At 52.0% G+C, this 72,089-nt stretch overlaps 1 protein-coding gene across 1 annotated transcript; it reads right to left on the bottom strand.

Annotated features, from left to right (window-relative positions):
- Nucleotides 1-21,126: 21,126 nt before the first annotated feature.
- Nucleotides 21,127-64,258, bottom strand: LOC144724127 (KH domain-containing, RNA-binding, signal transduction-associated protein 2-like). The gene is made up of 9 exons (XM_078603031.1): nt 64,141-64,258; nt 49,075-49,289; nt 35,149-35,265; nt 34,159-34,305; nt 30,517-30,674; nt 29,748-29,946; nt 25,860-25,942; nt 23,051-23,109; nt 21,127-21,950 (listed from the first exon to the last, which is right to left on the bottom strand). Exons 1-9 carry the CDS (start codon nt 64,220-64,222, stop codon nt 21,853-21,855), a joined length of 1,158 nt encoding a protein of 385 aa, XP_078459157.1. The 5' UTR covers nt 64,223-64,258; the 3' UTR covers nt 21,127-21,852.
- Nucleotides 64,259-72,089: the final 7,831 nt, after the last annotated feature.

Here is a 72,089-nt window from a genome sequence, read left to right as displayed (position 1 = left end):
AAATTTGTTTTTACCACAATATCCTCAACAACCCTCTCCCCCAGCTGCAGTCCCCGAGACCCACGTGTGTGTGCCGTCCCCAGATTAATCCACGGACGCACAAAGAGAATAAATAACTCCTCTGGATCTGTTGATGATGCATCTGTGACCTTCGAAGGCCTCTGTTGCCGTGAAGACCAAAACCTGAAAAGAGACCGGAAAGTGAAAGGGGGAGGAGGAGGGGGGAGGGGGCTTGCGAATTGTCGGAGCTGTGGATCGGAGCAGTGGTTCAGTGGCGTAGCTGTCGTTGCGGTGTGCAGGCGCTGCAACTGCACCAGGTGCAAGATTCCGAGCTACGGTGAGGATGGGGGATATTGGATAGGGGGGGGGGCTCCTTTAATTCCGCGAACCAGGCAGGGCCCATGCTAACCACGCTACGCAACGGGATTGTGTTCGGGTGCAGGGTATGGCTCGTACTCGTGGCTGCTTGGCTGGTTGGATATGACAGGGCTGGTATTGTACTGCGACTTATGTGTGGCCAAACCCTCCCCGAATCCCTCCGCTCTCTCCACTCTCCGTAAAATGAGAACAGACGCTGCTCCGTGCAGCTCCGTCTCTTGCCTCTCATCTCATCCCTCGCCATCTCACCCCGGGTCAGTCCTTCTTTCCCTCCCTGCACCGGCGCTCCTTCATCCTGCCGGCCATCTCGGGCCGTGTGTCCCTCCTTGTCCGCCTTGAGGACTTCCTTGCCTCGCAACCCCCCACGCTGTCTCTTGCCCCTTTGCGGAGCCGACTCTACTCCCCCTTGCCATGGTGCACCGCGGCTAAACGTTTACTTCCATCCTGTTAACCTACACTGAATATACAGGGGGTGCTTCAAAAAAATGTGTTCACACTTCTGCGAATTTGCAACAATGCCACAAGAAATGTGCCGCCTCCGGGCTCTGGAGACCCCCTGGAGAAGATTCCAGGCACGAATTGACAACGATGGCGAACAAGTGGAGACTCTTTGACTTTTTGAAGCTATTAACATAAATCTGTTATCACGCTACAGCTTATTATCGGTTCTTTTCCACTAAAAACGATAGTCCCATAAAAAGCGTTAACATTTTATTGAAGCATTTCATAAAGGTTAAGACTCCACCCACAACCTTCACAGGCTTGCTAGCAACCCACCTCACCGCAGCAGCAGAATCACGTAACGTTTTTGTCTTCAATGGGAACTTTGGGAATTGATGTAGGGGCGAGGCACCCAGAAGTGGATTAGCGCGGCACGAAAGCAGTTCCACATACATACGTGTGGAGTGACTCACTCGGAGACAGGGTTTCTTAAGTCGCCTTCTTTATTCTACACGTCAGGGCACTACAGACGCCCTACGTGCCTACACGCTAGTCACACATCCGTCTATTTTGACTGCACTGCCTAGCAAGTACAGTCGGCATGCTGTCTAGCTAGCGGCGTCTCAGGGTGGTCGAGACGGCGGCGAGGGCCGATTCACTTCCCGCAACAGCCCCGAGCTCTCGCCCTGGGCCCCCCTTTTATCCTCCCGCCCGGCGTGTCCTCGCTCCGCCCTCGCCACGCCAACCTTTCTGGAACCTACTAGCAGGTTCCCGGACTTCCAGATGGAGCCCTTCCTGAGCTTTTCCTTTAGATCTTCACACCACGGTATTGTACTCCCTCCGCTAACGTGCGTACTGCCCTCTGCGGTCAGTACCACTTTTTTGTCAGCAGTCAGCGTTATTACACTACACGTGCACGAATACAGAAATAGTGTGCAGATGGCGCTCGCTGGCGACTCACCACCACGCACAACGCGCAGCACAAATTCCATTGAATACTTCTCTGGGGAAAGGTGCACTCGCATTGTGTCAGTCGTGGGAGGTTGGCGGGGGGGGGGGGGCTGAGGGATATTTGCAGCGTGAGATTGGGGCGGCGGGAGCGGGGGGAGTGGGGGCCAGCGGGACTTGGCCGATGCGATGCCGTAGATGTCAAGGAAGGAAGAAAGCGGCGTCTTCCGCGTGAAGGAGCTGTAGCCGAGGGGATCGGGCACGAGGCAGGCTTGTGATGATAATAACGCTTTCAACTTGTGACACGCCTCCATTGCACGGTGTTCGCTCACTCTCGAAGGGAGAGAGCGAGAGAGAAAGAGACACACAGAGCGAGCGACTCTTGAGGCACGGGTAGGATCCAGAGATTAGCAGCAGCCAGACGGTGAGTAGCCACCAACAATTACCCACGCTCTGCGGTCCTCTATATATTAAGATGTCTCAGTCGAGTAATGAGTATTTACATGTGCGAGGAAACCCGCACATGCGAGGGGGAAGCACTCTATCCCCATACTGATGGGACAGATGATATTGGTCCGCACTTTGCTGCATTCGCCAGCGAAGGGCAGTTTCACAACATCCTCGCGGTGATCCACCAACCCTTGCCTACTTGTCGAACATGCGAATGGCACGGATTCAAACACCCTTACTCAAGGTTGCCTCGTGTTGCAACTTCATTTTTTAAGCTGCCCCCTCGGCAACAGCGTCCGTCATCTCGAGCGGCCCTGCGTTGAGAGCGTCAGTCAAAGTACAGCGCCAGCAACGAGTCGCGTTCTGAATCCAAATTGACATCGCAGTCGTACGGCGTCCCCCATCCCAGTGCCTCCTTTACACCCCTGACCCCGAACACCACCGCGGTCAAGCGCGGGGTGGATGGCGGGGCGTCACGGCGAAGATTCTCAGTGATTTCATCTGTAAATGCGTCGCAACTTACGATGCATTTGCGGTGTTCTTTTAGCAGTACAGCGCATCTGCTGACGACGAAAACGGCAATGAACACTCACTGCCGTTAAAATTTCCATCGACTCGCCTATTGTTGGGATCGAGGGGTGGGTGGTGTTACAGCCTCTTGTTGCAAAGAGCGGTGGGAGTGTGGAACCACGTTGCCCACACGACACGTGGTTGGAAGCTGATTCACTGGAACTCGCCAAGGAACGCCCCGATGCAATTCGGAAATCCATCTGCTGCTAAACAACGAGCGAGCCGGATCGGCCGAATGGGTTCCTCTCCAATTTATTTCTACTGTACGTTGAACTTCTTTCGCACCGTACGTAGCCAACCGCGCTCGTCGGAGGTGTGCGGGGGGAAGGACAACGAACTAAACACAAACATGAGTTTGTAATCTTTCCTTCGTTCTGATGGCCATCCCAGCGGCAGAGCATTCGCGGCTTGTCGCAGAGGCTCGCGGTTCAAATTCCTTCGGCCGCCCTGATTAATACTGCCGGTTGTATTATGCACAATACTACTACGACGGCTACCCGTCGTTTGTTTCACAGAAGACGTTAAAGATACCGTGATGTAATTCCCAAGAGTAGACCATTATGTGTCAGCATAAGGGTCCAAATTTGTCAAATTCGAACGTTCCCCCCAGTTGAGATTACAGTATGCACGGCTGTAATAATTTCCCTCCGACTGGCAGACTAATGCCCCAGGTTGTCACTCTTGCGAATGAAACGTTATCCTGGTATATTAATTTCTTAACAAAATAAACTTGTAACAATAGCTTCAATCCCCCTGGCCAGCAAATGGCACGGTTCACGCTTTCAGATTGTGAGCGTTTTCCTTGCCTTGCTTCCAGGATCATGTTTAGAACTCGCGATCCCATTCTGTTCCCCTGGCAGGTCTTGTCGTCATCTGTGCTGGCCGTCATGTGACCGCCAAGTGGACCCATGTGACTCATGCGTAGTCGATTTAGTGGATTTTAATTGAATAAAACATGCAATTGACTACTTCTATTGCGATCGATTACACGGGCCTCTTTAAAAACGGTGGCCACCCCAAAAAGTCACCCGAATAGCCCAAATTTCGAAGGCACGTTGGCTATTATGATGCTAATTGCGTCATCAAGCCCTGCCTATCACCTCCCGTCCAGCGGCACATCGGGGGGGGGAAGCTGAGTCTTTTTTCCTCCAAAATATTTATTTTTGTATTGTGTAATTATTCAAGAAGTCAACCAGATAATTGCTAAAGTAACCACTCGCATTACAGCAGGGTACTAAATACGTGTGTGGCTAAACCTCGACTCCCATGCAATCGCTCCGCTGGGCTACACTGCTGGGCTCCATGCCAGCCCCGAGTAAGATTCTCGCTGTGTGAGAAGAAGAAGAGGGGGGGGCGGGGGTGGGGGGCTAGTGGGGGGAGGGGGTGGGAGGAGGAGAGGGGCACTTGGCAGGGCTCCCACATCATCTCGCCGCCTGCCAGCACGCGGTTTAAAAATATCGAACGGGGCAGCCGCTGGGCCGCCGCGTGTTTTAGTTTCTGACGGCCGCGCGTGGGACGTGGCAGCAGTGCCCAGACACCGAACAAACACCGTGCGAGGTGTAACTCGGCACCCACAACAAATGCACTCGCATCAAACATCAGTGGAGGTGGCGTAGCGCGCCGCTTTGCACGGGACGCTGGTGGCAAGGGATTAAATGAGGCCCCAGTGCAATGTTCTTCCTCCTCGTCTTAGCCCAGTCTCCGATGGGCCTCTCCGGCACGTGAGCTCCTCCTCAGTGGGTTGCACCGCCATGGGTAGACGACGCCTGGTGCTGGTTGTGGTGAGCTGGACAACTCGTTCCGGCGGAAACGCCACTCGCAGCGCAGCTCGTGCGACGATCCGAGTCCCCCAACGGAAACTCGCTCGGCCAATGCGATCCCACACATTTTTGTGTTCAAAACATCTCCGTATGTATATATACATATAGAGGACAGCAGAGCTTGGGTAATTGTTGGCACCGGATCACCGCCTACCCCGCTGCCTTCCATCTCGTGTCTCGTGGCCCCTCCGCGATTTTGAAATGCAATTTGCATGAACGATGACGCTACCGTGAATCTCAACATTATGATCGTCACCATCATCACCATCATAATCCTCCTCCCAACAGAAGCGGCAACAACTCGCAGTCGCCTCTCAGCCGCGATCGAACGCTCCACTCCATTCGACAAGACAACAACACTCTCCCACTGCGCTGTCGAAACCACCCCGCACTCAAATTTCGATTTAAAGCTTTCGTGACTGCTGGGATTCATCTTCTTGGTTCTTTCGGTAAAGTCACGTAGAAGGGAAGTAATAAAATAATAAAAATAAAACATAATAAAACAATTCTCACGACGTTTCGGCCACAACGCAAGCAGCCGTCCTCAGGTGAAAACCAGGTCTGTCGAGGCGACAGCGTCTTTACCGAAAGAACCAAGAAGATGCACCCCGCACTCGTTATAACGCGAACTCCGGCACACTCGCGAGAAGACGCAGTCGCCGCTGCTTCCATAAACACACCGACGACTTTGGCACCACACCAACCATACCTTTCCCCCTGCCGCCCCCTCCCCCCCCGCACCATTGATAATTAAAATCTCCACGCTTCCAGCAATTGCTTTTCACAAACTGCCCGCGAGAGAGAACCTCAAATGAACGCGATCGTAGCACGGTTGCACTCGCGGCGATTAATTTGTTCAAATAACAATTTGCTGAATTGATAGATAAAAAAAAACATCTTAACGATAGCCACTATGTATTACCGTTATCGCGAATCAAATATATTTCGTAATGAAATTGACGTTTTTCTTTCCTCCACCCCACCGCCCCACGCCTCCCCCCCCACCCCCAGTGATATTCGAAGAGGAATTTAAGAGAGCGGGGGACATTTCATTAAAAGGCAATTAGGGGGCTGAGGTGAGCAGCCAGACAAAGGTAGCGAGACAAAGATTAAGCGATGCGCCTTGTGAAGCGGGGGAGGGAGGGAGGTGAACAAAGCAGACCCCCCCCCCCCCCCCGATGGGAGTGGGCGATGCCAAATTGGGGCTGGGTGGCCGAGGCCAAGTTGTCCCATCACACGGAACAGGGGTGGCACAAAATGTCAGGGCGCGTAATCGGGTTATTGTGTTTATTCATAACAAATCACACGGGTTGTTTTTTTTCGTCTTCTTCATTTACATTGACAAAATGTTCAAGATGACTTGCGTTGACATGAATGCACGATGCACGAATTCTCTTTTTAAAATGAATTTAGGATTTGTTTTTATTATTTATGAACGTTCGGAAATGATGGTTTTGTCTTCAATCATTCCGGGTTCTTGGTCGAGGGTTTGTAAATTACGGATTCGAGGTGACCCCACAAGAGACAGACAATTAGATAATAACGATTTGAATCAAATATTAACTTAAAGAATTAACAATTAAAATCTTTAATGCCAGCGTGAAGATAAATTAAATCTTGATTCGCAGCTTTCGTGACTGCAAGAATCCATACTCTTTGGTTCTTTCGGTAAAGTCACGTAGGTAGAAAATAGAATAAATCACGACGTTTCGGGCGCAACACAAGCATCCGTCATTAAATCAGTCTGCCTCAGCAGCAGACCACGCTTTCCCACCTGATGACGGACGCTTGTGTTGCGCCCAAAATGTCGTGATTTATTTGATTTCATACCTACGTGATAAATTAAATATCCCAATGTATCGTCACTTGTGGGACACCCTATCTGTATCTCTCGGGCAAAGGCACCAGCAGCCATCAAGCTCCGTTGCTCGACTACAACGATTTTTGTTTCCAGTCAACTCGAAAGATGTTGGTGGTGAAGATTCGCGTACGATTAAGCCGGACGGGTGTGGCAGCCAGCCATAGCAGAATTCAGGACAGATAAAAGCACATTGTATTGTCACGCATTGTGGCTTTTGCTGAGATTCGCCTCTCGTGGAGGGGAGGGGGGGACAGTCATCTTCTGGTACTGCCATTTGAAAGGCAACGGACCGAGTTGATGACTTGCACGTCGAGTTGGACAAATGCCGTTCGACGGCATCTGGGTTCGCTCGATGGATTCCATTTGTACCTCCTGTAAAAGCGCGTCAAGTGGCGAGTGATCGAGTGATGGATCGCACTTCACCGTAGTTATAAGCAAACTCACACAGAGACCCACCGATTGCCATAGAGACCCACAGACTCACACATCGACTCATACTACACAACACAATTTGACGTGAGTGATGGATAGCGCGCTTCACCGTAGTCACAATTAGACCTGCATAGAGACCCACGGGCGACTCACACAGAGATCCACACCACACACAGCGCCGCGTGATGCGAGGAGTGATGGATAGCACTTCCCTGCACAATCGGGCGACTCGTTAATTCCCCGCTCACGGAGGAGGAAGCTGCACCTCCCACGTGCATTAGGAGGGCGGGAGAAGCCATCGAATAACCAACCCTGCCACGACCGTGCGCACGTTTCCGAGGCTATGCGAGAAGCCAACGCCTCTTGATGAGAGGCTTCGATCCATGCTCCTTTTGAAGGAGGTTTGACCGAATTAACGGCGGCCCGTCACAGACGCGCGACATTTGCAGTCCAGACGTGAGCTCCTTTCCCAGGCAAAAAAACATTCGACCGACTCGAAGACAGCAGCAGCAGCAGCAGAAGCGGCTTGCGCTGCGGTCGTGCCTCCGCCAAGGATGCTCTGATTTACGCGAATAAATTCAGGGGTTGGGACAAGCGGCGGCTCCGCTCGGCTGGCAAGCCCGAACGAAGCCGAGCGGGCGGAATGAGCACTCTCAAAATGCAGGGTCACGGAGAGGTGGATCGCAGGGTTTGTTTTTCTCCTGCACCGCTACGTACTCAAGCCACCCTCCCCCTCCCACCCCCTTCGACCACAGCGGGCAACCCAAGTGGCAAAGATTCGCACCACGCGCTGATGCATCACAGGGACGCGGGGCAGGCAGCAGAGTTGCCTCCTTTCGCCGGAGTAATTGCGCAGCTTCATGCGAAGGCAGAAATAGACCGGGACGGGTCAAACGCAAATGAAGGCACGGTGGTGTTTAGTGCCTTCATTGTTGAGATGAAAAACGCCGTGTAAATGGCCATGTACCCGTTCACATTCGTTAACACGCACACACATTAAAAAAAACGATTAACCCTGTAGCCTTTATTAAGGGTGTTGGGCCAAGTGGTGTTAGCGAGCACCTCAGAAACAGGATATGTATCTATCCTGGATGAATCCCGATGTGCTCAAGAGCTCTCTTTCTCAGATGTTCATTGCACCTATTGGGGCCGGAATGGCAAAGTCGGGGGTGGTGTGGCCATAAAAAAATAAAAACCCCGTGTCGCTCATGCGGTTTGTTTGGACATACTTCACCACGCTGGTCGGGGAGGGTCGGTGAAGGGAGCGGTGGTGGTTCAGAACCTGTTCAGATATCACTCGCCAGGAGTCGAACTCGTGCTTGCCGGGTTAACGGTGCCGAGTGCTTCCCGCTACGTCACCGCTCCGCACGGATATCTAATGTCGATGCATGTGTAGAGGAGTAAAATGGGGACGTGACGTCAGGTGTGCCGTTCAGTGTGATGACGTCACGTCTCCTGGGGTACTTAGGGGATACCCCGTGACGTAAGCGGGGTCACCGTGGGAACGGGTAGAGCAAGCAGGGTGAAGAGGGAACCAGGGGTAGAGAGAGGGATCGAGTGGTGAGTCTGGGGAGAAGCCGGTGGTAGCCGTAGAGGTGCTTCTCTCTCCGCTCGGTGGAGTCGGCAGAGTCCACGATCCGACACGAGAGAGAGAGAGACCGGAGCTAGCCGGCAGGGAGCCGCACTCAGAGTAGGACCACCCCTAGCCCCTGGGAGTTGTGTACCCTGCTGTGTAATATTGTAACAGCTTTAATAAACCCTGGCGGAAGCCCTTAACTTAGCACCGTCTACGAGTACGTCCGTCGGAACTTCTCTACACATGTATAGATAATGCCTGTGTGTGTGTGCGTGTACACAGCGTTTGATGAACGCTCTGCTACAGATGAGGCAGCGTGCCATCGTGAGTTTCCGCAAGCAGCTTTATTGTTGTTATTAAGGGAGTACATTCGAGCGCACGTACATTGAACTTCTTTTCGCAACCGTGCGTAGCCAACCGTGCTGATTGAAGTTGCGGGGGGAAGGACAACACACCGACACACACACACAAAAAGCAGTTCTAAAGAAATGACGAGGGTGTACACACTCAATGAAGGTAGAGGCACTTCAAGGGAATCCATCTCCACACACCTACAAGAGACAAAAACAAAAGCAGTTCAAAGTTACTTCCAGCACTCACCGGCTCACTCCAGCCACTCGCTTTCACTGACGGTCAAGCCGCCTTCTTATCACTTCTGCGATAGCTACGGGCACGGAGACTGTTGCTGTGAACTTCACTCCTCCGTTACTTCCACCATGTCAAGGTCTGGATTGACAAAGGACCCCCCCCCCCCCCACGTGTACACTCCTGTCACTCGCCGACTGGCGGTCAATCACCTCCTTGTCACCCTTGTTACAGCTACTACCACGGTTGCCGAACTTCAATAATCGATCAAATAAATAATAAATAATAGGAATAATAACAATAGAAATAAAGCTATTCTATTATTATTAAAAATGTTATTTCTGTTATTATTTCTATTATTTTTTTTATTTTTTACCTACGTGACTTTACCGAAAAAACCTAAGAGTATGAATCCTTGCAGTCACGAAAGCTTCAAATCTAGAATTCAATAATCGATTCCTCCCACCCGTTTTGAGGACTCGGTCTACTAGAGACATCCACGCTGCCTCCACCAGCCAACATTGGTAGGTCGCAACGCTTCTCTTTCTGCATCAAGCAATGCCTTCACGCCTTCAATAATGATTTGAAGCTTTCGTGACTGCAAAAATCCATCTCCCACCTGATGACGGACGCTTGTGTTGCGCCCGAAACGTCGTGATCTATTTTATTTTATACCTACGTGACTTTACCGAAAGAACCACCAAAGAGTGTCGCTTGTTGCTGGCCCGTTGGCGTTTTGGGCCCACTGTTTCCCCCACACCTCCGCTTAACACGATTGGCTACATATGGTGCGAAAGAAGTTCAAAATGCATACGTACAAATGTGATAGCGTGTTCCGCCTACTCAACACCACGGGTAGAGGTGTCCAGCAGGCACGGTCACCTGCACTACTGAGTCCCTGGGTTTGAATCCAGGTTTAAGCCGTCCGTGATTAAACTGAGTCAAGAGGTGCGAGTTGGTGGTCTCAACCCAATCATCAATGACCGCGATCGCAGGGCTTACCAGCTAAAATTGAACGTTGGCCCAACGTTGAATGTTTACTGAGTTAACAGCAGCACAAATGACCTCTGAGCGCCGTCACTGCTTGCAAGAGGATTAGTTTCGGTGAAGGTTTTGGGTTTTTTTTCCGCAACGGATTCTCACCGCCGTTCGGCATCGCCTCTATTCTCGGGCAGAAGCGCGCGAATGAAAATTCATCACCGTGTGGACAGATCCATGGACAATCGCCACGCTGTAATGAGAATGAATAAATTGAATAAAATGTGCCGCTCTATAACACGAGGATCTATTAAATCTTCTTGGTTCTTTCGGTAAAGTCACGTAGACGCTGTCTCCCCGACAGACCTGGTCTTCACCTGAGGATGGCTGCTTGCGTTGTGGCCGAAACGTCGTGAGAATTATTTTATTAGGTTTGATTTTTATTATTTTATTTTTTCCCTTCTTACGTGACTTTACCGAAAGAACCAAGAAGATGAATCCCTGCAGTCACGAAAGCTTTAAATCGAGATCTATTAAATATTAGTTATACATATATACCAACCGCGGGCCACATTAACATGACTAATCAAACGTAGCAACAAATGTGATGCCCGTACTGCGAAGAGGGCCCTGCACCGTGGACATGGATCGCAAGCTTCGGACCTCGTGGGACGTGGCAACCCAAAGGCTGTGGGGGGTGGCCTTGTGGGTGCAGTAGCCGTGGCGACCGACTCACCCTCGACACCGAGGGCAGGTGGGGAAGAGGGGCATGGGGAGGTCGGGGGCTCTGTTACCAACCGCGGGCCACATTAATCCACATCCCCATTGCCCGAAGGTGGGGGGGGGGGGTACCGTGGGAGTTGCAAATAATAATGAAATATATACAACCGAGAAAATAAAAACAACGACAGAAATACACACACACACGCACGTGCTGCCTTGAGATTGCACTTTAAAAGCATTCGACTGCCTCGGGAAACACAAGGAGTGCGACATGGGAGGGGGGGGAGGGGGGTGGGAGGAAAAGTTACAGAAGAAGACAAAAATAAATATGCAGTATTTTGACGTTGTTTATCTGACATTTCTTTGTAACAGAGGACAAACAGTCGACCACCGTCCCCCGTGAACACAACTGCTGGGGGGGGGGGGGTAGATAGCACTTGGAAAAGGCTTTTACAGAAACTTGTATAGCAAGCGTCTCTCTGTGCCACTCCACCTGCCCCGCCACGGTTGCCACCTGAAGTGCACAAACCGGCACGGATCGTGTCACAATGTTTCCAGTCAACTCGAAAGATGTTTGCGGTGAAGATTCGCGTGCGATTAAGCCCGACGGGTGTGGTAGCCAGCCATAGCAGAATTCAGGATAGATACAAGCAGATTGTATTGTCACGCATTGTGGCTTTTGCTGAGATTCGCCTCTCGTGGGAGGGGGTGGAGGGGGGGGACAGTCATCTTCTGGTACTGCCATTTGAACGGCAACGGACCGAGTTGATGACTTGCACGTCGAGTTGGACAAATGCCGTTCGATGGCATCTGGGGTCGCTCGATGGATTCCATTTGTACCTCCTGCAAAAGCGCGTCAAGTGGCGAGTGATCGAGTGATGGATAGCACGCTTCACCGTAGTTATAAGCAGACTCACACAGAGACCCACCGATTGCCATAGAGACCCACAGACTCACACATCGACTCATACTACACAACACAATTTGACGCGAGAGATTGATAGCACGCTTCACCGTAGTTATAAGCAGACTCACACAGAGACCCACCGATTGCCATAGAGACCCACAGACTCACACATCGACTCATACTACACAACACAATTTGACGCGAGTGATGGATAGCACGCTTCACCGTAGTTATAAGCAGACTCACACAGAGACCCACCGATTGCCATAGAGACCCACAGACTCACACATCGACTCATACTACACAATACAATTTGAAGGCCGTGTCACAATGCCGGAGGGCTGCAGAACGATAGACGCAACGGGCACAATCCAAGCCTTTTAATGTCTAATGTCATGAGAATCACTTGTATTGTTTTTAGTTTGTTGTCCTTGACATCGCACCTCCGATTAGTACGGTTGGCTACGTACGGTGCGAAAGAAGTTCCACGTGCGTACGTACAGACGATTTCTAGATCTTCCACGGCAGCTTCATCACAAACGCACGTACCGGATTGACAGGCTCTCACGCCAACATTTCCTTCTGAGAAGAGGGAGTCACACAAAAAATTGCGTCTCACAATCTGGCGAACCAGCCTGACTATTGAAAGCACAAAACGCCCGCATGAATAAACACACACGCATGAATGAACACACACAGACACGAATAAACACACACAGACACGAATAAACACACATATGAATAAACACATACACATTAATAAACACACACACACACACACATTAATATTGACACACGTTAATAAACACACATTAATAAACACACACACATTAAGAAACACACACGCGCATTAATAAATACACACACAGAAGTGATTTCCCCCAAAACAGACTTCAACTGGGTTTGTAACACCGGGGAGTTGAAGATGGCACAAGAAACGTGTGCGTCGCCTTAGCAAAAATTAGACGCCACGGGTTCACGGACCGCTCGAGTCCACCGGGTTTCGCTGACTGCCGCCGTCTTGCCGGGTCGCGATTCGAGATATTTTACTCACGGAATTGCGGGGGGGGGGGGAGCTGTGTGTGAATGAACGATGAAGCTGGCCAAATGGGATCTAAGGGAGGGAATAAGCCCTGCTGTAGAGACTTAACCACCTACCCACCCCATCGCCCACAAGACCTGTGGGAGCCACACATCCCGTTGCGTTGAGCAGAGGCTCGTTTGAGCATCAGGTACGACCGGGAGAAAGGCTCGGTAATTGGCTACGCCTTGCAATTGTGAATTTTGCAATTGCCACTTGTGTGTGCTGTGCGTTTGTTGAACGTCTTTCGCACTGTACGTAGCCAAGCGTGCTTATCGGATGTGCACTACTTATCCCTCCTTTTGTGTAATTTTCACGATTGTTATTTTTTTTATCGGATGTTCCCTTTGTTTTGTTCGGAGTTCGTACGTGCGATTGTTTCATTTATCCGTTGTTATTTTCTGTCGCTGCCGACTCCAGCTTGCATTTGGGGGGTGGGGGGGGGCTGAACCACCGTTACAAAAAAAAATGGCCTTCATATCTCATCGGGTTCACACCGCTTAAATCAAATGTCAACGCCTCTCAAATGGCAGACGATAAACCGCGCACGTAAAAAATATATATATATATAAATGCTGTTGTTAACCTGAATACATTACGCCATTATGGCCTCTACTCGTCCAATTACAACACAAAAAGGATGGCTCCCAATGTATTTGTACTTTTATGAACATTTCACGACGGCCGCGCTCCACTCCTTCATAAACCACCCGGCCACAACGTGAAGCTCGCCTCACTCGTGACTGACAAATGCTCCCCTCCTTCCCCCTCCCAAGTGAAACAGGTGACATCTACACCGCCCACAAGTTGAAAAGTGCCGGCAATCAGGGAAGCGGACAATGTTTAACGCACGCTCACACGTACACAAAGGCAAAGATCACCCGTGTAGCCTCCATAGACCGTTGAGGCAAGTGCGGTTAGCGAGCAGCACCGATGAAGGCCGCAATGGCACACGAGCGGGCGGGTGGCCTGTAGCACCACGCCCGGCCGCCTTTGTCTCCCCAGTGGCGATGATTTTACACACCGCAGCAGGTACTCATTTGAGGCCGAGTCGACCTAGGGAAGGCCCGGGACGGGTTCAGATAATCGTCACCTGGTGTTGGTGGCCGTGAGCGGGAATCGAACTCGGGTCGCCGGGTTTGCAGCGCAGCGCGCCGACAACTACACGACCACTCCCCGCACATATACTAAAGATACAAAGACAAAGATCCCCTGGACAGTCTTAACAGACTGTAGGTGCAAGTGCCGTTAGCGAGCACCTATAAAGGCCGGCACGGCACACGAGGGGGTGGGTGGCCAACAGCACCACGCCTGGCCGCCTTTGTCTCCCCAGTGGCGATGTTTACACATCGCACCAGGTACTCATTTGAGGCTGAGTCGACCTAGGGGAGGCCCAGGACCGGTTCAGATAATCGTCACCGGTGTTGACCGTGAGCGGGAACCCGGCTCACCAGGTTCGTAGCGCAGCATGCTAAGCGCTACACTACCGCTCCCCGCACATATCCATATACACACACACACCTCTCTATCATCTCCCCGCGCCCACGCCCACGCAATTTACTCGAGGAATAAGATTAGCGGGTCGTGCAAATTGGTTGGGGAAGAATGTTAATTGAACGGTGAAGGTTAGAGACTGGCACGGGCGTGAGGGCAACATTCTGCAATTACAGGACGAGGGACACCCAGCACCGTTCTCACTTACGACCACGACATCTCTCTCTCCATCGACTCAGTGAGAAGTCGTAATTAGCACTTCACAGCGTTGGCTCCCAACACCGGGGGAGGAGGGAGGGGGGCTGTTGCCCCCGCCCCCTCACCCCCACCTCGGTGGCCGGGTTCTGCTCCAGCCAGCTGCACTGCGGGTGTCCAGACACCAGACACCCGCACGATATTAACAAATATTTCTTAAGAGCCTCCCACAACAGTTTGCACCCCTGGTCGGCACGACACATTCACACGTTCGCAAACGCACATACATTCATACGGACGGTGCACCCACAGCCAACAACAACCGCCATTGTGCCAGGCTAGGTGCACCTTGAGGCCACGTAAGGTGTCGAAGGATCGCTGGCAGGAGGCCACGGAACAAACTCAGGTGCCATCGGTTGACTGACTGAGATGACTGGCAGATGCATCAACTGTGCTCCACACTTTGCCAACTTGCTGCGTATTATCCTCCCCGCTCTCCACTCGTTGTTGTGAGCGTCGCTCCTCCACTCTCCGTTGTTGTTGGAGGGCGACTGCCTCCAACTGCCCAGTAGCGTCCTTCACGTGCCTTATCCACAGAGGCCGATCTTGACACCGCTGGTATATATATAAAATGTATTTTTAACTTATTTCGAACTCAGCTCTACATCCTCCTGGTCCTCATGAGTCCATCTCTTCTCTATCCCGTGCTGCACCCAATGAACCCCCTCTATCCAGTCAAACAGAATCTACTTGGACATGCAGTGGCTGGGCATGCGGGCTACATGACCCAGCCGACCCAGCCAACGCAGCCTCACCTGTCGGAAGAGCTTACTGTAACACAGTCTGGTTAAACCCAGGATGGATCGTAGGCAGACCAGCCTGAATCGTTTAAACCGGCGTAGATGTTCCTTTAAAGGGTTCCACATTTCGCAATGATTGAGAAGGGAGGGCACAACTGTGACCGAGAAGACCTCGAGCTTCGGATGGAAAGATAGACCAGGTAACTTCCACAGTGTTACGCAGCTGATGAAAAGATAATGCCGCTCAACTGATTCGAAGTCAGACCTACGCTGCCAAACCGGAGCTGTTCATACGTGTACACACACACACACTGCACACTCACGATAACCTAGGTCATAAGAGTTGTATTTCCTGGCTGCACCCCTAGTTACAGCTGACGCTTCATATATCAATGAGCAGTGGAACTGGTGTTGGCGCGGTGCTTTTAATGAGCCCACGTGAGCCAAGCCTGGCTGATCCTGTCACAAGGGATCCCAGACTGTGGCTCTCACACTCACATCTCAACCAGCACTGCCACACCTTTAAGGTGGCAAAGGCGCAGTCCTGCAATTTACGAGCTCACGCTACCGCTGGCGGAAGAACCTCCACTCGACGGAGCTCGAGAGAGAGAGAGAGAGTATTTGGCCAATTCTTCCACGCTGGTCAAATGTCTTGGAAGAGGTGGGAAATGCCCACACTTTGGCCCACTTCACGTGACATGCCAATCAAAGACTAACATCGTTGCACCGTTGGGCCAGCGTTGCGTGTTTACTGGGAACCAAGTGAACGTGGGAATGTTGGGCCATCGCTGGCATGTCATTGAACTAACGTTGGCCAAACATGGGCCCAATGTTCCACGTGCACGCGAGGCACCCAGTAACCATGCGACATTCGCTCAACGTTGCCGTGTGGTTGGACCATCATTGGCCCAACGTTCCATGTTCACTGGGTAGTGCTGTCCTCTCTCTCTCAGAGGGTCGGTGGCATGTCGGGCCTCGCTCGACCTCTCTCTGTCCACTGCCAGCCTCGCCGTGTTATTAAACCCTTTCCCGTTCTGAGACGTCTGCAAGTTGCAGGGTGGGGGCCCCGTTCTTTCGCAACGTACGTAGCCAACCGTGATAATTAGAGGGAATGGAAATTAGGTGGAGGGGTTTGGCGAGGAGAGGGGCAGGGGTGGGGTACGGAGAGGGAAGACGAATGTGGAGATGGTTACAGAGGGATGCACCTGGTAAATATGTAAGCGTTTGGGCCAACGTCAACAAACGTTGGACAGAGTCGAAAGTTTATCGGGCATATTCCCGCAGGCTCACGGCCGAGCGCTACTCTGCAAACAGAGACACGAATTACGCGCAAGAACGTGTTAACAGCATGCCGCCTCTGTGCCGTAGGAAAATCCATCAGCAGTTCCTGAAGACGTGCATTGTGGTAATTTGAGAGCGGACTCCGCCGCTTTGGAGCTCCACCAATGATTAGGCAAGTCGATGGCAGATGCTGGCTCAAGGCCACGGTCATATTATTCAGAAAAAAAAGTGCCGCTTTTTTTTTTACTTACACCGAATTGGACGTTGCAATCGTTGGTTTCGACATCGCCGCCACCGCCAGCGGCGTCACCATGGTGAGAATTTGCGAGCGGAGCAATGGCCACGCGCTGGCGTGTTCACGCGCGCGCACAAACACCCGCGTGTTCACGCGCGCGCACAAACACCCGCGTGTTCACGCGCGCGCACAAACACCCGCGTGTTCACGCGCGCGCACAAACACCCGCGTGTTCACGCGCGCGCACAAACACCCGCGTGTTCACGCGCGCGCACAAACACCCGCGTGTTCACGCGCGCGCACAAACACCCGCGTGTTCACGCGCGCGCACAAACACCCGCGTGTTCACGCGCGCGCACAAACACCCGCGTGTTCACGCGCGCGCAACCGGCACGCGAAACGCGCTCTCGCTCGCTCGCCTGTTTACAACGTTTACATCGTCCCCAGAGAATTCACACGGCGCTCTCCAACATTGGCAAAGCAGCTGCAACACGGGCGCTAATGATTGCAAGCAGCACCGGGCGAAGTTAATTGACTCGAAGCTGCAGCACAGCTGGGTTTGTTAAAAACGACACCGCATCGGGAACGCGGGCAATGAGCCCCCTCCGCAGAAGTTACGGCGTTTGAAGCACGCGCGCGCAGAGTGACACGTGCCTCGGATCGGCACGGTTGGCTTATGTAAGGGTGCGAAAGAAGTTCAACATCCGTGTGCACGTACGTACGTTTGCCTATCGGTCGCCAGTCGAAACGTCGCAGCGGCTAGCAACGCAAGAACGCATCGAGGAGCACCGCAGAGGGCAGAGTTGGGGGGGGGGGGCGACGGGGGTTGAGAGGGGAAAGAGAACGCGCGCTGGAAGGGGATACGGGAGATGGTGTGGATGCGACGAGAGAATGAGATACGGGGGGAACTCAGGCTTTCTCTTTAAGACCCCAGTTAACATTCCGTAAAAAGGAAGTTGCTTTTTTCTCCTTATCTGTCCCCAGTCTGGAACTCTCTCCGGCCAGACATCCGTGATGTCGGATATGAGAGGGCGGTGATGATGAGAGGGGGATACAAGGAACGCCGTTCCTTCCAATATTAGGAAGCCACTGGAGCTATGCACTTTTAAATCTCGATTGAAAACTAATTTATTGAGCAATACTTTGTTGGTGTTTAGTTAGTGGTCCTTCCCCCGCACCTCCGATTAGCACGGTTGGCTACGTACGGTACAAAAGAAGTTCAACAAACAAGCAGCGAGCAGAGAGGTGAGCTGCACGGGGAAGCGTCTGTTTTCGCGGGGGGTGGGGAGAGGGGGAGGGATTCAAAATGGGGGTGGCCACAGCCAATTCACATGATTTACGGGAGTCTCGAGCCGATCTAGATGATGTCTTTGTACAGACTATAGACCAAGCGAAGGGAGGGCACCAAGGGCGATTTGTGCCGGCCCCATGTTGTGCTCTGATTCAACCCTGACCTCCATACCTTCGGAGCGTGCTCGTCCACTCGGCTCCACAGCCCATCCTTGTTTCTCCACTGTCTCGTCTTTTGCTTTCGTATACAGGGTCCCCCGTGGCTGCAAACACATCCCACCCATTACTCATTGGCGACCGTTAGAACTAACACAACGGCCTTTCTTGTGGGTGCTGTAAAGAAATAGAATGAGTCAGTGACACACGGGAGGCCGAAATTATAATATAAAGTAGGTGTGCCATGCCCAAATAAGGTTATCCCCTGGGCATGTGCTTGCCCTAATAAGGAGTTACGAACCAGGAATCGAGAGAATAGCGATTCCAAATCTACGCTCGATCGCATGCAAAAACCCGTAACAGCCATGCCTCCGTATGTCACGGACTCGTTCTGTCACGTCATAGTGCCTGACTATTCTACATTGCCATGAACATCTGCCATGAACAATCCACCGCTGGTTAAATGCCCTCACCGCACTGGCACAGAGTGGCCGGATTGCCACGGGCACCATACCCCCCTTAACGTGTGGCCCATGTGCCAGCGATCAGTGGCCTGGAGGTGGCCTGGGGGTGTCCCCCCCACCCCTCACCATCCCAAAAAAATAGGGGGGGGGCGGTGGTGGGGGCCTTGCACAAGCGGCAAAATTCCGGATCGCGATCACTCACCAGTCGAGCGGCTGACAGGGCGAGCGCGTCGTGCCCCTGTGGTTGGCGGCGACCCACGGGTCATCTGCGGAGAGACACAGTTGGGCCCTCTGTTAGGTCAGGCCGGCGTTGTTTAGAAATTAAAAGGCTATGATTTTTTGTAAAATGTAATTTTAACAAAATTAGTGTATTAATAATTCGCGGCCGAAGTGAACGAAAAAATATGTATAATCGCCAGCGAAATGTCGCTAAGTAGTCGAACTTTAATTGTTGTGGGTTTATTCTCCAACACACCGGTGTGCTGAAGTAGTAACCAATTGACACGTTTTGTTCACGTGACAAACCTTACTCATTGGCCGTGTCGGGTGGTGGTGAGTTTAACGACACAATTTATATTTACGTGATCTAACCAAACGAAAAAAGTGTATCATGAAAAATATATAACGCAGGTCACGGCATGAGATGGGGAAGGTGTCCCAGCTGATAATTACAAAAATAATTTACTTAAAATTTTGGGGTATTTGATTAAGTATATGTCACATCTGTAACCTATATCGTAGCTTTTGTTATGCTGGATAATGCGCAGGGCACGTGGAGTGGAATTGTAAATGGAAGTCGTGTGTACACTGTGAAACGTGATGAAGGGAATGCGGAGTTAGTAACGCGTTATGATTCTGGCTTTATTACAAATGTTGGGTCGGCGGTTTATCGTTGGATCATTTGCGCAAATTTATTTTAAGTGCGATCGTTTTAGGTGAGGGAGCAGCGAGAGTTTAAGAACAATGAGTTTGGTCATTTAACGATCCGTGGTGATAGTCACGTTACGTTTAAAACAGCATTTATCATTTTAATGTTTTATTATAAAGCCATTATACAAGCAATATTTTTTGTACGGTCCGAAAATATAATTTGTTGTAGGTTAGGGTTTACACTATTTATTCACAAATGTCTTTTGTGCGTAGCTGCACGGTCGTCCCAACAGCCCACACAGGGCACCGCTCGAATGCTAAATCAATTATGTGCACGATTTACAGTACTGGTTTATGTTAAATATCTTATATTTTTCTGGTTTTGTCCATTAATTTACGCGTGACTTGTTGACATTTCCCCCTTCCCCAGGCCCCCCCAAATTTAGCCTGGTCGATTGTACGTTAGGCGTCGCTTCACGTGAAGAAGCATTCATTCACAGCTCTCAGCAGAGCAGTAGAGCCCCCTACGTATGCGAGAACGCCCCACGGAAGTAGACACCACAGAACTACCTCTGAGAAGGGCGCACGGAAGTGGACACCACAGAGCTACCTCCGACATCCCTTCCAAGTGACTCCTGGGTTCACACCGAGCAGGGGGCAAGCCACTTGCCACTCGCTCCGACAACATGACAGCGAGGTTTGTCGCACGACATTCGAACCGCGATGCTTTAATTCCCACGGCTGGAATTTCGCCAAATTAAGTGACAAGGGTAATGTTTGGGGTGAGTGGAGTTTTACGATTACCTGGAGGGGAAAGGGGTCGTGGCCGTGGATTAACTGCAGAATTACCTCGAGCTTTTTTTTTTGCCAGGGCCTTAAAAACGACGACTGATTGTCCTTCACAGCTGTCGGCCGTACACGCGAGCCGCTGTGTGCGAGCTCGGCTCGTTAGCGCTAGCCAATAGAGACCCATCGTCTCGCTGCTACAAATCATACACAGAACACATTCGCAGAAGGAGGGAAGCACTTCGCACAAGAGCCGTTAAGTATATTTTAAATATATGTTACTCTAAACCTGGTTATTTTATTGGTGGAGTTAGTCGGGTTTGATTTTTTTTTCACATGTACGTTATTTTTGTAACAATTCAGAACGGTATAAAACGTATTTGTTGTTGTCATGCTATAATGTACATATGGATAGAGAATGGAATTTAAATATTCAACTTAGGCACATTTATAATGGCTTTTTTTTGTTTGCGATTTAAAATGATAATTCTAGATTTTTTTAAACCAAAATTTTAGTCCGTTTAAAATAAGCAGGTTTACAGTAATAGCCATGTGACCGGGTCACATTTTATTCATTTTTAAAAGTTAATCAACATTTAAACAGGGAAGGGAAAAATAAAACTTTTTTTTATCATATATAACATTAACACATTACACTTAAGGAAACATTTTAAATAAATATAAAATATTTGTGTTTTGATTTATGGTTAAATTCATTTATGAGCTTTTACACTGTTTTATAGAGTTCAAGGGGTCTTTATTTTTTTTCATCAGATTTACACAAAGATTATTGCCATTTACATTGTTTTTCTTTCCTTTTTTTACGAAGTCACACTCGGGTTAAATCATTTAAGGCTTCAGGAAGCCTTCCCAAAGCAGGTCAGCTTGGTCGATTAGTATGATGCAGTGTTACACGGTTTATTTTATGAGATTTATACAAAAAAAATCACTTCAGCATGATTTTTTGAAACATCTTAACATTAGACTTGGTACAGAGAGAGAGAGACTTAATTTAATGCTTTCCATTGGTAAGTTAATACATTTTTATTATTACTATAAATAAAAAACAGAAGATGAATATGCACATTAAGTAAATAAAATTTACATTATTGTTTTTTTATTTTACAAACCAAGTGAAACTGCACTTCTTATAATAATTTAAAAATAATTTAAACCTACTTTTCATATTACAACTTCAAATGCAAATACAACTCAACCGACGGTCCGTATCACGTAAACGTAGTGTTATCTCTCCACCCCTCTTCCCCGGTAGAGGATCGTTAATCAATTACCTGTACCGCCTAAATCAGGACGTGGCAACGGCCAGCCACGTCAGCGAGCACCGACGCGTATCGATCCACCGCTCGTTCACAAATCTGTTTATGATCGCGGAGATTCGAGGAAATTAAGATTGCGGCGTCGAACACAAAGAGATTAAACCTGTGAAGGATTTCCTGTGGCCCCTTTACGTTTCTGAGATTTAGCGCTGTGGTCAGCGGTGGCGGCGGCGGCGAGGCACGCCGTGCCATCATCAGTAGCGACTGTAGGGGTGCTCCCGGTAGGCCCCCTTAGGTGTCCGCACAGCCGGGGCCTTCATGTGGTTGCCCGTCTCCCTCCAGTCTTCCTCGTCTTTGAACAGAGACACGGGCACGCCATCGCAATCACGATGCGTGCATTCTCAGCAGCGTCGAAATGGCTCTCGCGTCGCGGAAGTGCCGTGCGGAGCGGCGACCCGTAGGGTTTGACGCAGAGATCCACAGAGAACCCGTAGACTTACACAGAGGTCCATAGCAGCACGTTGAGCGGCACATGCTTAAACAGAGATTAATCGACTCACGTAGAGTCCCATAGACTTATACAAAGATGTATATATATACATACATAGACATCTATAGCTTTATCAGAAATCCATAGACTTTCAGAGAGACCCAGAGACTCGCATAGCGATTCAGTGACAGAGACCCACGTCATCCGAGAGAATACAATACTCACAAGGATGCCCGTAGACTCACTGACAATACACAGTACAATTTTAATTTATATACCGTCTTAGTTTGATCGCAACCCAAGACGCGGTGCAAAAACAGTGGGCACATTTATTTCACGGAGAGAGAGGCAGTCAGTCAGAGGCAGAGGAGAAGCTCCTGAGCCTGAATTTGAACTGGTGGCAGGGAGTCGTTAGCATGAACAGGTTAAAGGGTTCCATCGCCGATTGCGTCATTTCCTCTACTCGTGGCCTTACGTTCTCTCGCCGAGTCAGGCTTCCAGGGGTGAATGGGTTTGAGTTTCACCACGTAGGCCATGTTGGAGCACGGGGCAGGGGGGGTTCAATTGAGCCGCATTGGGTACAAAATTCATGCGAGACTCGGCAAACGGCTGTCTGCAAAACGCCCAGTAAATATGGAACGTTGGGTCGTCACGTTGAACCAACGTTGGGCCAACGATGTCCACCACATGCCAACGTTGAGGCGACGTTGCATGATTCCTGGCCGCGTAAAAAAAAACAAAAGAAAAACTCAACATTCGTGGGTCGTAAACCTGGACCGAAATAAATTGTCCCGTAAAAAAATAAAATCTGCGTGCTCAAACTGAACGCATTACGCCCCGTTGCGGCCTCTCCTTGACGATTACCGTGGGGGCCCCTCGTACCGCGCCCAGCCACGTGCGTGAGAGCCGACGGCAGCTACCCCCCGGTGGGGACACGTGGGGTGAGCTCGTCGCGGACGTACCGTACGTGTGGTAGGCCTCCTCCCTGGTGCACGTCTCGTACTCGTAGTAGTCCAGGGCGCTGCGAGAGAGCACAAGCGGATTCACTATTGGAACTGCTTCTTGGTTCTTTCGGTAAAGTCACGTAGAATGGAAATAATAAAATAATAAAAATAAAACATAATAAAATAATTCTCACGACGTTTCGGCCACAACGCAAGCAGCCGTCCTCAGGTGAAGAACAGGTCTGTCGGGAAGACAGACTTTTCCCGACAGACTCTTCCCGACAGACCTTGTCTTCACCTGAGGACGGCTGCTTGCGTTGTGGCCGAAACGTCGTGAGAATTATTTTATTATGATTTATTTTATTATTTTATTATTTCCATTCTACGTGACTTTACCGAAAGAACCAAGAAGATGAATCCCTGCAGTCACGAAAGCTTTAAATCGAAATTGGAACTGCTTTTTGCGTCTAGTTTGTTGCCCTTACCCCGCACCTCCCGATTGCCTCGGTTGGCTACGTACGGTGCGAAAGAAGTTCAACATACGGTACGTTAACAGGCAACGCACGTTCCTCTTGCTGTCTCATCCTTGCCGATCTCGTCAAGGAACGTAAACCATCACGCCAACTCCGGCCATCCTCGCAGCAGCAGAAGCGGCGGCTTTTGGATAACCGTCAAAGACGGCCACCGCATCGAACGCTTTCAGATGCGCTTCTGCGGTCGTCTGGAACGCTCTTCCTTCCGATATTAGGGAGCTATGCACTTTGAAATCTAGATTAAAAACTCGTTTCTTGAGAACGAAATTTCGTGGTTGGTTTGTTGTCCCTCCGCCGCACCCCCACTTAGCACGGTTGCCTACATAAAGAAGAAGTTCAACAAATTTTAAACATTTCTTTTTTATTTTACCAGGTAAGGCCCACTGAGCTGTACAGCTATTTTTCAGAAGCAACCTGGCTGTCACAAATGACAGCTCAACGAAGTGGCTTGTCGCCATGCGGAGATTTATAGCGGCCAAATACTGTACTCGAAAGGCATGCTTCTAAATGTGGAGCGAAAAACCGGAGGATCCGGAGAAAAATCCACGCGGAATCAATGTAGGGCCATGCAGTTTGTCGGGGTCTCGAATGGGGTGAGGGGAGGGGGTGATTTCTCCTTGCCCCCCCCCCCCCGCGGAGCCCCACGGATTTCACCACTTCCGTGAAGCAAATTCTTTAAGCACGAGGTGGCTAAGTCATGACCAGCGTGGGGAAGTATGGTAAAAAAAAATACCTCATGACCAACACAAGGATGGGGGGGAGGGGTTGGGCCTTCATCCAGCGTAGTGACAAACAGGACGACACAGGCAGGCAGTCGCCGCCCCACATCTCCACGGAGCAGTCTGTCAATGTAATCACTCGACCTGCGCTTGCAGTCGTATTGAAATCGTCGGTCAAGCGTAGCGGCAGAATTTGATCACCTGCAGCAGGCCGAACGCCATGAAACTCACCGAGAGGGCCTGGGGCCTACCCCCCACCCCCTACTAGCAGCAGCAGCAGGGGTTGCAACAACGCCGTGTCTCATGGGCACGCTCGCATGGGTTGCTGGCACGGGCCCTGGAGTGAGCAATGAAATGTGAACGGCGGGGTCTCCCCCGCCCCCCGCCCACACCCCACCTTCCCCCATGTCCAGATCTCACCACGCCTGTATTCGTAGCCTGGAGCATTGGCCGCCCAAACCCGCGCGGCCAATGAGACCTCGTGCAGTTGCACCGCCTGCACGCTGCGCAAATGGCTCAATGGCAACACGTGCCAGCGGTTTTCCGCAGCTCAGCTCCGGTGCTCACCGCAGGGTGCGTGATTAAAGGCCGGGGATCTCGCACGCGCGGGGAGGGAGGGGAGGGTGGAGGGGATGAGGAGAGGGAAGGGGAGGAGGGGTGGGGAGGGGAGGGAGGCTTCTCTCGAGGGGGATTCTCTGCTACGTGACATTTTCCATTCCGTCCGTCGCGCCTCGCCTGCGCAAGCCGCATCCCAAACGCCCCCCCCCCCCGAGCGAGTCGCTGCCGAAGCGGAGGAGGGGGACAAACCCCTTACCCCCCACCCCCCACGGTAGCTCACGGCGACACCGTGACACGGGGGGGGGGGGGGGGTGACCCGGGTCAAATGGTGACCGGGTGAAATTGTGCGTGAAAACACCGAGCGGGCGGCGGAGGAAGGTGAGGCGGAGGGATGATGCGTGCGAGAGCAGCGGTGGTGCTGCCCGATTTGGTGGGGGAGGGTGCCTCTTAGCGGTAGTTTCATTTTGGAGGCCCCCCCCCCGTCCATTTCAGTTTGTAAAATTCTTTTGAGATAGCAGAAGAGACGAGGATGACAGCTGCAGATTATGCAGTGAGATGAGAGGAAAGGTGCAGGCAAGGTATAGATACGAGAGAGATATTTAATTGGCTGTTTCGGTGGCGATTAGCTCGTCGCAACTTCGGCGGGGGGTTTGACTGTTTGTGCCTTGAGGTTGTCACGTGGGACGTTCAGTATGACGCCCGGCGTTTCGCGACACACGCTTCTTCAGGAACTGAAACGTCGGAGAGCTCTTAGCTCGTTATGTTGATCAGTAATTGACTGAGCTGATGAGTGACGCACCCCAATTTTGTTTGTATCTCCTAAGGGCTCCCCCCCTACGCTCGATTTGCTCGTGCCTACAGCCAGCCGCTCTCCAGCCAGCCACCTACAGCCGCCAGTGAGCAAGGGCTCTGGCTCACCCCGCACTACCGTGCTCCACTCCTCCTCCCCCAGCGCCCACCACCATATATCTCTCGCTCGGCGCGCGACGCAGACGCAAAGCGAGCGAGCGCACGCACCTCTGGCTCCCGCTTGCGTAGTCGCTCTCGTATCCGTCGAACGCCGAGTCCTCGTAGGAAGCTTCGTAGCCATCGCTGTATGCCTGGGGAGCAACGTGTGACGGTAACAGATAAAGGCGCAGCCCTGCAATCGCCTGCTCACGATACCCGCTGGCAGAAGAGGCGTCCGCTCGAAGGAACTCTCGATAGAGTGTCCACAAAGAGGCAATTTGACCTCCTCTCTTCCACACGACCAGCTAAATGCGGCGCACCCAATGTACATTGCTGGGTAGATAGAGCCCGGGAAAAATAAATGATTATCTACATTTGCAAGGTGCTTGTCGTGCTTCAAGGAAATGGAGTTTAAGTGCCGACCTCTGGATGGCAAGTCCAGTGGCGCTATTGGGGCAGCTTCAATGTCTCCAACAAAAAATCAAGCGATCAGCGAGGCCGCAGGCGTGACATTTTACGTTTGATCGTCATCCGTTCGGCCTGGTTCTGCACGCAGGTGAGATGAAAGGTTTTGATCATGAGTTGAGGTGATGTTTCATCCCAACACTAAAAGCCTTAATTCATCTATTACTCCACTACCATTATAAATTTGAGCAGGGAAAAAAAACGTAATTAGCATATGCAAAGTAGACATTCTGATAAGCCACAAATTAATTAAAACGGCGAGTGGATTCGTGGTTTTTACTTTAAAAAGTGGAGCCTTTTGGTTCGCTGCCTTTCAGCCGCCGCGCTGAAACAGACTGATTACACAGGACCCTAATTAACGGATGCAAATTTTTGCGGAGACAAAAATAATATAGATTATAAAACGACGCCCCGCGTGGCTCGAGCGAGAGGGAGGGAGGGAGGGAGGGGGAGCTGGGTGCGAACCCACGTGGTGCTAACACCGGCCCTGTCCCCGGCGCAAACAGCAGCTCCGGAAAACTGCGCCGACGAAACAGTCACTCGGTAACGGCGCCACCGGAATTCATCCGGCGACACGCGGCGATGTGCGTATGCATCCATTCCACGCACACAAATAAAGCCCCCCCCCACCCCCCCACCGGTGAAACTGTCAATGTTGTTACATTTTCTCCATCTCTTTCGAGTGACCACGGATGATGGCTGCCGTGCTGGACCGGTCAACGTCATGGTTAGTTGGCAGAGAGAGGAAGCCCGCCACGGATATGAGTGAAAAAGAGCTTCACAGCTCATCGGATTTCTCGAGGATAAATAAAGATTCTGATTCTGGAGTGACGCAATCGCCTCGGGTGTGAGCTCTGCGTAGACACACCTCCTGCCATTACCTGCTACTTTATGGTTGCACATAAACTAAACAATTTCATATTATTTTACCAGGTAAGGCCCACTGAGCTATTTAGCACTTTTTCAGAAGCGACCTGCCCACAAATGATTGCTCAACCAAGTGGCTTATCACGTGGAAATTTAGAGCAGCCAATTTCTCTAAATGTTGATTTCTAAATGTGGAGGGAAAAACCGGAGGACCCGAAGAAAAATCCGCACGACCACGGGGAGAGCGTGCAAACTTCAAATATACAACGGGCATCAGGGTCGGGATCGAACCCTGGGCCTCCTGCATACCAGGCGAAGTAGTTAACATCTCGATTTAAAGCTTTCGTGACTGCAGGGATTCATCTTCTTGGTTCTTTCAGGAAAATTCACGTAGAATGGAAATAATAAAATAATAAAAATAAAACATAATAAAATAAGTCTCACGACGTTTCGGCCACAACGCAAGCAGCCGTCCTCAGGTGGAGAACAGGTCTGTCGAGAAGACAGAGACTCTGTCTTCTCGACAGACCTTATTATGTTTTATTTTTATTATTTTATTTTTTCCATTCTACGTGACTTTACCGAAATAACCAATAAGATAGTTAACATCTCCTAGCCACCGTTGGCCTACGGGTGAAGATTGCCCTTCCGAAAGCAGTGGCACGAGCGAGCAATTGCAGGGCTGCGCCTCTACCTCTGTATGAAAGCCGCATGCGGAATTACGACGATGAACAAACATCCGAGGTGCAATCCCAAGGCTCCGGCCCTCGTTGAATGAGATTTTTTTTTTTTTACGCGCACGATCGCGTAAAATGCTGTCTAAATAGACAGATGGCACACGGGGGCCGTGAATTAACGTGCCTCAATTAAGCGATCGGTAATTACCTTGTGATAAGTGCTAAACGTAGGAATATTAAGCCCGCCATTGCGGGTTGCACGCGGCCCCCCACGAATGCCCACGTTTCATAGGTAAGGGGGGGCGGGGGGGTCACATAACCAGCCGTCACATCTCAACCAGCACGTCTGTAAGGTACGCACGTGACCTTAATGTTTGACCCGGTAAGAGCCCATGCACACCAGGAGTGTCCTAATTGGCACGTGCCGGGTTTGTTGTTATGCCGGGTGAGCAAATCTTAAATTATTCAAAGCTGGTGCGTACACAAAGACAAAGTTAGCCCCACCCCATTCTGTAGGCTGAGCCGACCTAGGGGAGGCCCAGGACCGGTTCGGATAACCGTCACTGGTGTTGGCAACCATGAGCGGGAATCAAACTCGGCTAGCCGAGGATTCATAGCGCAGGGCGCTAACCACTACACTACACACAAGACACACACACACAAACTGACACAGACACTCGCACGCGACATCTATACCCACTAACCGCTACACTAACTGCTACACTACACACAAGACACACACACAGACACGCGCTATATAAATATATATATACCATCTAACCGCTACACTACACACAAGACACACACACGCACGTGCGCTCTATACCCACAGAGCGGCCACCGCCCCATCGACGTGAGCTCGCCACACGCTTGAAAGCGTCGTCTCATCCCAGACAGCGGAGGTGTCGCAAGGGCCCTCATGCGTGGCCGGTAGGGTCGACATTTTTGCGTAACCGCAGCCAGATGACTGCGTCCCATCCGACGAAAAAATATATATCCAAATTACAAGTAATTTGGATATATATATGTTCGTCATTTCATTAGGTTTGCAATTTGTAATTGGGCTATTTAAATGGTGCGTCATTAAGTGATCGGTCATTTGTACCCACATGATACGAGGCAGTGTTAATTGGCAACCCGGAGCTTGTTATATTTTTCCTCCAGTAATTTGTAATTCGAATGCATTTTTGCCCATCTCTGGTGCGACAATTCAGGGTTGCAGTCTCAGAGACACGGGGGCCCTTAGCTCAGGGGTTTTGAGACTGACTTCGTATTCCACTTGGGCGGTCAGTCACCTCCTTAAATCTGTTTCAAATCGCTACCGGCATTGTTACTGTTCCCATAAGCGTCACTCACAGATTCCACTCACTCACCCACTCACCACACCGCAGGTGATAATAACAATCTACTCACTCAACTACTCACTCACCACACCTCCGATTAGCATGGATGGCGATGCATGGTGCAAACGAAGTTCAACATATAACAAACTCAGATTTTAAATGTTGTGGATTTGCTCTCCAACACATCGATGTGCTGTACGAGTAACGAATTGGCACGTTCTGTTTACGTGACAAACCTTACTAGTTGGCTGTGTTGGGTGGTGGCGGGTTTAACGACACATTTTTTTATATTTATGCAATCTTACCCCAAAAAACGGTATTATTAAAACAACATACTGCAGGTCACTCACCACACTGCAGATCACAACAACAACTCACACACTCGCCCACTGACTCCCTCACCACACTCTAGGTCGGAGTATTTTCTTTCTTCCATTGCCCTGCTCAACAGAGGTTCTGCATAGGGGTCATGTACGTTGAACTTCCTTTGAACTGTGCTCGGAGGTGCATCGGGGTTAGGGGCTCGGAGTATAACTCACGCGTTCCGCGTAGTGGTCACGGATCGAAGTTACGTATTCTACGTAGGGGTCAGGGGTCAAACTCACGTATTCCGCGTAGGGGTCCGGCGCTGCTGCGGCAGCTCTGGGCGGCAGCGGCGGGGGTGGAGGCACGCGGGGCGCGGGGCGGCCGTGGTGGGGAGGCCGGCCAATGCCAGGGCGAGCGAGCAGCACTGCCCCCTTCCCAGGTAGCGTCGCCCCCCTGGGCACCAGGGCAGCCCGCAGGCGAGGTGCACTGCCGAGACCCCTGGGGGGTGGGGCAGGGGACGGTGACACGGGTGGTTCGTTTTCGTCTTGTTTATTTTTACACCGCCGTTGCAGAGCGCAAGCCCGAAGGCCCGGAACGGCAAGCGGCCAGCAAACAAACAGCGCTGGTGACGCAGCTCAGAGTTAGCGCCAACAGCGGCAAGGGAGCGAGTGACTGGTCACAGATCAAACGTCAAAGCGTCTCCTCTGTAGAAACTAGGATAAGGATTTCAGAAAGTGCTTAAAATCCATTGCATCTGAATGTACCTTACTAAATACGAACGAGGTGTACAGCGCGGTATTATTACGATGAATATTATAATCAGCTGCTCAACTCTCGTCGAGGCTCATCGACTCGGTTTCCCACGTCGGCAAGTTCACCGATGACATTTACTCCTGCAGGCGAAAACTGACAGCCGCCCGGGCCACTCCAAGACCCTTGCAACGGGGCTTAGAGCTACACACCCGGTCCACCGATCAAGTTGCCGTGGGGACGCGGCGGCAGCGATTGACGGCGACACGCGCCGGCGGCAGGGACGCGGGGGGAGGACCGAAGGAGAGGCCGACCGACCTGGCCGCGGGCGGGAGGGCGGGTGGCACCGGGTGGACGCAGCCCCCCTTGGGTGCAGTGCCTCCCCGAACCCTCGGCGGCGTGGCCGGAGATTCGGCCGAGCCGTTGAGGAACGTCAGCTCCCGCAGCTGCTCCAAGCGGATCTCGTCGTTGTAGTCCTGGGCGCGTGAGAATGACAAATCGGGGGGGGGGGGGGGGGGGGGGGGTGGCGAGGAGGCCACGGCGTCAGGCGGCCATTTACGATGAGCAAAGGTGGTTGCCACGCTGCCACGCTGGTGCGTTCGCAGCGAATCGTCGTCTATCAAGCGTCGAGGGTTAGCACCACCCCCCCCCTCCCCCCACGGCCGGTCTCCCCTTAGAATGTTGGTTACCTCTTTCCCACCTCCTCTTCCCACCCCCCCCCCCCCCCCCCAATATATACAGGGGTGCTTCAAAAAGAATGTGAACACTTCTGAGAATTTGCAACAATACCACGAGACGTGTACCTCCGAGCTCTGGAGACCACCTGGAGAAGAGTCCAGGCACGTGTTGACAATGATGGCGAACAAGTGGAGACTCTTTGACTTTTTGAAGCTATTAACATACATTTGTGTTCACGTTACAGCGTATTATCCGTTCATTATCCATTAAAAACGAGAGTCCCATGTAAGTGTTAACATCTTTTTGAAGCAGCCTGTATATAAGCTCTCACTACCCCCCAGCCCGACAGAAGATCCCAACATGTTGGGGCATCGAGCCTTCCAAACTCCATCTTCGTGTGGTTCTGAAGCGCTGAACCTCCTGCCCCCCCCCGACCCCCCGATGTTTCTGTCCCCCTCCTAAGAAACCATCGGCACGTGGTATCCGGGCTGCGTGCTTGCCAGAATAAAAACGTAAAAAAAAAGAGTCGAGGCTGAAGTCACTTATTCCCCTTGTTCCACCGGCGGTCAAGCCAAACGACAGCGTCAGGAGCAGTAGCGGAGTGGATCGCCGCGATGTCTGCTTCGTGTTTGTGAATCGGGGCATTTGCGTCGTTATAGAAGTTTCACGGTCTGTCCTGGATGACCCACAGTCGCACACCACTGCAGAGTTTTTAATGTTCCATTTGTGCATCAGGTATGCGGCATCGACTGCCATGGTTTGTGCAGTGGATGTGGTTTAGGGTGGACCGTGAGCTTCGTGGAACATCAAACCCAGGGAGCTTCTGCGTTGGGTCTTCCACGAGGTGTTCGTTTGCGAGCTCTTTTGAACTCCATTCAGCTTCATTCAGTTCTCGGCGTGATGTTAAATCAATGAATCGATGCATTGCTTCACCCGTTGGTGTGCGCGGCCTTCCGTGCGTCGGCAGCAGCCGTCTCTAAGCTCGGCTAACAAGGCAGCGGCGACGTGAACAATCGCATCCAGGCACCCCAGGGCAGGCAGGGGGGGTGGGGGGGAAGCTTAAGCAGTTTTCTTAGCATTGATCTCAAGGGTCTTTTCAATGTAATTGTGCAACAGGCTTAAGTAATTACATTAAGCGAGGCCATTGTGTTTTACGTGTACGCAACGCAAGGCGCTGCTGCTCCTGCTGCTGCCAATGTGGCCGTCTCGAGGTCTCCCCGGCCAGATGGCAGATCGATGGATCGGTCGACACCACGATGGTGACGATGGCGACGATGGCGACGATGATGAAGACGCTGCACTGCGCCGCCATTTTCACATTGTTTTTTTGCTCTTTGCTCAAATAATTTTTTGACGGTGATTTTTCAAACAACAGGAACACGGCGCAGTTCTTTCAGGACCTGCTGGTGGTTCTTTGCATAATGCACAGAGGGCTGTTTGCTTTTTACACCATAACGTGTGTTGTTTCAGACCTGCACTAAGATTCTGCTGCAATTAAACTTTTGTCATCATGAACACATCTGTTTTTCTGCCCAGGACTGCTTAGTCATTCCTTAACTACAGCTGACTCAACGTAAGCACCCCATTCAAGTGTTTCTCATCATTACAACCTATAACGCTTAGAACACACACGTACAGAGACACACTTCCTGAATATTATGACATCATATAATCAGCGCTCCGTCGATTGCCCCAGGAAACCTTTTTTACAAAGCACTCATTTAAAATGCGTAATAGCTTTTATGTTTACAGCGTTAATTATTGTCGTGAACGTAATTCTTAATAAGTAAATATAAATAAATAAACGGATTCGATTAGCCACACAAGCGGCGGAGGAAAGGCTTCTCTACCTTCAGCCACATACAAACCATCAATCAGAGTCCAGAGAGAGAGAGAGAGACGAGCGAATATCAATTACCATTATGATGCTTCGCTTTGTCTGGATTAACGAAGGCCCCTGTAATTAGAATTGAGATTGCTCACGATCTCTCCTCCTGGCCTCAAGCGGCACACACCGTCGCTTGGTGTTCAACGCCGAGTTATTTATTTATTTATCTACTTGTGTATTTATTCGACTGAGGTATGTGGCTCTTTTTGGGCAGCGACCTGGCCACGAATGACAGCTCAACGAAGTGGCTTATCACGTGGGAAATTTATAGCAGCCAAACACTCGTGATGTTGATCCTTAAACGTGGAGGGAAAACCCGGAGGAGCCGGAGAAAAATCCACGCGACCACCGCGGGAGACACGTGCAAACTCCAAATATACAGCAGGCGTCAGGGTCGGGTTCGAATCCACGACCTCTTGCATACCAGACAAAGGAGTTAACATCTCGCAACAGCGAGATGGGCCGCATCTCACTGCTGCCCGAGCCCCAAGGTTCCGATCACACAAAGATCACCCGTGTAGCCTTTAACAGACCATTGAGGCAGAGTGCTGTTAGCGAGCGCCTGTGAAGGCCAGCAAGGCAAATGAATGGGATATTGTCGCCAGCACCAGACCCGGCCGCGATGTTTACAAATTGCACCCGGTACTTATTTGAGGCTGAGTCGACCTAGAAGAGGCCCAGGACCGGTTCAGATAATAGTCACCGGTGTCGGTAGCCGAACTCGGATGGCCCCATTGGTTGCTACCGCTCCCCACACACGCACTCACACACGTGCACACCCGGGCAGACACACACACGTGCACACGCGCACACACGCGCAGACACACACACACGCGCACACACGCGCAGACACACACGTGCACACACGCGCAGACACACACACACGTGCAGACACACGCGCACACAGACACACGCGCACACAAGCGGAACAACGAACACCCGCGGCGGAGGTGAGGGGGTTATACTGGAGCTGGAAAAAAAGACGGATTCTATGTTTAATGCAAGCTTCGCCCACGGGGCAAAATCGCGTTTAGTATGCAAAAAACAAAAGCCTCCTGCCATCCGCCGCTCGGCAGGGGAGGCGGTCGGCAGCGGTGTGAGAGAGAGGGGTCGCGCGAGGGGTCAAGAACGGCACCGAGACGGGGAGAGGGCGAGACGCAGTGAAGGGAAAGGTCGATAGGGAAGGAAGAAGGAGGAGGAGGAGGAAAAGGAGGAGGAGGGGAAGGAGGAGGAGAATAAACTTTTGTTGTCAACGCGCACGTGGTGATCTCGTCTGCTGCCGATTGTTTACCAGACGGGGATATATCAACTGTATATATATATACAGTATATGTGAGATGCCCGTGGCACGGGGAAGGTGGAGACGGCGGGCTGCTCGAGCGAGGGGGTCGTACCGGCACGAGGAACTTCTTCACCTCCTGCAGCGCGTGGCCCATGCGCGCGTACGCGTCCCCGGGGGGGGCGAACACCTCGATGAGGACGTGCAGACGTTCCTGCAGGTGAGCGTACTTCGCTTCGCCGCCCCTCCTCAACTCCTCCTCCTGGTGGGGGGGCGGGGCGGTGCGGTGCGGAGGAGGGGGCACGGAAGGGGGTCAGGCGGTCGGCAACCAAAAATAACGAGAGGGCCCATTTTGCTTCGAATTCGGTAAGAAATTCAATGTTTCAATAACGGTGACGAGGCAGCCCTTCAAGAGACGCATGCAACGCCGGCACCGAAGGGTTGACGGCCCCCTGGTGTGGTGGGGACACGCACGCACCCCAACCCCAATCCCGACCCTAACCCCCCTCCCCCCCCACAAAACCCCATTTGTAACCAAAACCCTCACCTCAATCTCAACCCCATCTCTGCTTTTGGTCTTTAGTTTGTTGCCCTTCGACGCACCTCCGATTAGCACGGTTGGTTACGTACGATGCGAAAGAAGTTTAACACACACGTCTAACCCTAACCGCAACCCTAACGCACGACCGTAACTTCAAACTCAACCCCTACCCTAATTTCGACCCGTCTCTCACGCTAGAACTGACAATTGTTTGCTTTACCAGAAGCGACCTGGTCACAAATTACAACTCAATGAAGTGGCTTATCACGTGGGGCATTTATAACTGCGTGATGTTGATTCGAAAAAAATCCACGCGGCCACGGAAAGAAACACCACAAACCCCAAATATACAGCAAGCGTCAGGGCCGGCATCGAACTCACAACCTCCTGTATGCCAGGCGAGACAGTTCACATATCATAGCCACCGTGGTGCCCCACAACTCATCCCAGTTTTTTGCAGCTCATAGGTGACACCCCCCCCCAAGTCCCCCTACCCCCACCACCCCACCACACCCCTACCCCCCACCACAGCGGGTGTCAAGGCCCCGCGACACCAACACTCACCTTGGCCTTGTCCCTCATGCAGCCCTTGCCCAGGATAGACATCTTGGTGCCGGTCTCAGCCTGCAGCCTCTTCAGGGAGTTCCCCTGGGGTCCAAGCAGCTTCCCCACGAAATTGAACTGGTGGGGAATGGGGGGGGGGCGGGAGAAAGGGGGGCACGTGGCTTCACCAACGGCTCAGACGTAGCTGGAGAGAGCCGCGTTGCAGAACCCGGGCAGCTTGTCTGAATCGAGCTGATTGTTTGGCGCGCGGTGATGGTGATGCCCGAGCACAATTAACAAAAGCAACCCTCGACAGCGTTTGTCAATAAGACCGCGGCGGCGATTTGAGTGCTTTGCGGGTTATTGTTTTAGTTTCGCTTCATTTACGTGCTGTGAAAGAAGGGTCAATTCCCCAAAACGTCGCCCGTTGTATATTTGATTCTATTTTGAGGCCGCGCGCGTGCGCTCGCGGTGTTGATATTGATGAATGTGTTGAGTTTTGTTTGTTTTTGAGTAGCTCCACTGGATCGAGGGCGCCCATACCAGCCGGGTACTCTGCGAGAAACGAGATGAAATGTGCTCCCTTCACCAACCCGACATCGACCGGAGTGGTGAAGTATATTGCCAAACAACTCTTATACCCCAACACACCGGGTATGTGACGCGGAAAGTGAAAGCGCAGCCCTGCAAGTGCGTGCTCATGCCGCTGCTGGCGGACGGAGGCCTCCAATTAGTTAGCCACAGCCGAGACTATTTTGTCCGACTCTTGCGCGTGGGCCAGACGTCTCGGGCGGGTTGGAAGTGCCCACACTTTACCCCACCGCTCCCGACCCACCTTCTCTTTCCCATCGCGGGCAGCCGAACGCTCGCAAACGAAATCGCCCAAACGGCTCAATTGGAGAGCCCTCGCGACGATGAGTCCTGAGACTCGGCGACGTTTTGCTGGACGAAGGCCATGATGATCATCGGTGACATCCGATCCACGTGCGTCCGTGTGTTTGCGTGTGCGGTGAGCGCACTGCGCTGGAAACCCGGTGACACGAGTTCCATTCTCGCTCATGACCAATCACACTGGCAAATATCTGAACTGATACTGGGCCTAGCCTAGGTCGACTCAGCCTTCAATGAGTACCTAGTGCGATGTGTAAACATCGCCACTTGGGAGACAATGGGTGTGGTGCTGGCCACCTACCCTCTTCGTGTGCTGTGCCGGCCTTCATAGGTGCTCACTAACAGCACTTGCCCCAACAGTCTGTTTAAAGGCTATACGGGGATCTTCTTTTGCACATCCATGGATGTGTGTGCACGTGGCTGACATCAGTGGCGAATATCTGAACGGGTCCTGTGCCTCCCCCTTCTTCGACTCAGCCTTCAATGAGTACCTGGTCGCGGTCTGTCAACAAATGCGGTCGGGCGTGGTTTCGGCCATACCACGGCTTCTGCCTTCATAGGTGCTCGCTGAAAGCACTTGCCCCTACAACCTGTGAGGGCTACACGGGCGATCTTTGTCTTTGCAGACGCCGCCCCATCTCGCTCAGCCCGTCCGCGGCCGAATTAAATTACGCGCGAGTAAAGATCTCCGATACATTATTGATGAGCGGATAATTAATGATCATACATAGTAATTAACTAATTAACGTAATTCACTTTTCTTGCGCACTCGAATCGGCGCGTCAACGCACGTGGCAAGCGCCGATTGGGGCACCACGGTTTGCGAGATGTTAACTACCTCGCCTGGTACGCAGAAGGTCGTGGGTTTGATCCCGATCCTGACGCCTGTATATTTGGAGTTTGCGTGTCTCTCTCCCCGTGGTTGCGTGGATATTTCTCTGGGTCCTCCACGTTTATAATCAGTATGCGTGTGGAGTATTTCACCGCTACAAACTCCCACGTGATGATAAGCCAATTCGTTGAGCTATCATTTGTGGCCAGGTCGCTTCGGAAAAAGAGCTGCATAGCTCAGTGGGCTTTTCCTGGTAAAATAAAAACAGTTTAGTTTTTAGTTTATGTGGAAGGCGCGTGCATGGGGCCAAGGCTCCGACTGTGACGCCGGGAAAAATTGTGCCGGTCGTGGTGGTGGCTACGATGCACGTGGCCGCTTGTGATCAAGCGCTGTGGAGGCAGCAGCAGCAGCAGTGAAGGTTGGTGGATCACCACACCAATGTTGTGAAACTCCCTTCCCATGGGTGGGCGTCTAGGAGGTGCGGCAAATGTGGTCTCCCCCCCCCCCCACTTGTTCCATCTGTATGGGATGGAGTGTCGCGCCCTCACACGCGCGAGTTTTCTCCGGGTGCTTCGATTTTTTTCTTCCCACGTGTAAACACTCATTAGTTGGCCGATTAAACTTTCATATATGAAGGACAGCAGAGCTTGGGGAAGGAGAGTGGGGGGAGGGTGGAATTTGGTGGTGGCTCACCGCATTGCTGCCACCTTCCCACACATCGGTGGTTTCTCGCACCTGCGAGTCATTTTCTCTCTCTGTTTGAGAGCGAGAAAAGATTCCAACTTGAAGTTATCATTAGTCGAATTTAGCCGAGGGTACTAACATCCACTCGGGTCCTGCTTATCATTGGCAGTGCTGGGAATAAACAAAGAGAGCGAAAGCGTCGAGAGCCTCTGGAACCTCAAAGGAGCCCCAGATTCATGAAAGAAATATATGGGCGTATCAAATATCAGCTCAAATTCAAATTAACATAAAAAACTAATTAACGAAAAAGCCAATTAATCCATCTCATCTCTAGTCTGTGACGCTCTTCTATAATCCCACTGCCTCTCAATTTCTTTCGACATTTCTTTTGATCTCGCCGCGTCTACATCTTTCTCGGCTGTGTCCGCCGCTCGGTTTGTGTCGCGCCCTCGCAACGGCGCTTGAGAAGTTATCGCGACGACCGCCGAGTTGCTGCTGCCTGGTTCAAAGCGCGGAACCACCACCGCTGCCCCCTCCGTCTCCATTGAGGGCATCGTCACGGCACACGTGCGATGCACACGCGCGCCACGCACCCAGCGAAGGCGTTTGGGCGGCGTGCGCGAGAGTGGGAGGAGGATTAATGTCGCGACGCGGGGAGACAACACGATCGCCGGCAATTGACTTGAAAACTGCGGGAGAAACGTAGCCACTCGCCACCCGGAGCTGCATCACACGCAGCCGCAGTAGCATCACACGCAGCCGCAGATACGCCGCCAGACAAAACCGCATCAGCACCACACAACCACAGCAGAGCCACACACAACCGCAGCAGCAGCAGCAGCAGCACCACGCAAAACGAGTGCGTGCATTTCCTCTTGGTTCCATATCGAGACGATTTCACGCGAATGAAGAGAGAATCGACGATTTATCCAGACAAGCAGCCGTTTAAAAAACAAAACTAAATATTTACATTGAAGAAAAAAAGAGAGAAAAAAATGGTAATGTTTGGAATAAAATGCATAATTCATACTTTCAGCGCGACGAGCTTAATAGCGAGCGGTGGGAAGGGAGGAGGGGACGGGGGGTGCCTTTGTAAAGAAACAGCAACGGAAGAGCTTGCTGCTGCTGCTGCTGCCGCTGCTACTTGGGGTGGGTCAACACGCGTGCGCCCGCGCCGCGGAGCGCACGTTCCGTCGATTGCGCCCTCGCTTCTCATTTACATAAAAAAGGGGGCAATCTCCCCTCCCCCCTCCTCCGCGTCCCCCCCCCTGAGGATTGTTGAGTTAAATTAACATGCGGATTAACCCACTCCCGCTGCCGTGCCGGAGAGAGAAGCTGCCACGGCGCGGAAGATTCGTAGCTCGCGGGGGGCACATGAGCTACGAACACCGCTTGTGGATTTCGTACATTCTACAAAGCCGCGTTTGATAATTGTTATTATTGTTAATCAATTATCCCAGTGGTGTTCAACCTTTGTTTTTTGCTACTGTCGAGTACCCCCCCCCCCTTCCCCCTTGCATGTCCCAACGTGTTTCTGATAAATACATGTACGAATTAATGAACGTCAATATTTTAATCGATTGCCCAATTTACGAGGTATCAAATTGTTATCGTAGTTATTTGATATGTTGGCAGACTCACTCGTGATTATTCACCAAAGGCTCGCGCGCATGATATAATTTCGCACGGTTTGTAAATCATCTCACGTCGACCCCCTGGGACACTGCCACGTATCCCCCTGGTTGAGAACCCCTGGACTGTGGATGAACGATGGTATTACACCGGCAGAGACTCACGACCGAGTCCCAAGACCAACTCTTTTCCAGGCGCGTCTTCTGCTAACGTTGTCGCAGTCAGGAGGCCGTTTTTTGAAATGTGCAAATGCCAATTGAGTAAGAACGTTTTTTGTTGAGCTTGGGAATATTTTTTTGGTCAAGGTCGGTTACATTCTTACGGGGTTTTTTTTGAGCTGTGGAACAAAAACCCTGAGGAAACCCATGCAGGATAGGGTCAGGGGACGGGTAGAAGACACAAACTCCACACACATAACAGGACCTGTGTCGGGAATCGAACCCAGGGGTCTTCCTCCACTGAGCCAAAGTATTGCCCAGCGCGCCCACCCCTTGCCACCTAAAGCCAAATTTGCTCAAATATTGCTTTTAACTGCCTGAAAACCACTTCATTTCAAACAACAAACGCACATCAAACGTGTTCCTCCACTGCAGGACCCGGCGACCCGAGTTCGACGGCCAACGCCAGTAACGATTATCTGAACCGGTCCTCGGGCCTCCGCCCCCTCCCCCCTAGGTTGACTCAGCCTCAAACGAATGACGGGTGTCGCGCGTGTGAACATCGCCACTGGGGACACAAAATCACCCGCGCGCATTATGAGAGCTAACGAGCGCTTAACGACACCGCTTTCAAACGTATTCCTTTCATCTATTTCCAACGTGCAGAAGCCAGATCGTGCCGTAAACCAAATGGGGTGTTTGGGTTTTTTTTTTTTGGGGGGGGGGGGGGTGGGATGCTATAGGTGGGGTATGATTCAGTTCAAACAATAACCCCCAGCTACTCATCCAAGGCTGACTCAATCTAGGGGGGGCCCAGGAACGGTTCAAATCATCACAACAACAAAGGACGAAGGTTCCCCCACCCACCTCCGCCGGTAACAGACTGTAGGGGCAAGTGCTGTTAGCGAGTAGCACCTGTGAAGGCTGGGAAGGGCACACGTGGAGAGGGTTGGGTGGGTGGCTAGCACCACGCCCACTCGTGTGGCAGGGGTTCGGAGCGCAGTGTGCTGACCGCTGCACCACCGCTCCTGTATTTCTCCGCATTTATGATCTTACGACTACTGTACGGTACGGATTTCTTAAAAAAACAAGCCATGGGCGGTCATGGCGAGGCCTTCATCGAGCAGTGGAGTAAGTAAGGGCCGTTAATAATCTATTACAAATATATATACGTATATAAAGTTAAGGACGATCCCAAAAATCGCTATAGTCAGTACATCCTGAACACGTTTAAACGTTCATCGCGCGTTCAATATCCAAACTGCCGCTTTCGCAATGTACGGTGCGAAAGAAGTTCAACATCGTGGAGACGAGCAGCCAACCCGCGCTCATCGAAACCCCCCCGCGATGCCCGGCTCTGCGACACCGCCGATCCCGATTCATCTTCGCGTGCAGCATTTCCCCCTCCTCGTCCCCTAAATACCACATCCCCCCTCCGAGTTTCATCGCCCCTCTCCGAATTTCATTGCCCCCCTCCGAATTTCATTGCCCTCCTCCGAGTTGCATTGCCCCCCCCCCCGAGTTTCATTGCCCCCCCCCCGAGTTTGCATTGCCCTCCTCCGAATTTAATTGCCCCCCCCTCCGAGTTACATTGCCCCCCTCCGAATGTCATTGCCCCCCTCCGAATGTCATTGCCCCCCTCCGAGATTCATTGCCCCCCTCCCCATCCGTGGCGGCCCCACTGAGCAGTAACAAGCTGTGCTCGCGTCGGCCGGACCACGGAGAGCGTGAACTCCGTGGGAGGGGGCTACCCTCACGGGCTACCCTCACGGGCTACCCTCACGGGGCTACCCTCACGGGGCTACGATCGGGGGCGACCCGTGCAGGATCGTCCCCTGTGGTGCCGGCCGCTGACGTGTTCGCCGTGGCCCAGGATGGAACTCAGGTTGACGGGTTCTACTGCCGCCACCTCTCCACCAACAGTGCTGCGCTTACAGTTGCCGAGTCAGCACTACACAGGGGGGCACGGTGGGGGGGGGGTTGGGGGGGTTGGGGGGGTTGGGGGGGTTGGGGGGGTATTCTCCGGGGTTCGGTGAGGGGGGGCGGTGTGAGGGAGGTTGGGGGTCTGTGCCAGGTGGGGACAGGGCTGGAGTGGCGTCACAGATTCAAAACAAACCCACGGAGACTCGCACCAACAGAGACACAAATCTCACACACACACAACAACAACAACCACACATACACCCTCGCCACAACCGCACCACCCCAACCACTCACACACTCACACTCAACACAGAGACACACCAACCACACACACTCAAATCAACACGCGTTTAGAGTGATTTGGCTGCATTACTATTCCACTTGATAAGCCACTTCCTTTGCGCTATCACTTGTGGTCTGGTCGCGTCTGGAACAGAGTTCTTTACCCGGTAAAATAAAAATGCAACGACAAAAAAAAAATATTTTCAGTTTAGTTCAACACGATGCTTGCTTGGTACGGGGTCTCGGCACACGATCGACTTCTGCCAACCCAACCGCGTATGCGTCACACCGGGACACGGGTGGCGAACCGAGGTGTGAGCCGTCACGGCCGTCACAACGTGAGCCGCGTTCGCTAACGAACAATGCCAGCGGGCGCAACTCAATCGAGCCGCTCCCCACTAACAAGGCGGTGCAATTAATAGCGACGAGGAGTGCATCAATTCATATGGTGATTGACAGTTGCAGGTGTGCCGACCATCTGCGTTCAACTGAAAGCCGTCCCTTTGTGTGTCGATTATTGATGGCTGCTGAACACGGCGGCAGCGGGGGGGGTTCACCAAATGTGACACAATGCACGTTCTGCATTGGCTCACAAAACGTGACAATCTGACACGGCTGGGCCCCCCCCCCTCCCAGGCTACAAACACAGAGCCCCACATATCCAACGATTTACCATGACAATAGCATGACGACAGCACCGCCACTGCCATGGCAATATCGTGACCACAGGACTGCCACGACCACAACAATACCACAACCACAGCAACACCACGACCACAACAATACCACATCCACAGCAGCACCACGACCATAACAATACCACAACCACAGCACCACCATGACCACAACAATACCACAATCACAGCACCACCACGACCACAACAATACCACAACGACAGCAGCACCACGACCACAACAATACCACAACGACAGCAGCACCACGACCACAACAATACCACAACCACAGCAACACCACGACCACAACAATACCACAACCACAGCAACACCACGACCACAACAATACCACAACCACAGCAACCCCACGACCACAACAACACCATGACCACAGCAGCAGCACGACCACAACAATACCACAACCACAACAACACCACGACCACAACAATACCATGACCACAGCAGCAACATGACCACAACAATACCACAACCACAACAACACCACGACCACAACAATACCATGACCACAGCAGCAACATGACCACAACAATACCACAACCACAGCGCCACCGCAAGTTGACAAAGAAAGCAGAAGTGGATCGCAGAAATTGGTTTGGTTAAAACCAATTTAAAGAGAGAGAGAGAGAGATGAAATATTGGCACAGAGAGAGCAAGTGACTGGGAGTCACTCGGGTTGATCACATTACAATTTCTGCCGTAAAATATATATTTTAGCCTATATATTTACAAACATGTCGCTTTCGCGACCAATATCATCCATAATAGAGGTTTTTTTGGGTTATATCGCGTAAATATATAAATGTGTCGTGAAAACCCGCCACCACCCGACACAGCCAACTAATAAGGGTTGTCACGTAGACAGAACGTGGCCAATTCGTCACGAGTACAGCACTAACCGGTGTGTTGGAGAGCCAAGCCACAACATTTACAATCTGAGTACGACGTTTCTTGATGAAGCTAGTTGTAATTACTTACTGGCGAAACGTCGTACTCAGTTTGTAAATGTCGTAGCTTGGCTCTCCAACACACCGGTGTGCTGTACTAGTGACGAATTGGCCACGTTCTGTTTACGTGGCAACCCTTACTAGTTGGCTGTGTCGGGTGGTGGCGGGTTTTCACGACGCATTCATATATTTACGCTAACCCAAAAACCTCTATTATATTTACAAACATGTTGAACTTTCTAATAAGTATAACCCGTAAAACAAAGTTTTTCACTATAAATCCTTTATATGCGTGGCAGCGAACTTAATATAAAGGATTTAAAAATATATTCGCCTGTGGAGGACGCGGGGATCGATCCCGCGACGTTTGGCATGGGAAGCAAGGGCGCTACCAACTGCGCTACTCCGCCACGGCCTGTGGAGAGGTTACGCTCTGGGCTCTTACACTGTGACGTTCAGCCAAAGCCATGAATGAGTTCTATTTGAATATATGTAAAATATTTTTTTTTTGCCTAAAAAGTGTCAAATTTTGGGAATTTTTTTTCACGAACATTAATTGTCTCGCACAACGAGTCTGTGTGGAAAATGTCAGCTCGATTGGATCACGGGAAGTGGGTTAAAAAACGACCGAAAGATTTGCACGGTCGTAAGCAAGCAAGCACGCAAGCAAGCACGCAAGCAAGCAAGCACGCAAGCAAGCAAGCAAGCGAACTTAATATAAAGGATTTAAAAAATAAAATGCATCTTCAGAAGGTGCTGCTCTGACTACATCGGGGGAAGAAGACGTGACGTCATTGTGTTAAGTGAGTAAGAAATAAAATAATCATCGATACGATCGCAAAGTTTGAATGAAATCATGACAGAGGGGGGGGGGATAGGGGTGTGAATTCTCTACGTAGGCTACCCCACCACCGATATTACGATGCAGGCTAAAGTTTCCTTCGGGTGACACCGATGGTCGACGTGGCTAAAATGCCACGCCGTTTAAACGGCGGCCCTCCACCACCCAGCGACGGAGGCCAATCGAATCGAGTTGTCACGTGACGGGCGAATGTGCCCAGCGATTTGGTTATTTAAAAAATAATATATTAGTGAGCAACATCTCGAGGAGGTGCTGTGGTATGTTACATGTACACCAGTGCGTGTGTGTGCGTGCGTGCGTGTGTGTGTGGGTGGGGGGAGCGGTGGTGTAGTGGTTAGCGCGCTATACTACGACTGTGGCGACCCGAGTTCGATTCCCGCTCACGGCGAACATCAGTGACGATTATCTGAACCAGTCCTGGGCCTCCCCTAGGTGGACTCAGCCTCAAATGAGTACCTGGTGCGGTGAGTAAACATCCCCACCGGGGAGACAAAGGCGGCCGGGCGTGGTGTTGGCACGCTCACCCCTAGTCGTGTGTCGTGCCGACCTTCATAGGTGCTCGCTAACAGCACTTGCCCCACGCGTCTGATAAGGCTACACGGAGTGGTGGGTGGGTTGGTTGGTTGGTGGGTGGGGGTGAATCTTTGCCTTTTGTTCAGAACATCTACCGGTGTGCGAATTAGATTACAAAAAAAGGAAACAATCAATTTAATTCCATGGATTTGCCCTGGCAAAATCCCCTCGGAGGTGACGAGTCTTATACGCGAGCCAATATCCTTTTTGTTTGTTTGTTACATCATCTTGCCAAAAAGCACGAGATTGAAACCGAGAAATGATTGCAAATCCCGCAGTGGGCATCCTCCCCCCATCCTCGCGTTCATCTGCAGCGGGGAGGAGAGAGCGACGCGCGTGTGCGTTCATGCGTGCCTGCCTGCCTTTACAGGTGCTCGCAAACAGCACTTGCCCCAACAGCCTGGTTGAGGCTAGAAAGGTGGTGGGGGTTTGGGAGAATCTTTGTCTTGTCTTTGCCGTCCACTGGACCGACAGCACCGACGTGTTTTATCTGTTCTAATCAAACCCATATCAAAGCTCGCGCGTGAAGGTTGTGGGTTGTGTGTGTGTTGTGTGGGTGGCGGGGTGTGCGGGGTGGTGGGGTATAAGCGTCGCGAGCCAGCTCTGATCGCCCGCGGCGAGCAGTTGCCACCGCGCAGAGAATCGAGGCGAACTCGGGGGGGGGGGGGGGGGGTCTGCGATGACCACCATCCCGGCAGCGGTGATGCTAGCCCTCGAGGGGCGTGTCACTACCCCTATCACAACCCCTATCACTACTCCTATCACTACCCCTATCACTACCCGTATCACTACCCCTATCACAACCCCTATCACAACCCCTATCACTACCCCTATCACAACCCGTATCACTACTCCTATCACTACCCCTATCACTACCCCTATCACTACCCCTATCACTACCCCTATCACTACCCGTATCACTACCCCTATCACAACCCCTATCACTACCCCTATCACTACCCCTATCACTACCCGTATCACTACCCCTATCACAACCCCTATCACTACCCCTATCACTACCCCTATCACTACCCCTATCACTACCCCTATCACAACCCCTATCACTACCCCTATCACTACCCCTATCACTACCCCTATCACTACCCCTATCACTACCCCTATCACTACCCCTATCACTACCCCTATCACAACCCCTATCACTACCCGTATCACAACCCCTATCACAACCCCTATCACTACCCGTATCACAACCCCTATCACTACCCCTATCACAACCCCTATCACTACCCCTATCACAACCCCTATCACAACCCCTATCACTACTCCTATCACTACTCCTATCACTGTCACAATCCCTACCACGACTCCTATCACCACCCATATCCCAATCCCTCCTTAACCACTCCCATCTGTCCTGTCACCATGACCACACCACCACTTTGAATAACCCAATTTTTGAAGAATTTCAATCACTATGAGCTTACGCACGAATTTATAATTGTAAACAATTGTCGTGTTATACAAGGAAAGATACGAGGATCTGAATTCAAGCTGGTTGTTGTCTGCACCCGTATGTTATTGTTGTTCATGAATAATCCGGAGCCCCCCCCCTCCCTTTCACCGTGAGCTACTTGGGGACCTGAGGTTGTGCTCAGTTTGGCGATTTGCACCCCAAGTGTCGCCACCGCCGTACGCCACAGACGCAAACATCGCCCGCTGCATCATCATCATCATCATCACGGCATCGCATGACTCACACACCACCCCCCCCACCCGCCCAGCTGACGAGTGCAGCGCAATCACGATGACGGCTGCGATTAATTAGCACCATCGAAATTAGAACGTGAGAGGCTCGAAAATAAATAATAATAACGTCAATAAATTAAACATGAAAAATAAAATCACCGCAGCTGCTGGCGCCCTCCCAACGTGGCGTCATCCGCGTCGCACAACCCCCTCCAGCTCGTGACTGGGTGCTCAGTCTCGGCTGCTGTCACCTCGTCCAGGTTCTCTTCACGATCGTTCTCTCTTACCAGCGGGTGGCAGCTGTCCCCGGTGACCTCTTGAGTCTTTCCCCACGGGGCATTACAGTCCTAGCCCCAGTACTGGCACACGATAACACATTGTCCTGCGGAGGGAGCTGGTAGGAACGTTGGGTTGCTCGGTCAATGGCCAGGGTCAACGGCGGCGTGGTGTATTCCACAAATATGGCCCACTGTGAGGGCGGGCACAAGCCGGCGTGAGTAGGTTAAACGTTGAGTTTTATAAGGGCACCACGGGGTGACCAGCCCCTCCCCACCCAGCCCCACCCCTCCCAGCCCCTCCCCACCCTCGCTTCCCCTCTCCACCCAGCCCCTCCCCACCCTCCCCACCCAGCCCCTCCCCACCCTCCCCACCAAGCCCCTCCCCATCCTCCCCTCTCCACCCAGCCCCACCCCTCCCATTTTTGAATCCACGACGGACGGACACAATAATCCCCTGTGGGCTGGTGTAACCAGGAGGTTCCTACCAGTAAAAGGCATCCCATGATGTAGGTGCTCGACCCCGAGCTAGAAATGCTCTGATACGCGCGTTGGCTTTGTACTCTTCTGACACCGGTGAGACTGGGCTATGAAAAAGGTTGCCTCTAGTGTAGGACAATCAGTTTCAAAGACAATGGTCATATATTATCAGAGCGTGTTTGTTTGCATGTTCACCACAAGTGCGTGTGGCTAATGCAGACTTGATTCCTTGCGAAAGGTGTCTATTTGGTGTTTGAACATGTTAAAACATGTTCAATTGCCAGAAAGGGTAAAACCATATTTGTCATACTTCAATGTTGGCAAAAAAGGTCTCATGATACCAGTCCCAGCGTTGAACAGTTATGTAACAGTAGCAGTAGAAATTATAATGCACCACTCAACACGATGAGTTTACAAGTGGTTCTCCCCTCTTCTGCAACCGCGGAGATATTTGAAGTATTCATTTGTATCGCACACAGTTTCCATCCACTCCCAGAGAGAGAGAGAGAGAGCGAGAGAAAGAAAGGTGGATCGAGAGGCGAGGGAAACCACAGACAAGCGGGAAGGGCAGCCGGAACTGGGGCCGACAATTGTCCACGCTCTGTGATCCTACATTTGGATGTTTGACTCAACGCCATTAACGTTTTGTACTGGTGGCAAGAAAACGGTCTCTTCGGATAATTCCCACGTGAGTGTCGGGGGGGTAGGGGAAGCAGGTTATGGGGGGGATGCAGGTGGGGGGGGGGAGCGGGTGGGGGAAGCAGATGGGGGGGGGGGGGAGAAGCAGGTGGGGGCGGGGGCGATATGAGCGACGCTTGGACGCGCACCGCAGGGCAACGCTGGCACGCGCGTGGCCATCGGTGACGCAGCAGAGAGAGGGTTGCGCGTGCGTGCGTGCGCGTGCGTGCGCGTGCGTGGGGGGAGGGGGAGCGGTGGCGCAGCGGTTCGCGCGCTGCGCTTTCGAAACCTGCGACCCCCGAGTGCAATTCTTAGCCGTGGTGAAAGGGCAGTGGCAATTAATGTCGGAACGGGTCCTGCCTGGACTTCTCCCGTCGTCACCACCAACCCGCACATGACCAGCGTGGCGAAGTATGGAAAACCATCTCCACCTGATTCATCCAGCAGTGGATTGTCAAATGATTAATATTAGATGTGTGTGTGTGCAATGACCATGGTAGTGGGGAGCGATAGTGTAGCGGTTAGCGCACTGCGCAGCCAACACCAGTGACGATTATATGAACTGGTCCTGGGGCCTCCCCTAAGTCGACTCAACGTCACATGAGTACCTGGCACGGTCTGTAAATACCGCCACTGGGGAGACAAAGGCGGTCGGGCGTGGTGCTGGCCACACACCCCCTCGTGTGCCGTGCTAACCTTCATAGGTGCTCGCTAACAGCACTTGCTACTCACGTCTATACCGTGGATCTCTATCTTCATCGAGACGAAGATTAAAACGCTGGGACAACAAAGAGTGAGCATGCAGATCAATAGAACTACAGAGACTCACAGACTCATATCGACCCGTAGAGTTCACACATCGATCCGTAGATGCACATTGAGACCCATAGACGCATGCATAGACCCATAGATTCACATACGCATCCAGAGACTTACATGAAGGCATGGACTCAAATAGAGACCCACAGACTGACAATCAAAATTCTAGATTTGAAGCTTTCGTGACTTCAAGGATTCATATTCTTAGAGTTTTTTCGGTAAAGTCACGTAGGTAAAAAATCTAAATTTAAATGAATATTTTTATTTTACTTTTATTAATTTAAAATTTTTACCTACGTGACTTTACCGAAAAAAACTAATAATATGACAATCAAAAGCCGAACATAACATCCAATACAGTTTTCATGTACGGTACAGTAATCACGAATGAAAACAGCGGCAGAGAAGCCGACGCTCCGTGTTCTATCCACTGCTAGCCACCCAACAGCGCCAGAAGCTGCTGCTGTTTGTGCGTCGCTGCTGCCCCGTCTGGCGCCGTCGACCCTCGTACCTTGGGGTGCTGCTTGACCGGGATGAGCACCTTCTCGCACAGCTTCATGTTCTGGTTGCTGACGACGTCTCGGTAGCGTCGATCTTCGTCCCCCGCCGGTGCCGCTGCCACCGGCGGCATGGCGGTGGTGGCGGCGGCGGCGGTGGTGGTGGTGGTTACAGCAGCGGCCGAAGCCACAGCAGCCGCAGCGCCGTTCTGAACCCTGTCGATCTCTGCTGAGAGAGCGCAAGGCACAGCGCTGATCAAAACAACGCGGCATCGATAGCGGCTCCTCCCTCCCCACCCACCCACTTCGTTATTCGAGCGGCGCTCGGTTCGCGAAGGGAGGACTCCGAACCGCGTCGGGTTCGTCTCGCGCCGCTGCGTCGGAGAGCCCTCGCCACCACCCCCCCCCCCGTCCCCAGGGGGAGCCGGTGTGTTGGCCTGCTCTTCCACGCTGGGCAGGCGTGATGAGGTGGGGGTACCCACACCTCACCCACAGTTCACCCACACCTCACCCACACCTCACCCACACCTCACCCACTCCTCACCCACTCCTCACCCACACCTCACAACGCCACACGCGACCCTGTGCTTCGTTTTAGCCGCCGGGTCTAAACCGGGTCAGCAAACCCTGAAAATATGTGTGTGTAAAACACCAAACTGAAACCTTTAACATGTAATCATGTCTGCATTCACCACAATACTTGTGGTCAAAATGCAAACAAAAAACACACTCTGATAATATATGCATTGTCCTTGAAACTGATTGGTCAACACCAGAGACAGCTTTCTTTGGAGCCGAGTCTCAAACGGTGTTAGACCACAGGACGCTAAAGGGGAAAGCTTATTCTCATATTTTGGTACTGGCAAAGGAGGTCCCATGATATAAAACACATTCCTGCGGAGGGAGCTGGTAGGAACGTTGGGTTGCTCGGTCAATGGCCAGGGTCAACGGCGGCGTGGTGTATTCCGCAAATATGCCCGACTGTGAGGGCGGACACAAGCCGGCGTGAGTAGGTTAAACGTTGAGTTTTATAAGGGCACCACAGGGTGACCAGCCCCTCCCCACCCAGCCCCACCCCTCCCACCCCCCACCAAGCCCCACCCTCCCCACCCAGCCCCTCCCCACCCTCCCCACCCAGCCCCTCCCCTCCCCACCCAGCCCCTCCCTCCCCACCCAGCCCCTCCCTGCACGACGGACGGACACAATAATCCCCTGTGGGCTGGTGTAACCAAGAGGTTCCTACCAGTATATATGTGTATATATATGCATCTGGATCGGGGAGCCCCTGCGTTAGGATCACGGGGGGGGCAATGTGCGGAGGGAGGGGAGGGGGGAAGCTGTGCGCCCCACGCGAGCACTGCTCACTCGCGTCGTGCCTCACTTGAAAGTCGGCAATCTTCAAAAATGTCCGTTTTCATTTTCCCTTCAAAGCCCCAGTTCAGCTTTGATGGCCTGGACAATTCTCGTGAATCATCGGGCGCCGATCGCGGACACGACCCGCGCCGCTCACCATGAGCCCAGTTCGCGTGTGTGTGTGTTGTCATAATTATTCGTGATTTACCCAGGAAAGCCACACCAAGTCCCAACGACTATTTTTCAGGAGGGTCCCTGCCTCATTGGGATGATGTTCGGCACGATGACGCTGCGCGCGCGTGTGTGTGTGTGTGCGTAGTGGTTAGCGCGCTGCGCTATGAACCTGGCGACCCGGGTTCGATTCCCGCTCACGGCCAACACCAGTGGCGATTATCTGAACCGGTCGTGGGCCTCCCCTAGGTCGACTCAGCCTAAAAGTAGTACTTGGCGCGGTGTGTAAGTATCCCCACCGGGGAGACAAAGGCGGTTGGGCATGGTGCTGGCCACCCACCCCTCGTGTGCCGTGCCGGCCTTCATAGGTGCTCGCTAACAGCGCTTGCCCTAAACAATCTGTTAAGGCTACACGGGGGATATTTGTCTTTGCGGTGGCGGCCTTCATAGGCGCCCGCTAACATCACTTGCCCCAGCAGCCTACGAAGGCTAACACTGCCTCACTGCCTGCGTGTACGAGCAATGGAGGAGCGAGGCGGGGTGGGATTGGTTGGGGGGGGGTGCAGAGTCACCCCCCCCCCCCTGCACCGCGTTGGCCACTTTAATGAGTGCAGCATGCGTGGCCCAGAGTTCCCCCAGCGGGGTCCTGGGGGAGCGTCTGTCGGACGCTACACTCCTCACCGCGCCGGCCTGTCCTGCCCCACGACACCCACCCCACCTCCTCCCAGCAACGGCGAGCTCAAGAGAAACGCGGGGGGGGGGGGCAGCGAGGGGAGGTGGCAGAGGCGGGGGGGGGGGTGGGAGAACGGCACTATGCCAAAGCGCCGCACACCGAGGCGGCACACGCAGACGCACGGCTATTATAATAACAATTGTGACCCCTCGTTCATTTATTCAGTTATAAATAAATATATTTATTGGAGGACCGGGTTTGTGGTTGTTTGTGGGAGGGAGCTCGGGATCACTGCATCAATTTCCAGCGAGTGAAGTCGAACACACTTTTTATAGACCCACAAAGCGGCAGCGGTCTGCCCATGAATATGATTGAAAGTGCGCGTGAGGTCGATGGGGGGCAGCGAGAGGAGACATTCTTAAATACGGTTTTGCTCATGCGGCTAACGATACCGACACTTCATGTATTTATGTGTATTCACCAGACGCCTCACCGAGTCTCAAGACCCTGGTACGGGAGGGCCCTGCCTGCAACGGGATGTTTGGCCAATTCCACGGACCAGGCCACACGAGTTCGATTCCCACTCACGACCAATACCAGTAGTGAATATCTGAACCTGGTCTTGGGCCTTAGCTGGTGCGGTGAATAAACATCAGCACTGGGGAGACAAAGGCGGCTGGGTGTAGTGTTTGCCTCCTCGTGTGCCCTTCCGGCCTTCATAGGTGCTCGCTAACAGCACTTGCCCCAACAGTCTGCTAAAGCGATACGGGGCATCTTTGCCTTTGAAACACACACGAGGTGGTGACACAAAGCGCCGCACAGATGGATACGTGTTTTGTCGTGCCAACTCTGGGCCACCTCGCAGCCCGCGCGTACAGGATCCTGTATTCCCAGGCTGCCTCCCATCCGCGTAGTATTAACCAGGCTCAGCCCTGCTTAGCTTCATGGCGAGGTTGTGAACATTCGGGGATGATTCTGGTTGCAAGTCACACAGCGGACACGGAGAGAGAGAGAGAAGCAGACAGCACACGGAGAGAGAGAGAGCAGTAGACAGCACACGGAGAGAGAGAGAGGGAGCAGACAACACAGGGAGAGAGAATAGACGCAGCACACGGAGACACGGCGCACACGGGAACAAGTGGCGTTGCGTTGTTGGTGTGGGCCCCGAGTACAAAGGACACAATGCGTGGGCCACTCGATAGCTACCGCCAGCGCGACCAAAGCACACTGCCGCCGTGCACGGCAGGGGGTAAGGATTTTAAAATAATAATTATGATTACTGTGGAATGGGCTTTCAGATGAAGTGGAGCAAGGCAGAGGTGAGATGCGCGATGTGAGAAAGGGAGGTGGATACAGGAGAGGAGAGAGGGGGGGAGGAGAGAGGTGAGTGATTGGGACGCGGCGAAAAAGAGTGAGAGGTCAAGGACAGGTCAAAGCAGGGACTGCAGTGCGAGAGAGGTCGAGTGAGGAGAGGTCAAGTGAACGAGGCTTGAGGGAGCCGGCGCCGCTGGGAGAGTTAATAAATAGACAAGAAATGAATAAATGTCAACCTCACTAATCATGCAAAATCAAACTCAACAGCAGCAGCAGCAGCGGCGGCGGCAGATCGTGGCCCCGGATGCCCTAGAGACCTTACAACCACCATCTGCCACCAGACAGCTCCCCACCCCACCCCACCCCACACGCCCCCTCCAACCCGCATCATGGGAGGAGATGCGAGCCCTCATCTCTCCCCTTCCAGTGTTGATTTTGCCATAACAAAATTAGAGACGGCAATGTTCATCAATGAAGGTGCGGATTTAATTTCAGTCAACGATGACGATGGCTGGAGCCCACCAACGCATCATTGTATCGTAATCTACTCAACATCGTGCACTCACCACGCACCTTTATATTCATCATCCACTCACCATCCACTCATCACCCACGTCTACATTCATCATCATCCACTCACCGTCCACTCACCTCTATATTCATTTTCATCATCCACCTATCCACTCATTATCACAATCATCCACTCGTGTTGAAAACATTGTTCATCATCAATCATCATCTATCATCCACCTATCCAATGATCATAATCGTGATCCACCTATGCACTCATCATCACCATGACGATCCACACACCCACCGATCGTCATCGACTTTAGTGACGATATTTGCCAATCGAGTATCTTGTTTATATTTTAGCCAAGGACGATGACCGTAAAGGGGAGATGAAACGTCATCGGGCGTGACGGTGGCCACGGCTTCCGCTCGCCACGGAGCGACGCGCCACCGGCCGTGACGAGACGAGACGAGTCTGCGACGTTATCAGAGACCGCGGTGCACTGGGCAAGACCAAACTTGTTCATTGAATATACATACGTATTACTAAGGATGTGTTGAGGTCACCGATTGGCAGAGCTGATATTATCGATTCTAGATTTGAAGCTTTCGTGACTGCAAGGATTCATATTCTTAGGTTTTTTTCGGTAAAGTCACGTAGGCAAATTTTTTTTTTATTAATTAAAATTATTTTACTTTTATTAATTTAATTTTTTTTACCCACGTGACTTTACTGATATTATCGGGTGGTGTGCGAATTGCGCAAACCCTCGCTACCAACGTTCAACGGCCCACGAGAGTTTTGGTGGCTATTGCACGTGGACTGTAATCCGCCACTGTTCGAGGCAGCAGCGAGGGTGGATGGATCGTCGCACGAACTTCGTGAAGCTCCCCTTCATCCCGTACCCTGGGCACGCCACGAGAATGCGGCACAGCCATTGGACTCATTTGCCATCGGTCTCCATCTGTACAGGGATGGAGTGTTGTTGTTGCTGGCCCGTGGAGAGCGTGGTTGTTTCTCCAGGCACTCCGGGTTTCTCACACTCGTATAATAAACGTAACTCATGATTAATTGGCTGAAAAGGCCTTAAAATAAAAAAAAATGTAGCTGCAGGACCCTCTTGAAAAAAATTTGCCCAACGACTCGGCGTTGGGTCTCCTGAATGATAAAACAAAAATAAGTCGTGAACGATGAGCACCTTCACGCCCGGGTACAGCTCATCACCACATTCGAAGGGTCAACCCCGGTGGCAGCTATCCCTGTGAAGCACAAGTTGATTCGGCACCTGGCCTGCAAGCGGACATTAATTAGCTCTGCCAGTAGAGGGGGGGGGGGGTGATTGTGTAATTCCCCACTGAGCAATTCGCGTTGGGAGTTTTTCGAATTGGCCAAATGTGACTCCGCTTTCGCCGACTTACCTTTTTTTTTAAACAGAGAACGATTGTTAATAGTTAATGAAACTGGACTGAAATGAAATGACCGAATTAATTTAATTAAAACGCATTCTGGCTCTCATGGCTCGCAATGCTGCTGCTGCTTCTGCACCCACCGCGGCTGCATCCGTCGCTCTGCCGCAGCGCTGCCCAAGCAAGCCACGAGCACCCAGATTCATCGATCGGCAGGGATATATATTTTTAGTTTGTTACGATTTTGCGTGTTTTTTTTGGTATTTTGTTCCCCCAACGACATTTGCCCCACTGTGCCGTCCGCGCCGTGACGTGAGATGGAGTGGTCTATTTGGAACTCCAGCAGGGAACAGTGCATCAACCTCCCCCCCCCCCCACCCTTGTCAAAAATAAACCATGGAAGTGGATGACGTAGAACTGCCTCTGAAATCGTCCTTTATAAGTGACCCTTTTTTATCCACACACGGAGAGACGGATATGTGCAGGAGGCGTAATATCTGCTCATATACTTTGTTCCGGGGGGGGGGGGGGGGGTGAGTGCCTGTAACATTGGCAGGTCAGGCAAGCCTGACATCTGCTGATGAAACATTGCGTGTCGAAACCAACCCAGAGTTTTGCTCGTCGCGTCGCCGAAATGACGCGTTCCCAGAAGGCCGTGCGGCTGATGGGTTGCGTAAAAAACGATGTAATTGCTTTTTACTTGAAGTGATGGATAACGTATCGTCTGCATGTTTATTTACTTGTATTCTTCACAACGACGCTAACGATTATCTTGATCACTGTCGCATTCAGCATGTCTCGAGGAAAGCCACGCCGAGCCTCACGACAATATATTTTTGGAGGGTCCTGCATCGAAACGTTTGGCCAACTCCTTTTAAGTGAAGCGTTTTGATCTTCTTGGTTCCTTCGGTAAAGTCACGTAGAATGGAAACAATAAAAATAAAAATAATAAACTAAAACATAATAAGACCAGGTCTGTCGGGGAGACAGACCTGGTCTTCACCTGATGACGGATGCTTGCGTTGTAGCCGAAACGTCGTGAAAATGATTTTATTATGTTTTATTTTATTATTTTTATTGTTTCCATTCTACGTGACTTTACCGAAAGAACCAAGAAGATGAATCCCTGCAGTCACGAAAGCTTTAAATCGAAATTGAAGCGTTTTGCTTTGTGTGGGCAGAAAAAAACCCCAGCATGCGTAACAAGGGAATGACGCTCCAAGGTCCACACCACAAGATGGATTTAAGAATCCAGAATACTCTGCTGCCATCTTCTAGCCAACCCCACAAACATCCTGAATGTCCAAATAGTGGTCACCTATCCAAGTACTCACCAGGCTCAAAGCTGCTTAGCATGCTGGGATCTGTCAAGATGTGGGAATGGAGGGGGGGGGTGTAACTGGGGTATTTTGGTCCTTTTGTGGGATAGCAGAATAATCGTGAAATGTGGCAGAAAAAGTGTTCAGATGAACGCTATTCTCAGCGAAAGTTCACGAATGAACCCAAATACTGTAACTGCCATCCCCTGGCCACGTGGAAACCCCAACGGGGTTTGGCCAGGATCGATAATTGCGTTTATACGACGCTTTTAATGCACCAGCATCTCGAAGCACACACAGACAGACACACACACACACCCTGGCTCAACCTCTCCCATCGCTTTGTCGCTGCAGTTCAGCCAACGGGGGGCGGCCCACGGGTGTGGCAGTTGTCCATGTGCGGCACCCGGGCCTGTAAATGGGGCATCAAGCACGCCAGTAGTTTTCACTCATTACACACACACACAAAGTGCCTGCCACAAATGAACCACACAATAGCTTGCTGATCTTGTCAAGGAACATAAACCATCACGCGGACTATGATCATTCTCGCAGCGGCGGCTTTTGGCTAACCACCGAACAAAGACGGTCACCGCATCGCGCATTTTTCCGATGCAATTCTGCGGCCGTCTGGAACGCTCTTCCTTCCGATATTAGCAAGCCACTGGAGCTATGAACTTTTAAATCTCGAATGAAAACTCATTTCTTTAGAACTGCTTTCTTTGTGTTTAGTTTGTCCTTCCCGTGCACCTCCGATTAGCACGGTTGGTTACGTACGGTACGAATAAAGGTCAACGTACAAACATACGGTGCGCACAAACGTCTACGCGACGCATCGACCCTGTTGTCCGTCACGCTTAAACGTTTCTCGTGTGACCGCTAATGGCGCAGCGAAAGGAAGGAAAGGAGGAGGCGAGATTTGAAAATATCAGCTCCAAAAGACAAGTGCCTCTCGGGATCGACCGTGGCACAAGCCAGGTCGCGCCAGCACGATCCACGCCCCCGGTCTGCCCCCCCCCACCACCTAAGCCACTCTCGCTCTCTCTCTCTCTCTCGTGTTGCGAAGCGCGGGCCCTCTGATTGATGCTCCAGACCGCGTGCATTATTAATCGCCCGCGCCGAGGTGGGGAGTGGGAGCACGGCTCACGCAACCTCGCGCCCACTTCGCAGGGAGCCGAGCGAGACTCCCCGTCGATGACAACGAGAAACGAGATCATCCGCACAGAGCCACTAGTTACCCCCCCCCCCCCGCCTCGCCCCCCAATCCAACAATGCCTCGTCTGGTTTGATCTTTTAGCGATTGGAGCAAACCGTGGAGCCCAGAGGAATCCCCAAGCAGAATATGGGGAGAATGTAAACTCCACACCTTAACTCACAAAGGCAACGGTCCTCTATGTATCACTTTAACGCGCCGTTTGGGCGAGTGCGGTTCGCGAGCACCTTGAAAAGACGCGCCGCATCAGGTGCCAAATTAAGTGCCAGTCGACCTAGGGGAGGCCCAGGATCGGTTCATAGCGCAGCGCGCTAACCACTGCGCCACCGCTCCCCCCCCACACACACACTGCACAACGGGGGGATTCACAGACACAAGCATAACCACTGCGCCACCCTGCAGCAACACATATAACTTTCATTTGCTTACCCTTGTCACAATCAACTATTGGATGTTGTTTGAGCATATTTCCCCATGCTGGTCAATGCTGGTTGGTGAATGAGGTGGAGGGGGGGGGGTGCACACAGGAACGGTCCCCGCACATCACGCGCCACTGACGTTGGCCGTGCCTGGGAGTGGAACTCGGGTTGCCGGTTTCACGGCGCAATCCGCTAACCAATGCGCAACTCCTTCACTGCCTGATAACATCAACAATAATGGCACACGTGCTTCCGTGCTAAGCGAGTGCTGGGTTGACGCTCATCTTTATTAACAGCACCGAGCTCGTGGTGGAAATTCCACATTCCTATGGCGAGGTTAGCCGAACCATAGGACAATTGATGCTCGACTTTCAACGAAGTGGAACACACATTGTGGTCAATGCCGCGGTAACATTTTTTATTTTATTTTAAAATATATGTCAAATATCTACATCGCCAAGCGAGTCGGACGTGGGTTTTTCGAGAATTACTTCGCTAAATGGCACTTCACGGGTTCGTAGAATGTAGAAGAAACTGAATTGGTCGCCGGCTTATTACATCGCGGCGCCGTGAGAGATGGCGACCTTCATCCAGCAATTGATTTATTGTGGCTCAAGGATTACGAGGACGACGATTATGCAATGATGATGATGATCATGACAGCGATGATGACAATTATGACGATGGCAATGTGGCGATGATGATGACAATTATGGCAATGATGACGATGATGCAGTGGTAATGATTATAATTAAGATGATGATGATGACGGTGATGTCGTGGTGATGATAATTATGACAGTGAACATGATGCAGCGGTGATAGTGACACTGACTATAATCAATTATGATGATGTGAATGCCAACGATTTGATGATGAAATGTAATTCCTGCCTCCAGAAAAAAAAAAAGCCTTACCGAGTCTCAAGACTCCTTTTGAGGAGGGAGCCGGAGCTCGAGAGGGGCTGTCTCAAGCTCCCCTCTAGTGGATGCCCTTCTGCCTGCAGGGGCGTGAGTGCGCACATTCAGGGCTGCGCCTGTACCTCTTACCTGCATTGAGACGTTTGCCAATTTCAATTTTGAAGGAGCGTATTCTCCAATTTGCAATCAATTCAGAGAGAGAGGGATGAGTAGAGGCTTCAGTCCAACCTCTGCCCTACTTCATCACCGCCCTCATCAGAGACCCCCCCCCCCGTCTCATCCACATGAGCAAGGGGAGCACTTCATGAATCATCAAGTGGTGAGAACGCATAGGATGATGATGCAGATGGTGATGATGAGGATGCGGAGGATCCGTTTAACACGTAGGCTTTCGCGACCAATATCATCCATAACAGAGGTTTTTTTGGGTTAGATCGCGTAAATATATAAATGTGTCGTGAAAACCCGCCACCACCCGACACAGCCAACTAGTAAGGGTTGGCACGCTTGTAAATGTCGTGGCTTGGCTCTCCAACACACCGGTGTGCTATAATAGTGACGAATTGGCCACGTTCTGTTTACGTGACAACCCTTACTAGTTGGCTGTGTCGGGTGGTGGCGGGTGTAACGACACATTAATATATTTACACGATCTAACCCCAACAAAAACCTCAATTATGGATGATTTGGAGGATGTCGAGGATTACAATGACGCGTTGTTGACATTCAAAGTAATTTATTCCTCCGGAGAAAGAAGGTATTTTTGGGTCTCGAGACTCATTTTCAGAAGGGAAGTTTGCAGTCTCATTTGGAGAATGAATTTGACGACTCCCACCCTAACCGTGCCCACACAAGTGACCGCCTGGACCTAGCAGCCACAACAACAAACACCACCACCAGCACAGTTTGAATGTGTGTAGCAGGGGTGACCAAACTTCCTGATCCTCACCAACATCATCCTATTCACCAATCATCATCCATTTATTCATCGACCATCATTATCCACCCATTCACGAGTCATCGTCCACCTTTTCACCAATTTTCACATCTACCTATTCACTTACAATCATCCTGTTCACTGATCATCTTCCTATTCTCCGATCATAATAGTCGCCCAACTAGGCATGGATCATCACCTATTCACGGGCCATTGTCCATCTATTCGCTTACCGTCATATCTACCTATTCACTTATCATAATTATCATCCAACGATTCGTCGATAATTAATATCTACCTATTCCCACGATCATTGCTCACCGATTCACTGCTAATTGTCATCCCATAATCCACCTAATCGCTGAAATAATAATCACCATCATCTAACTATTCACCAATCATATACCCATTCACGAACCATCACCATTATTCACTGATCCATGGCGCTGAGCCATTGGTAGAAACTCCACGTTCCCATGGCAGGAACCAATGGGACGACTCCGCAGCGGGACTCAATTTGGCGACCCCCATAGGAGCGGGATTTGAACTTCCTCATCTAGCTCGTGGAAGCACCTGCAGCCGGCTGCATAAACCACGTGCAGTGATTGTGATGTCGGTAACGTGGTGGTTACGACGATGCCGTGGTGATAGTGACGACAGTGGTGATAGTGACGACGATGATGATGACGATGACCGATGATGATGACGATGATGATGACGATGATGATGACGATGATGATGACAATGACGATGATGTGGTGGTGATAGTGACGACAGTGGTAATAGTGACGACGATGATGACGATGATGTGATAGTGATGATGATGACAATGATGATGATGTGATAGTGATGATGATGTGATAGTGATGATGATGACAATGATAATGATGTGATAGTGATGATGATGTGATAGTGATGATGATGGCGATGATGATGTGTCGGTGGTGGTGATAGTGACGACGCGGTGATTATGCTAGTGATGATGACGATAATGATTAGGGTGGCGGTGCTCGTGATGTTGTGGATGACGCCGATCGCCACGGGTCACGTGGCGCGCTTTCTTCAGAGAAGGCGGTTGGGGGGGGGGGCAGATGGGCACTTTGATGACACTGAACGCCACTCAAAGTCGCACTTCCCAGCGCGGAGACACATGAAGCGACGTGACGCGACTTTCAACTCGTCAAGTCGCCACGAGGAGGGGCAGCCGGTCACGGGCAACATTCGATGGCCGCGAGCACGCCCCCCCCTCCCACGCCCCCCGGGCGAGAATAATAACGGAGCGGTAGCCAGAGGAATGGAACCCGTCCGAGAGGAGGTACGCAGAGCAGACCGCGAGCGCCGAGATTCGCTTGCGCGTGCCCGCCACGCGGTCGATTAATCGCATCGCAAACATCCCTTTCCCACACATCCCTCTCCTCCCTCTCCCACACCATCCCTCTCCCACACATCCCTCTCCCACACCATCCCTCTCCTCCCTCTCCCACACCATCCCTCTCCCACACATCCCTCTCCCACACCATCCCTCTCCTCCCTCTCCCACACATCCCTTTCCAAAACATCCCTCTCCCAAACATCCCTCTCCCACACAATCCCTCTCCTCCCTCTCCCAAACATCCCTCTCCCACACATCCCTCTCCCACACCATCCCTCTCCTCCCTCTCCCACACATCCCTTTCCCACACCATCCCTCTCCCACACATCCCTCTCCCACACATCCCTCTCCTTCCTCTCCCACACATCCCCCTCCCAAACATCCCTCTCCCAAACGTAGAGCCATTTTAGAGACAATTTGGGGGCAAGTGCTGCGAGCGAACACCTATTAATGCCGACCATACTGAACAGCTGTTTAAACAAACAAATAAAAGAGCTTCATAGCTCATCGGATTCATACGAGTCTAAATAAAAATTCTGATTTCGAAAAGGCGCGCTATGGGGCGGGGTGGGCGGCAGGCACCACGCACCCGGCCACCTTCGGTGCCGATGTGGCCCTGGGCTGATATTTAATAAACCACCGCACCAGGTACTCGCTTTAAAGCGCCGAGTCAACCTCAGGAGAGGACCCGGGCCCCGTTCAAATATTCGCCACTCTTATGAATTGGCCGTGCGCGGGATTTGAACTCGGGTCGCCGGTGTTGTACCGCAGTGCGCTCGCCCGCGATGCTGCCGCTCCCCATTACATGGCAAGGAGCCGTGACAGATGGCGACGGCTTGAGAGGTCTTCTTCCAGCAGTGGATTGCCCATGGCTACTACTACTGCTGATGATGATGATGATGACGGTGGTGATTATTCAGCGCCCAGCCTCGCGTTGCGGCGAACCGTGTACACAGGGGGAACCACGTACACAGCGACCAACGAGTCGGAACCCTGCCGTGCAACTCAGGGGATCCATAGCAAAACTCGTCGCTGGAGTCTGATGCAACGCATGACAATGACGACCACGATCATCCAAGTGCACCGAGCCTGGTACAAGAGCTGCGGTGACGTCACCGCCACTTAGTGGCGAGCTGAGGCTGGTTGTGTGCAGTCGTAGTCACGCACACGGTGGGAGTGGCCGAGCGGTTTGCTACAAACCCGGCCACATGGGTTCGATTCCCTTCAAAGGCGAACTTCTATAGCGATTGAAGTGAACATAAAAACGTAGTACTGGGGAGACAAAGGCGGCCGGGCGTGGTACTGGTCACCCCCGCCCGGTCCCCTCTCCTCGTGCGCAGTTCCGGACTTATCCGGCGTTCGCTAACAACACTTGCCCCCAGCAGTCTACAAGGCTGACACATGACTAGGTTTTATCGCCCTCTCTGCCAACAAAACACGCGTTGTGCTGAGATGTTCAAACGCCAGAGTTCGCATTTATCAAGGAATCAAGTACCTGCATTAACCGCACACGGTACTTGCGCTGAACATTCAACACACACATGCTCTGACAATATCATATATGCATCGCCTTTGAAACTGATTGGCCTCGAGCAGATACTCGCGAAAAGGTCCTAGTCTATACGGCTATGTGGGAGAATAATAATGTATGTATATGCATATGTACTGTGGGGGAGTAGCATTGTAGTGCTTAGCGCACTGCGCTACGAACCCCCTCGCAGCAAATTTTTAAACCGGTCTTAGGCCTCCTCTTGGGTCGACGACTCGGCCTTAAATGAGCATCAGTTCACATCTGCACTGGGGAGACAAAGGCGGCCGGGGAGTGGTGTGTTGGCCAACACAAACACTGTTTGTGCTCGCTACCAGCACGTATCCCCAACAGTCTGTTAAGGCTATACGTGGGGGGGGGGGTGATCTTTGTTGATGCGTGCGTATGTACGAGGATGGGTGTACGTGTGGATGCCTGTTCGGAGACAGATTCGCGTCGGAATAAATCGGACGTAGCACGCGCGGCTTCGCCAAGAATTAGACAAAGACCCCCCCCCAAATACAGCCTTTAAACAGACTGTCATGGAAAGTGCTGTTAGGGAGCACCTATGAAGGCCGGCACGGCGCACGAGGGGGTGGGTAACCAACACATCGCCCGGCCACCTTTGTCTCCCCAGTGGCGATGTTTACACACCACGCCAGGTACTCATTTGAGGCTGAGTCGACCTAGGGGAGGCCCGGGACCGCATCAGATAATCGTCACTGTTGTCGGTGGCCTTGAGCAACAATGGAACGCGGGTCTCCGGGTTCGTAGCGCCGCAGCGCGCTAACCGCTACACTACCGCTCCCCGCCGCACAACTCCTCCGTACACACCAGCTGGGCTGCCCGGCATGTCACCAATCGAAGCACTTTTTTTCTGAATCTCTCTCTCTCACAGTGGGGGGTGGGTCGCCCTTACATCAATCACTCCTCGAGGCGGGCGTGGAAGGGAGGGAAGCTGGAGGGGGGGGGGGGGGTCGTGCGCTCCCCCACAATCCCAACAACTCCCCACGACAAGTCCCGGGTCCCAGATTCCCAGACCCTAGAATTGTCCATGCGCCGTTGTAGCAGGAGTCGTGGAGGAGGCACCGTGGAGATGACTCAGCCAACTCGAGAGTGGACCGGGGCCACGGGAAAGCCGGAGGGGAGAATGGAGAGGAGTCGAGGTGGGAGCAGGGAGTCAGAATGAGAGAGCCACGTGGGGGGGCAGAGTAGGTGTCGGCCGAGCAAGATGAAAACCGGCGTGGCCAGGGTCGGAGTTGCGGCAACAATCAAACGGAGTACCCAAGAGGTCGAGAAAACCGACGTGGATGAGGTAGCGTGGGACGCCGTGGGGTGCCGGGCACGGGGGGGGGGGGCAGAATGAGAGGAGAATGGTAATTGAAGGGGAGCAGGTAGGGGCATCAAAGCAGCGTGAGAGGGGGCCGGATTGCAGCAAGGTGAGAGAGAGAGAGAGACCATCACAGCTGCAAGTCGGTGAGTAGAGCGATGGGGGCGGTGGGAGCAGGGTAAGAGTTGGATAAGAGCTCAAAGGTGAAGCAGAGGAGTGGATAAGGGGAGGGAAGGGGAGAGCTCGGGTTTGGGGGGTAGAGTGCAGGGTTGGGAGCCGGTGGGAGCAATATGTGATTCTAACGGGCGCGGGATTAAGTGAAGAGGACGTTCGGATTCAAAGGAGGATTACAGGGGGCGGGTTCAAGCAGATTGAGAGCCAGGTGGGAGCCGCTGGGAGCAGGAATAGGTGCGAGAGCCGCGTGGGAGCAGGAAGGGAGTGAGGATGATAACTGGAGCGCTGTCAGAGCGGGGATGAAAACGAGCATCTGCGGAGTCCGGAGATGATCATGTGGGGGTGACGGCCGTGGGTGAAAACGCGGTCGTGGGGGAGCCGGTGGGAGCCGTAGGGTGTGGGGATGAACCAGGTGGGAGCGGCCGTGCCGCCGCGTACCTCGCTGTAGGAGTCGCGCTGCGTGAACGAATCCCGAACCGAGCGCCTCCCTCTCCGCTTCCAGCTGCGGAAGCTGAGCCATGGACGGGCGGAGGGGGAAGGCGGGCAACTCCCGCTCACGACCAGATATAAAAACTAAACAACAAACAACAACAGCAACGACAACAACAGGAATGACTACAAAAAAAAACACAGCGATAATAACATCAACGCTCGCAACGAGACGAATCGTTGTGGCGACGGAGGGGCCGAGAAGCGAGAGAACGTCTCACCCCAGCGGACGCGTTGATGGCAGTGGTGGTGGTGGTGATGCTCGCGGTGGTGGTGGTGGTGGCGGTGATGTTGGTTGGTGATGTTGATGGTGATGATATCGCTGCAGAACCGGAGCGCAATCCGTGGCACGCGTCCTCTTCTCTCGTCACTCTGTCTCCCCCTGCCTCTCTCTCTCTCCCTGTCTCTCTCTCTCTGTTCACGCGCCCTCCCCCACTCTCTCTTTCTTCTCCCCCCCACCCCAACACCTCGCGCTCTCCCTCCCTCCAGCAATCCCCCCCCCACCCACCGTCTTCCACCCTCTCTCCCTCTTCCTCTGCACAGCTCATCGATGATGGAGAGCCCATGTCGCGCTGATTACGGTAACAATGAACATTCCACAGCCCTTCGTCGATCCACTGCTGGATGAAAGGACTCCCCCCAACGCTGTTGTCGAGTACTGCTGGTGGGGGAGCCGGGCGGCGGGAGGGGGGGGTGTTTGACCATACTTCACCACACTGGAGGTCAGTGCAGGTGGGTGCCATCCCGAATGTCACTCGCCGTGCCCGGGAGTCGAGCTCAAGTCTCCGGCTTCACGGCGTAGTTTGGGGAATCACTCCAAGACGGAGACAGAGATCCGCCGCGTAGCCTGTAACATGACTGTAACATAACTGTAACATGGCTGTAACATGGCTGTAACATGACTGCAACATGACTGTAACATGACTGTAACATGGCTGTAACATGGCTGTAACATGGCTGTAACATGACTGTAACATGGCTGTAACATGACTGTTGGGGCAAGTGCTGTTAGCGAGTTGCGCCTAACAGCACCAGGTGCTCAATTTGAGGCTGAGTCGACCTAGGGGAGGCCCGGGACCGCATCAGATAATCGTCACTGGTGTTGGTGGCGCAGCGCTGACCGCTACACGACCGCTCCCCACTGCACAACTCCCTCGTACACACACCACACCAGCTGGGCTGCCCGGCATGTCACCATCACCACCACCACCACCAGCAGCAGCGCTGCTTCTAAATTCGAATATAAATCATTCGTAAAATCGATCGGACATCTTATTTATGAAGGAAAAAATAAAATAGCAATCTCCACCCTTGAAAGAAAACACACACACACATTCCACTTAAGACCAGAGACATTTTTTTTTTAGCCGCCTGTTATTGCTAAGATTCCAATGCACCGTCTTTACTGAGTATTCAACATGCCATGTCTGCAAATTGTATGTACGTATGCTGAACTTCTTTTGCACCGTACGGAACCAACAGTGCTCATCATAGGTGCGGGAAATTAATAAAGAGAGTTTATTATACAACATGGGGAGGAAACCAGAGCACCCGGAGAAAACGGACGCCTTGTGCGAGGGAACAACACTCTATCCCTGCACAATAAATCAGTGGGCACTACCTGGTAAAATACAACAACGTTGAGTTTAGTTGGTAACAGATGGCGATTGGTCCACTCGCTGTACTGCCTTCTCCTGGCGAACCAGGGTACGGCACCTCCTCCAAGCCCACCACGTTTATGCGGAGTGGACTACGACGCGTGGATGAGCTCGAAGTGCCCAATATCTCATCCGACCACGCAGTTATATAATCCATCGTGATCAACCTCAAAGTGTGCTGCCGTTGTGCGCGTTCGATGGTTCGCGTGCACTCTGGACTTGCAATCCAGGGAACGCCGCCGTGCACTGCGAAATCCATAATCCGGGTCACGGCAGCTTGAACCACGTTTTGCAAAGTGTCTTTGTTGCTGAGCGAACGGACATTTGAAGGTGAAATTGTCTCTCGGCGTGCCGTGTCTTTTCCCAGAGACGTCGGTGATCATAGACCACCCTTCCATGTGTGTGTCTCTCTCCGCGATGCTTAACTCATATAAAACAGTGCATCACACACTCCCCGGCGCACGCAGTTGTTAAAATTGCCTCTGTTCAAAGTTAATTCGCCGTCTTCCGCGACTTCTCGGGGTACCTCTCATTTTCCCCGTCAAAACATTTACGTTCAGTCTCTTGCTCTCTCGCCGCACGTGACGACAACTTCAACTTTGCCCGTCTCTAAGTATTCTCATGAATGTTCTTTGTTGTGCGCCCTGCTGATCTCCTTTCACGCATTCATGTCACTCACCTTGCGTTTGCCAGTGATTTGTTTAACACCCCTTTTAAAATCCACACTCATGTGATTCTGCACAAAGCTGCTAATGATTAGTCTGTGTTATGAATTTACACAATAGATTTTAATGATGTTGTTGATGCGATGTCGCGGCGATGAATACCGGGAAATTCATTAATAGTCTTGAAACAACACGTGCCCCACAATGGCGTAACAACAACCACCACCACAACCACCATCAGCAACATCATCATGACCCGCCCATACTGGCCATGTGTGAAAAAGCGCTTCATAGCTCATCGGATTCCTCCAGTCTAATAAAGATTCTGATTCATCCGAGCCTCACGACACAATCCGCTGTTCTCACCTAGCCACTGGACCAAAGCTTCACAGGCAAGTGGCTCTGCAAAGTTCTGACCGCCACTTGATTTCGCGTTATCAATTTGCTTCGCAATTGATAACGAGCATTACATTGAGAGGCACCTTATTTTTTTTTTATTCTACTGCTCGATGAAGACGCAACTGTAAAAAAAAAAACACTTCACAGGATGTATAGAGTATTTATTAGAGTTTGCACATTATGTTCACACAGCGGTGCACAACCAGAAATAACAACGTCCCAGCACATATTTCGTCAACAATACGACGTGGTCTCGAAAGAAAAACATACATCTAACAGTTGACATTTCGGGCAATGGCCCTTCTTCATAGCACATCCATATATACGAATCGTCGCCGAATATTTACATGCACACTTAGGACCGGGTTAAATGTGATACATTTAGCAGGTGGAGAAGGCCAGATTGGAGGTGCTGTGGAAAACGCAAGCACAAATCGTGGCAGGTAACTAGTAACGCTAGATAAATTGAATGATTTATTAATTGATCACTGTATCTTTTGTCAATCGACTGCTGACCATAATTCTCTACGGCTGAGCAGTACGGATTGTTGGAGGGGTGCGTGGGAAACGGAGCGTGGTGGGGGATGGGAGGGGGGGGGGCAAGGCTGGTTCAGATAGCACTCGCCACTGACGATAGCCATGTGGATTATGTGAGTGGTGGCGCAGCGGTTAGCGCGCTGCTTTTGTGAACACAGTCACCCGAGCTTCACAACATTGCGCGTGATCCGCCAACCTCAGCCGCCAGGTTCGAGTCCGGGGGTCTCGGGCCCGGCCTGTGATGACACCAGGGCTCTGGGGTGCAGCGAGACGACGAGGATGACGATCATGATGATGATGATTGATGACGACCACGACGACGATGATGACGATGATGATGATGGAGGTCCTGGGGTAAATTCACCGAAGGGGAACGATTTCATCTCCGCACGCACGCAACCTGCGACCCGCGGGGCGCTGCGGTCACCATGGCGAGGATCCCCACTGCGATTCGCGAGCCCCGGGGGGGGGGGGGCTGGGGGGGGGGCACCTGGGTGGTGGGGGGGGGCACGTGGAGGTCGTGGCCCGGGCCCCCCGCGCAGGTTGCCCCGTGGGTGGCTGCCCGACCCCCGTGCAGGAGGGAGGGGCAGCTGCTCATACCGATTAGCGGGGTTGGCTACGCACGGTGCGAAAGAAGTTCAACATACATAATGCTGCTGGTGATGATGATGATGAGGACGCCGGTGATAATGAGGCTGATACTGCCGATGATGATGATGATGATTCTAATATGGTGGTAATTATTTGACTCAGGTGATGATGAATGTCAATTATAATGATGATGATGAAGCTACTGCTGATACTGCAGTGGAGGATGACTGTGCTGCGGATGAATGATGATGGATGATAAATAATGATTATGATGCTGCAGTATTGATGACGCTGACGATTCTGCTTGATGATGATCATCATCATCATGACGTTGGATTGGATGACAATGCAGGCAATGAAATTGATGACGCCGGTGGTGATGCCAATAGCGGATGGTTTGTGTTATGAAGAAGAACCCATTATTGTTTCATTTTAATACCAGTGTTATTGACGAGTGTGTTGAGTTTTGTCCTGGTTATGCTCTTGACTCGAGTGATGATTCTTGACTTAAAGCTTTCGTGACTGCAGGAATTCATATTCTTTGGGTCTTTCGGTCCTCTTCCCGATGACGAACGCTTGTGTTGCGATCGAAACGTCGTAGTTTTTGTTATTATTTTTTGGTATTTTCCTTGAACCTATCTACGTTACTTTATCGCAAGACCCAAATAATTCGAGTGATGATGATGATGATGATAATTATGCATGAGGAATGATCATGAATCTGTTGTGCTCATGAAACTGCTGTGCCAATGCTGATGCTGCTGCTGCTGATGATGTTGATGACCATGATGAGTTATGGATGCCCATGACGCTGCTCTAATGATGCTGCTGCTGCCGATGCCGACTCGGAGCCGGGAGCCGCGTGAAGGAGCCGAGTAATTAGTGAGCTCGGCCTAAGCGATATTGACAGCACCGCCGTGTAAATGAAGATACATTAGCCGCGGTCACACGAGGGGTCTCCACGTCTCACACACACACACACCTCTCACACACACACAAACCACTCTCTCACACACCTCTCACACACACACAAACCACTCTCTCACACACCACTCACACACACACACCACTCACACACACACCACTCACACACACACACCACTCACACACACAAACCACTCTCTCACACACCACTCACACACACACACCACTCACTCACACACTCTATCACACACACACACCACTCTCACACACACGCCACACACACACCACTCTCACACACAACACTCACACACTCACACACCCCACACACACCACTCACACACTCTATCACACACACACACCACTCTCACACACACGCCACACACACACCACTCTCACACACAACACTCACACACTCACACACGCCACACACAAACCACTCTCTCACACACCACTCACACACACACACCACTCACACACACCCCACACACACCACTCACACACTCTATCACACACACACACCACTCTCACACACACGCCACACACACACCACTCTCACACACAACACTCACACACTCACACACACCACACACACCACTCTCTCACACACACACTCCACTCATACACAAACCACTCTCACACACACAACACACTCTCACCTGACTCTGCTGCTGATGAGGCACAGCAGGTCGAAACCGGTGGTTCAGAGTTTGCTCGCTTAAAAAGCATCTGTGCCTCTGGGCGATGCTGGCATCTGGAAGGCTAATTGCGCGATGCGCTTGAAGAAAAGGGTGCGTCGCATACACGTGGAGACGATAGCATTAGCAGGAGAGGTGGAGTTGGGGGGGTGCCCCCCACTCCTCCAGCTACGCGATTCTTTGTCACGAATGCAGGTGGCAATTCCATTAAACAAAATCAGTCTCGTTAGTTCCGTTTGTGTAATTGGAATGAATGACGTAGTAGGAATGCATGATGGCGAACAATGGAGCGGTTGTGTCGTGGTTAGCGCGCTGCGCTACGAATTCGGCGACCCGGGATCGACCCCCGCTCACGACCCACGCCCCGCCCCCTTAGGTCGACTCAGCCTTAATTGACTACCTCGTACGATGCACAAAACATCAGCACTGCGGAGACAAAGGCGACCGGGCGTGGTGCCGCGGCGGCTTTCAAAGCCACCCGCTAATAACACTTGCTTCAAACATCTGTTAAATGACATACGGGGGGCGGGAGGGGGGTCTTTGTCTTTTGTGTGAATGGATGAAGATGACGACGATGATTAATGAAACGACGCATGAATGTACGATGGTGTTCGAGACTACGCGTGGATGGACGACGACGACGACGATGATGATGATTTATACGAGACGATGTGTGAATGTACGATGCCATCCTCCATCCACACTGATGCACACGGAAACAAAAAAACACCACAAAGGACTGGCGGACACCCAACACCCCGGGAGCGGTGGCTGCCAAACCAAAACGAAACGATGCGTGGGACGTTATATATTTATTTATGTTCTCTTCCAACGACACCCCCCACCACCACACACACACAAACCCCCAATCTCAAGGCGACACGAAAAAAACACACACGAGCAGAATAATTAATTGGGCAAACCCCGTCCCGGGGAACGGCGCCGACTCGACGAACCGCACCCCACGGTGGCGCAAACATCGCCAGCGGCACGAGGGCACATCCATCACGGAGCCCCCCAGCGCCTCGCCCCCACGTGTCACCTCCACGCGCGCCACGTGCGTCCGTTCATTAACTCGCTCATTGGGAAACGGGAGTGGGGCAAGGCAGCTGCCGTCATCGTAGCCGATCCGCGCATCGCCCTTACCCCCCGACACACACACAATTCTTACCCCCACACACACACAATCTCTACCCCCCCACACACACACAATCCCTACCCCCCCTCACCCCAACACCGAGCCCCCAATCTCCCCCCACTCCCCACGACGCTAGCAAAGACAGCATCACACGCGGACCTCCAGCGTAGACCGTGACTGCATGGGGTTGTGGGTTTCTTCGGGTGCCTAGATTGTCTCTATCCCGCCCCCCCACACCGCCCACTCCAGCCGCCACACGCAGGATGCTCCTGAAAAGAAGTGCCGAGAGGACGTTCACCGTGGAGATGGAGCGAGCGGCGGATCCCCCCCCACCCCCCCGTTCGTCACCTATAGGAAGACGGGCAATAGTTTCGTGCGCGGGTTGCTGAACGGAATGGATATGTTGCATCGCAGGATCGTGAAAGGTGGCGGCGGCGGAAGCGGCTTAGCGATGGATGTCTTCATCTAACAGTGGATCGATTATGATTCACGATGATGATGATTATTAGATGTGGATTATTGTCAGACATCGGCATGTTTTTTTTGCTTTCAGCAAAAACTAGGAAGACAATTCGCATTTCGACGACTTGTCGGCCGAACCTATGATTTATTGATTGTAAAAACAAATAAAGTTTATCTTCTTGGTTCTTTCGGTAAAGTCACGTAGAAGGGAAGTAATAAAATAATAAAAATAAAACATAATAAAATAATTCTCACGACGTTTCGGCCACAACGCAAGCAGCCGTCCTCAGGTGAAACCAGGTCTGTCGAGGCGACAGCATTCAGATGCTGTCCCTTCTACGTGACTTTACCGAAAGAACCAAGAAGATGAATCCCTGCAGTCACGAAAGCTTTAAATCGAAATAAAATTTAGTGTCCAGCCAACTCAGATGCGATCTCATGACCCCCCCTCCCCCCCCCCCGTGTAAACCCGCGTGCAGGCTGGCGCGCGCTTGTGGAGAGGCAAGGGTTGGAGGATCACGCAGAGATTTGTGGCACTGCCCGAACCCCAGACTGGGCTGCAGGGAGGTGGCCAGGAGATGGCCGCGGTGCAGGGAAAGTTCATTCTTGAATTCTTCATCCGTGCGGCCCTGTGAGTCTTCAACTCTCCTTATTCGCGTGGGGTGGGGGCTTAACACCGGTTTCCTACCACGTGCCGGGACACCTCCTGGGGCGAAAAAAACCCAATCTTGAGACTCGGTGAGGCTTGGCTGGGTAAACACAGGCATCGTAATACGATAATATTCATACTTCAAAACGTCGAGCGTGCGCTGTATTCGCTCACGCTCGA

Source organism: Lampetra planeri, chromosome 2, assembly GCF_965212315.1.
Source record: "Lampetra planeri chromosome 2, kcLamPlan1.2.h2, whole genome shotgun sequence".
In the NCBI taxonomy this organism is placed as follows: Eukaryota; Metazoa; Chordata; class Hyperoartia; order Petromyzontiformes; family Petromyzontidae; genus Lampetra; species Lampetra planeri.
The sequence above is the reverse complement of the archived record's forward strand: the minus strand, read 5'-3'. Positions and strand labels throughout refer to the sequence as shown.

What these genes read in the sequence shown, in the direction of transcription:
- LOC144724127 (XM_078603031.1), bottom strand. Translation starts at nt 64,222, where the DNA reads ATGGCTCAGCTTCCGCAGCTGGAAGCGGAGAGGGAGGCGCTCGGTTCG. An exon ending in CGGTCAAGCAGCACCCCAAG is followed by an intron (nt 35,266 to 49,074) that starts GTACGAGGGTCG and finishes ATTCCCCACCAG; the next exon opens with TTCAATTTCGTGGGGAAGCT. An exon ending in TACGCAAGCGGGAGCCAGAG is followed by an intron (nt 23,110 to 25,859) that starts GTGCGTGCGCTC and finishes GCTCTCTCGCAG; the next exon opens with CGCCCTGGACTACTACGAGT.